At 42.8% G+C, this 72,089-nt stretch overlaps 2 protein-coding genes across 9 annotated transcripts; one reads left to right on the plus strand and one right to left on the minus strand.

The window, feature by feature from the left end:
* Positions 1–11,880: 11,880 nt before the first annotated feature.
* Positions 11,881–31,553, minus strand: HNRNPK (heterogeneous nuclear ribonucleoprotein K). 4 transcript variants are annotated; one of them, XM_068237057.1, is made up of 15 exons: positions 31,474–31,553; positions 28,414–28,498; positions 28,149–28,246; positions 27,964–28,020; positions 26,960–27,003; positions 25,995–26,067; positions 25,781–25,894; positions 25,472–25,600; positions 25,084–25,388; positions 24,896–24,965; positions 17,120–17,135; positions 16,970–17,034; positions 14,449–14,618; positions 13,750–13,828; positions 11,881–12,494 (listed from the first exon to the last, which is right to left on the minus strand). In XM_068237057.1, exons 2-14 carry the CDS (start codon positions 28,460–28,462, stop codon positions 13,789–13,791), a joined length of 1,230 nt encoding a protein of 409 aa, XP_068093158.1. In that variant the 5' UTR covers positions 28,463–28,498; positions 31,474–31,553; the 3' UTR covers positions 11,881–12,494; positions 13,750–13,788. The 4 variants fall into 4 exon arrangements, with proteins under 4 accessions (XP_068093158.1, XP_068093175.1, XP_068093149.1 ...); XM_068237074.1 differs by lacking the exon at positions 31,474–31,553 and adding an exon at positions 31,079–31,186 and having other exon boundaries at positions 24,929–24,965; XM_068237048.1 differs by lacking the exon at positions 31,474–31,553 and adding an exon at positions 31,079–31,186.
* RMI1 (RecQ mediated genome instability 1) lies at positions 30,604–56,547 on the plus strand. Of its 5 annotated transcripts, none has more exons than XM_068236994.1 (3): positions 30,604–31,708; positions 49,125–49,205; positions 54,916–56,547. In XM_068236994.1, exon 3 carries the CDS (start codon positions 54,930–54,932, stop codon positions 56,448–56,450), a length of 1,521 nt encoding a protein of 506 aa, XP_068093095.1. In that variant the 5' UTR covers positions 30,604–31,708; positions 49,125–49,205; positions 54,916–54,929; the 3' UTR covers positions 56,451–56,547. The 5 variants fall into 5 exon arrangements, with proteins under 5 accessions (XP_068093095.1, XP_068093104.1, XP_068093124.1 ...); XM_068237003.1 differs by having other exon boundaries at positions 30,604–31,466; XM_068237023.1 differs by having other exon boundaries at positions 30,604–31,375.
* Positions 56,548–72,089: the final 15,542 nt, after the last annotated feature.

The following is a 72,089-nucleotide window of genomic DNA, read 5'->3' on the forward strand; positions in this document are numbered from 1 at the left end:
CTCTGTTGGTCTTTGGGGTCAGTACTACAGTTCAGGGGACGATTGATTGACCGCTAAATGCAGTCAGATGTTCCCTGATAGCACGCACTTACTTCGCTCTAAATGGGCGATATGGGCGGGTGTCCTTTCTTTTTCATCCTATGCTGCTGTCCTCCTCGTGGCATCTAGGCCGTAGCGCTTCCAAGCAAGATGTCCCTGCGCATAGGGCTGCAGTGTGGAGCTAGCGTGCGTTCCATATGCGCTCCAGAGCTTTTCCGGGTCGCTTCCTCTCGCGTCACGGCGAAGGGGCGGGGTTTCCGGAGAAGCCGCGCGCTGATTCGCGCAGAAGCGGCATGTGGCAAGCGAGGGACGTACTCGGCTACGTCATGGGGCGTGAGCGGTCCCAGATACATTTAAACTGCCTATCCTCTGTCGGGCGGCTGTCAGTGCCAGATCGCGCAGCGTGGAGGCAGCAGGACAAGCTGATAGAGATAGAGCATAAGGGTAGCTATAAAAGAGATGCTAGCCACCTATTTATGCTTTATGTTGAGACGCTAGTGTTTATACTTTTGCTACTATTTTCAGACCTGAAACTCGTGCAGCTGGTTTTCAGCAGCCATCTATAATGGACACCCAGATGCCCCCAAGAGACCAACAATCTGTTGATAGGTAAGGGGTGGTAGGTAGGTTCTTAAAGCTACATGTGCACTATTTATTGGCACAAAAGGAGGTTTTATATCGGTCTATTTTTTCTTTTCTCTCTTTCTCAGCCCAAGGAAGAAGCGAAAGAAATCCTCTAAAGAAGAATCCTCGCATCATCATAGAGACAAATCCCCCCGGGGGGAGACCTCAAAACCACCACCATTTCGCCCAGACCCCAAACAATGTTGGGCCTGTACTAAACCAGTTATGCCAGAAAAAGTAGTATGTGAAGCATGCTTCAAAGAAATGGCTAAACAGGCAGAGCCAGATCCAGTAGATGTTACGGATGTAATTAAAAAGGTGGTTCAAGAGTCTATGGCAGAATACGCAGCCGCGTTCTCGCAGCAGGAAGATGCACAACAATTCAACCAGCCATCGACCTCGGCACAATTTGATCAGGAGGAGGAAGATTTAAATGTAGGTTTCGACTTCAATCTAGTACCAGCGTTTGTGAAGTCAGTCAGAGAAGCTATTGAATGGGAAGATATAGAAGAATCCACTGAGGGAGAAAGAGCCCCCAAAACTTATTATACACATTTAAAGAAAACAGTTATCACGTTTCCTTTAATGAAGGAAATCGAGGACGTAATTCAGGAGGAGTGGCAGAAAGTGGAAAGAAAGACACCGTTCAATAACCGGCTATCGAAATTGTATCCTCTTAAGCAAAAGGAAACATCCCCGCTTGACACTCCTCCGGTAGTGGACGCCGCTGTGGTAAGGCTAGCGAAGCATGTCACATTGCCATTAGATGACTCAGTTGCTTTCAAGGATGGAATGGAAAAGAAAATAGATCAAGATCTGAAGAAAGTCTACTCAGTGTGCGGAGGAGCATGCAAACCGGCGATAGCCTTAACATCGGTGGGAAAAGCCTTGAGAGCCTGGGCTGAGAACCTGGAACAGGCGATAAAAGCAGATGTAGACAAAGAAGCAATACTTTCGGCTATCGAAGACTTCAAGATGTCTGGGGATTTTGTCGGGGAGGCAGTGATAGATGTCATCAGAAGTTCAGCGAGAGCTATGCTATTTGCAGTTACGGCCAAGAGGGCTCTTTGGCTGAAGTCTTGGGCGGCGGATCCGGTTTCTCGCCAACTTTGGTGTAAGATACCATACGATGGAAAATTTCTTTTTGGAGAAAAGATGAATACAGCCATAGGCAGAGTAACTGGCGGGAAGTCGGGTCTGTTACCTCAGGATAGACGACCAAGGAGACAGAACCCGATTGTGCCACAGAAGACTCCTCAGAACACTAGGTATCAGAACGCAAGAAATTATAGACCAGGTAGAACCTATAGAAGAAACTGGCAGAGTTCACAGTCGTCCCTGGGCCGCCTTACAAAGCAGAAACTAGCAACGTCGGCACGTGATCAACAGAAACCCTTTTGACATTATGGAAGTCCAAAGTGGTCAGGTGGGCTCCAGATTAAAAAACTTTGCCCACGTTTGGAGAGCTTGAATCAAAAACCCATGGGTGGTACGAACAATCTCTTCTGGCCATTTTTGGACTTTCAAAAGGAAACCAAGATGCCGGCTTATCAAAACAAAGATTCCAACGTCTTCAACCAAGAGAGAGATACTCAGAAAGTATTTATCAGACTTGGTGATAAAAAAGGCGGTGATACAAGTGCCAATGTCTCAGGTGAATCAAGGCTTTTATTCGCAACTGTTTTTCGTCAAGAAAAAGACTGGGGACCTAAGACCAGTGATGGATTTGAAGAAGTTAAATTCCTACATAATACAGAGAAAATTCAAGATGGAGTCAGTTTACACTATAACTACATGCATAAGACCGAACGATTGGCTGATCTCCGTGGATCTAGAAGATGCATATCTTCACATACCGATTCAGGAAAATCTGCAGAAATACTTGAGGTTCATGATAGGAGACTTGCATCTTCAGTTTACGTCCCTTCCATTCGGAATTTCTACAGCGCCAAGGACCTTCACCAAGGTATTGATAGAGGTGATAGCGTTGCTGAGAATCCAGAAGCTACGCGTTTATCATTATCTAGACGATGTGCTACTACTCGCAAACAGTCTGGAGGAGATCTTAGAACACAGAACGATTCTCTTGGACACGTTAACTCGTTTCGGGTGGAAGATAAACAAGGCGAAAAGTCAGTTACAGCCAACCCAGGATCTCATATATCTGGGAGCTCGGTTTCAGACTGCAAAGAACATGATATCTCTTCCTCTGGAGAAGATCCCAGTAATCCGGTCCAGAGTGGCAAAGTTCATGAAAAAGCAGCAAGCATCGGCAAGGAGCTGTATGAGATTAATAGGGACTATGTCTTCGACAATACCAATGTTGCCTTGGGCACATTGGCATCTCAGAATCTTTCAGTGGTACTTCCTAAAACAGTGGGACAGGAAAAATCTGACACAAACCATCAATCTCTCATCGGTAATGAAAGACAGTCTGGTTTGGTGGCTTCAGCAGGAGAATTTAACGTCTCATCTGCCTCTGAAAAAGGGTCCATTTCTAGTAATATCCACGGATGCCAGCAAGCACGGCTGGGGAGCGACCCTTCAAAATTCAGTGATCCAGGGGACATGGACAACCCAGGAATCTTTGCTGCAGGCGAATATACTGGAGCTGAGGGCAGCTTTCCTAGCCTTATGCCACTTCAGGAACCAGATATACAGCAGAGAAGTTCAGATAAAAATGGACAACAAAACGGCAGTATGCTATATACAAAATCAAGGTGGGACTCGCAGTCTAGCTCTTCTGAAGGAAGTCGAGAGGATATTCGATTTTGCAGAGAAAAATCTAAACTCATTGAACGCAGTGTATATACCCGGTCCACAGAATGTGATTCCGGATTTCCTCAGCAGAACGTACTTAGACAGGAACGAATGGTCTCTCGATTTAGAGGAATTCAGAAGGATCTGCCACAAATGGGGGAAGCCACAAGTAGACCTTATGGCGACCAGAAACAACAGGAAATGCAGACGTTTCCTCAGCCGTTACCCCTGTCAGGAATCGGAAGGAATAGATGCTTTAACTGCACCTTGGAGATTCACGAGGGCATATGTCTTTCCGCCTATACCGTTAATTCACCGCCTGCTGCTCAGGGTCAGGGAAGAGAACGTAACAGTACTGGCGGTAATACCGTTCTGGCCCAAAAGGCCGTGGTTCCCTATACTTCAACAGATGTCAGTGGGGGTTCCGATGACTCTCAGGCCCACCCCACGGCTGCTCCATCAGGGTCCAGTATTTCATCCCGACCCATCATGTCTAAATCTCACAGTATGGAGATTGAGAGGAGGAAACTAAAAGATAGAGGATGCTCAGAAGCCGTGATTGACACACTACTACAGGCTAGGAAGGTCAATACAAGTTCTACTTACTACAGAATATGGAACAAGTTCATTTCATTTGCATCCACGGAGGAATTTGATCCGCTGAGACCACAGCCGCAGCACATCTTAGCCTTCCTCCAGACTGGTTTGGATAAGGGATTAGCATACCATACAATTAAAGTTCAAGTTTCGGCACTTTCCGCCCTGACAGACTATAGATGGGCTTTGCACCCGTTGGTTAGACAATTTACCAAGGCTATCTTCCGAATGAGACCCCCAAGGAAGATAATCTTTCCGGCATGGGACTTACCTTTAGTTCTGGACGCTTTGTCAAGATCGCCTTTTGAACCTCTGCAAGACTCCTCCTTAATTAATCTTACCCTAAAAGCGGTTTTTCTAACAGCAATATGCTCTGCCAGAAGGGTTTCCGAGCTCCAGGCACTCAGCTGTCGGGAACCATATCTCACCTTTTTTAGGGATAGGGTACGAATCCGGCCGGTCCAGTCTTTTATACCTAAAGTTCCATCGGAGTTACACCTTAGTCAGGAGTGGTCATTACCTGCATTTACAGAAGTCGACTCGACAACTCTTCATCCTTTAGATGTGGCTAGAACATTAAAGCTCTATGTACAAAGAACCGAGGCTATTCGTAAATCGGATAGGTTATTCGTGTCACCCTCCGGATATAGGAAAGGCCAAGCGGCTTCATCCAGAATTATATCCGGTTGGTTGGTCCGCACCATCCGAGAGGCATATAGGGCTATCAACAGAGACCCTCCGGAGGAAATCCGGGCACACTCTACTAGGAGCCTAGCGACATCATGGGCAGCCTATGCCAGAGTGACACCAGAAAAGATTTGCCAAGCAGCTAATTGGACTTCTGTCAATACTTTTGTTTCACACTATTTAGTAGACACCTCATACTCTACTTCAGTAGATTTTGGTAGAGCAGTAATTACCTCATGTCTACAGAATTCTGAATTGTAATAAATTTTGTTTTCTTTCACCTGCAAGTGCTTCTCCCTCCCTTTTTTTATACGTAGTTCCCATTAGTGCTGCCATTGAAGCATAAGGAAAACGGAAAATTTAAATACTTACCTAACGGTAATTTTCCTTTCCTGATGCTTCAATGGCAGCACAGGGTACCCACCACAAACCATTCGGTGAGTATCTAGACACAAGACATGGGATGATGGGAGAGGCAGGGATTTATAAGTTATGATCCTGTGAGGTAGTAGGGGCGGAGCTACTACCCATTAGTGCTGCCATTGAAGCATCAGGAAAGGAAAATTACCGTTAGGTAAGTATTTAAATTTTCCGTTATCAGTTGATAGCTTGTAAAGAATAAATGCTCTACCCGATAATTTCGCCACTCTGGTGTGCCTTTTTGAGTGCTTTTTATCCATTATTGCTCCAGGAAATATCCAATATGGCCGCCGGCTCATATTCCTTCTGTTTCCAGGTTATAAGCTGTTCTGGATGTGCTGTCTAGGCTATATGAGACTATAGACAAGCAGGGCTGCTGCAGCATTTCATCTGTGTGCTTTCAACTTCATATTCTGGTATGCTTTGTGGCTCTGTAGGAAATGTCTCTCATAGTAATGAAACTGCATACAGTAGATAATAATGACAGGCTGCACAGAGCACACTTGTCTTAGACAGAGATTTTTCTTGCAGCAGCAACAGCCCCTCCCATGTCATCACAGCTCTCAGTATGTAAAGCATGAAATTTGAGCCAGGAGAGGAAGGCTTGGTCTTGAAAAGACTCCACAGAAGAGTGACTCAGCTATAATGATTCCAGGTCAAACCTCAACTGAATAGTCAGTGGATTCTCATCACAGTTGATAACAGATAGATTAGACTGAGAAGAATAAAACTAAAAGCAGGGTAGATGTTTACTGTCATGTTCCCACTGATAAATGTAATAAAATACATGAGAGTGCATCGTCTCTGGTTCTGAGACACTGAAGCAAAAAAAATTATGATTTGTATGTGTAGCACAGCTAAGAAATAAAACATTAAGATCAGATACAACAGTGTAATTGTTTCCGGTACAGGAAGAGTTAAGAAACTCCAGTTTTCCCTCTCTACGACTTTCAAAGTCGTGGAGAGGGCTGTCTTCCGACTTTATTATCTCAACCAGGGCTGTGGAGTTGGTCCAAAAATCCACCGACTCCGACTCCTCAGTTTAGGATTCCACCGACTCCGACTCCTCTAATTTGCATATTACAATTTTGTTGATTAAAAGTATGTAACATGAAATTCGTCTCTTAACTGCCAACGCTTAGGAATTTTACAAGACAACTGAAGTGAGAAGGATATGTAGACTACTATATTTATTCCCTTTAGACTAAAACTAGTCCTTGGTAAGAGTACTTGTAAAAGGTACAAACCGGAACAAAGAACATCTATCAGGCCCTAGCCAATGTAAGTGTGGGTACATGTAAGAATGATGTGCAGGTACTCTGCAGGGGAATGAGGAGATTGTAAACAGACAACACCTCTGTGTTCAATGTGGACAGCATTCTCAGTGGATTCCCTGCAGCTCTGTGGGGAGTGCATATGTAGAGTATAGTACTACTGTTAACAAAGTAAACCTGAGACAGATGAAATTAAAGTTTTATACATACCTGGGGCTTCCTCCAGCCGCCTTCAGGATAATCAGTCCCTCTATGTCCTCCTCCACCACCTGGATCTTCTGCTGAGTCCAGGTACTTAAGCCAGTCAGGCGTAGTGCGCATGCACACACTCCGCCGCCAGGAGCATACTACACCTGTGCAGCACTATTGCGCAGGTGCAGAATGTTCCTGGCTGTGGGAGCAGCATGCGGCCGGACAGCGCTGACTGGCTGAATTACCAGGACTCATAGCAGAAGATCCGGGTGGTGGAGGACAGCGAGGGACTGATTAGCCTGAAGGGGGCTGGAGGAAGCCCCAGGTATGTATAAAACTTTACTTTTCATCCATTTCAGTTACCCTTTAATTTGTAGTCACCAAACCAAATTTTAATAACATATCACATTATTTGATTTCATCAGCAAAGGGAGTGCATACATTTGCATAAATCAGCATCAATGCAGAATTATTTCCATCTCGTTGACCATCTCTATTAGTGACACAGCTACACATCAGGCTTGATTCTTACAGCATAGATGTTATTTAGTATATATAAGAGATTCCTGTGTACACATCATATATACAGTCACAATCAGATATGTATATCTGACCTTAAAAATACAGGGACTGCTTTATTGAAGCAGCACAAGGAACTAATTTTGACTGGTTTATTTCATTTTTGTGGACTAAGCACAGCTATTACTGTATATATACATATTTTTAATGACTATTATCTGAAAAATAGAACATTTTATCATATTTTCTATTTTAATTACAGTTACAAATTCATTAGGAGTCGGTGCATTTTTTCCCGACTCCAGGCACCCAAAATTGCCCGACTCCACAGCCCTGATCTCAACTGTAAGTGAACAGTTTTCTTTTTATCTGCCAGAGAAGAGGTCTCTGCCAGAGAAGAGGTCATTAGTTCACAGACTGCTCTGAAAGAATCATTTTGAATGCAGAGTGTTGTGTAATCTGCACAAGAATGATGCAATTTTAGAAAACACACTATATACCTGAAATAAAAATATGAGAATATTTTCTTTGCTGCTAATCTTCTAGTAATTATTCATAGTACACAATCAATTCATTATATCATGTTTTCCGCTTCAGTGTCTCTTTAAGAGATTATTTTACCTATTTTAATTAACTAATGTAACTTAAAGTGGACCCAAACCAAACATTTTTTTAATTAAAAATATTTAGTTGCACCACTCTACACATACAAAGATAAATAAACACTCCTTCAAACTTATGATCATTTCAGTGCATGCTTTTCACCCTTCTCTTTTCATAGCTAGGGTTATACTGGGGGCAGCCATTAGCATTTCCTCCATTGCCGGTCACCATCTACTCCACCAATTTGCCGGAAAAATCCCGGCAATTTGAAAGGAAGGGAGGGGTTCCTCCAATAAATGTAAAATATTTTTTTATTTGTCATCATGCAGCTGAAAAAAGGCTGCTATTTATTATTATAATTTAGAAAATACATTTTATTTCTGAAATCTTGTATTTTTAATTTGGGTCCACTTTAATGACAGTATGTTTGTTTAGGCTGGAGTTCCTCTTTAATGACCACCTGTGCATCAGCTATGTGTTATGTTAAAGCTCCACTGCAACTTTAGTGTGAACTGGCCCCTTCATTTTTTTTTTTTTTTTTTGAGTTTTACTTCATTTAAAATGCATCTGAAGAATTGTGATACATGATTGCTACAAAATAGACCTACCTTTAATTGTTAATGTTTTAAAGAGTAACTGTCAGGCTGCAGAAGCTAATTTAAACCCCTATTCTCCTGTGTTAAACAGTTTAGAAGGAAGCCAAAAGGCATTAGTGAAGATAAAAATCTCAGTTACCTTTGATGTGTGCTTATCAGCAAAGCTGTTATAGACCCAAGAGGACGCAAGCTGCATACTAAACTGCAAAGCATTCTGGGGCCCTCCCCTCGGCTGCTAATGAGATGTTACAGCAGCTTGTAATCAGTCCGGCGCATAGCACTGATAAATCTCCAGGCAGAGTACACTGCAGGAGTCAGCTATTGTTCCTAGCCACATGGCTCATTAATATTCACTGCACACTGTGTTATTCAGTACCAGCTTTTCTGTGATCAGGCAGCAGGCAGGACATGACAACACATTTGACAGAAAAACATGTAGCCTGCCATGAGCATCTATCTCTGCATATACTATATACAAATTCTGTGAAATCCAAACGTGGACAGTGAAATGCATATGTAATGTAAGTACAGCCAATCTTTAGCTACTGATATATGTGTTTATTTTCTCTGAGACCTTATACCTAACAGCTCCTCTTTAAGGGGCATACACATGCAATTTTAATTTGCTAATTACTGACCTGTTTACCACCACCATGTAATATGAGGGCAAACAGACTTTAAATACTCAGTAATATGACTGTATATTTACACAATTTGTTCTTAGAATTGGTAAAACCGACCCATCAAAATTCACCATTAATCCAATTCTTGAGATAATCTACTGCTTCCTTCAAATAAATCTGGAGTTCAAAGTTCTATCAGTCTGATCAAATTGGATAGCAGCTTTACTTCTTTTCAAGTGGGCTTAATTAATAGACATTACGATTGAATTTAAGAATTGATCTTCCTTAAGGCTCATACACACATCAGACCATAGTTTTTGGAAAATGAAAGATCACAGACTAATTTTACCCCCTTCCATGTAGTATGAGAGCCATACCTACACAGTCTATTCTATGGAGCTGAACTCCCCATCAGACAGAAATCTTTCCAAGATGCTGCACACACAGATGCTGTAGACATTCAACAGATAAGTATCTGCAAAAGATCTGTTCCTGCAAAATGCATTCATAGTCTATGATATCTGCAGATCCTCATACACACCTTGTTTAACAGACATTTATCTGCAGATCAGATCCAGCAGGATGGATCTTCAGATGATTGTCTGATCTGCAGATGAATGTCTTAACTACTTTCGGACCGAGCGAGTGCGAATCTACGTCGGGCAGGGGGGCGCTGCGGTCCTGACAGGACGTAAACTCTACGTCCCATTGACCGCACGCCCCTGCCCGTCTCCGCCGCTCGTTGCTGCCCTGCCGCCTCTATGACGGCAGAGCACTGAGCCGGGCAGGAGCCGTTTTCATTGGCTCCTGGCCCTGTCATTCATGTAAGCCGCTCTCATTGGCTTACATGGAGTGACAGGGTCAGGAGCCAATGAAAGCAGCCCCATGACCGGCGCACAGCGCTCTGTCATAGCGACGGCAGAGAGAGCAGCCTGCGGCGGGGACAGAGCGGCGTGTTCGTCGGGAGCGGCGGATCATTGCGGCGATTCGTCAGGAAGCGGCGATTTACGGGACCAGCACCCTCTGGTCCTTAAGGGGGCAGAGGGTGCTAGTCCAGAAAGGGTTAAACAAGGTGTGTATGAGGATCTGCAGATCTCATAGACTATGAATGCAATTTGCAGGAACAGATCTTTGGCAGATACTGATCTTACAGCATGTGTGTGCAGCATCTTGCAAAGAGTTCTGTCTGATGGGGAGTTCAGCTTCATAGAAAAGACTGAAGGTATGGCTCTCATACTAATGGAAGGGGGTAAAATTGGTCTGTGATCTTTCATTTTCAAAAGACTATGGTCTGATGTGTGTATGTGGCCTAAGAATTGTATCATTAGGAGATGGCTTAAACAGTTCTCCAGCGGACAATTCCTGCCAAATTTCCACTGTTTGCGTTCTCCAAACATATGCTGTGTTTAACCAACTGGCTATAAATCATCATGGAGCCAATCATTCTAAGGGCTCTTTTCCACTATAATATGCAATCGCCATCACATTTCAATTTCCACCATGCGATTGAGCTACTATACTCATAGTCCAGCTCAATCGCATACAAAACGCGGCAGGACGATTGCGCTTTGACCAAAATCGCATCGCAATCGGATCACACTAATGGAAACTGCTGCTGCACTGGATCCTATGACCACCTTTAAACACTTGAGGACCACGTGGTTTTCCTATGATCCTTCCCTTATTCCCACAATTCCCCCCCCATGTTAATGTTTTGGCAATGCTAAATGTATTTGGTCCTGCCAATAAAACTTTTTTGGATTTGATCTGTGCTGCATGGGCTCTTCAGCCTGCAGCACAGATCAGATTTCAGCCAGGGCGACTGGACTCCCCCTCCTTTTTCCCCCACTAGGGGGATGCCCTGCCGGGGGGGGGGGGGGGGGGGGGGAGAATCTGATCACCACCGGCTGTTTGGGGGGGCGCTCTCCCCTCCCTCTCTATGGGCGGTGATCCATCCCCCGGCCAATCAGAGGCCAGGGATTGCCAATCTCCTTTACAGCGCTGCTGCAACAGCAGCTCCATAGGATGTAAACACAGTATTTCTTCCCCGCTTGTTTACAATTCGCCTGCGAGCCAGGCTGTTCACGGAAACACCCCCCGTGAACTGACATGGATGGAAACCCACTTACAACCAGCCACCACCTATCGGTGTTAGGCAGTCGTTAACTGGTTAAAGGAAACCTACGGGGAAAACATAGAGGCCAACATATTCCTATTTAAACTATGCACATTGTCTGGGTGTTATCCTAATCCATTACCTCTATTGACAGACCCTACACAAGCATATACATCAATTTTGACAAGATTAGCTGCATGCTTGTTTCAGGTGTGACACTACTGACCAGAAAGAACTTAACTTCCAGACAACTGGTATTGCTTTTAAAAGGAATTAAAAATGTGACAGCCTCCATTTCTCTTGCCATGGGTTGTTTTTAAACCATGCAACATTTACCTTCACAAGTAAAATTTGTTTAGTGATTCATCATACAGACACTACCAGTGCAATGCTTTGTAGATGTCCATTTCCAGGTGCTCTTGTATACACATTTAGAAACGTACAATATTTGATCAATACAAATTAAAGCCCTCATGTTTTAATAAATTTACCAAACATCTACAAAAGCACTGCATTGTGCATGCTAAAGTGTACCTGTACACATATCTAGTCAGTAATCAAAACATAAGTTGGCCATTATTTTAAAATGATAAATGTCAAATAACCCAACTAGAACCCAAAAAAAACCCCAAAAAAAACCAAAACACTTTTCTATGTACACAGGATGGGAAAGTAGAATTCCCCAATTAGAACCTGCAGCTTGCACTAATATTTGATTTATTCATGTTTGACAGAATGCAAGAACATCTAATTGAAATTTCAGTTTAGTTTAACAAAAAAAAAGTTGCACTGCTCACTTGGCTACATCTAAAGGAAGAATAAAAAAAAAATAAAAATCCTTTAAACTTTAATTATGTTGATAAAAACCGAGAGCACAGCTGGTCATATCTCAATACACTAACACAGGTGACCAAATTCAGTTACAACATACCAATGTAAAAGTGATCAAAACAGCAATGTGTACAGTCGGCACATTGTTACAGTGAACATAAAACCCCTAATTTCAACATTCCAGGAAAGGAAACCCACAAAACACAGGTTTCTACGTTAGGACAATTAAAAAAGGTATTGGAAGGGGAAAAAAAAGTTAAACACAAAACTGACTTTAGTTGCTGCTCAAAGATCAACTGACAGCCCATTCAAGATCTGCACAGGACAGCATAAGCTGAGCTTCATTCTCAATGTAATAACTGAACTCAGAACACACACAAAAATAATTATCTTTAACATAAAGCAGTTATATGCATTCAGCTCTACTAATTCTGTACAATTCTCTTGGACTTGGGGTATTCAGCGCAGATTGTGGATTCTCATCGCTTCTGGTCACTAATTGCATCCAGACATCCAAATCTTTGAAATCCATAAGCAACGAAAAGAGGAGGAAAGCATTCCATGTTTTTCATTGTAGCTGCTCTAAAGAAAATATTTTGGAATCCACTTAAGCCTGAAAAAGAAATTCATATTTTGTTCTGGATATACACAAAGATCATAAACATAGCACAAGGCTGAGCCCAAGCAGGTCATAAAAATTACATCTGCTCTAACTTGTGGAAGGCAACCGAAATTACAAAAAGATACTTTCTAGTGATCAAGAAAGCCTTCCTTCACTCCTGTTAAAGCAGCTGATATTTCCAGTAAGCAAACTAGCAAGATAGAACTTTTGCTCTTAACCATATGAATGACTGACTATTTTGTGAACTCCGTCACGTTTGCTTTAATATTTGGCAGATTTCAGATTAACAAAAGAAGCTAACAGGACAGTGATGAAGTTAAGACATTTATTGCACTTGACAAAAAAAACTGACAACTTATTCTTTAATGGTTTTATTTTTAAATCCAAATGGGAAAGAAAATTCTTCAGCAAATTGCTATAAAAAAATAGCACCATACAGGGAATCACCGATTAATGTACTATATTGCAGCTAGAAAGTATAATAAAAGGAATGCATCATTGTGGCAATTAGAAATAAAACAGTACATGAATAGGACCTTCATGGTTTTAGAAAAAAAAAGGGGGGAGGGGACGACTTATGATCCCATCTAGATTTGAAAGTTGATGAATACACAAGGCATTATTCAATAAAACAGTTTATTGTAAGAATTGACGTTACTATAAAACCAAACAAGTGCAAAAAATGACTACATTTCAAAACTGCTCGCTGTACAAGTCCTCTTCTGACGTAATGACTGTACTACAACCATATTTTAACCCTGTGAAATAAAAAAAAAAAAAAAAAAAGTTCAATTTTGCACAAACTACTTCAAAGCAGAATCAAGTTTAAATTCTAGTCAAATATGTGCAACCATTTCAAAACCTGCATAGCCTAGGAAGTTATTCTGCCTACACGAAGTAAAGGCAAGTAGGAAAAATTAACCCACAGGTCACTAGATAAATACGTAAAATGCCTTTCAGGAAAGTTTTTTTTTTTCTTCAAACTGGACTGGTTAACCAAGCTACGACGCTTAATACATCGCATTTTAACACTAGGCCACCAAATGTCAAAAAGGCCGATAACTGTCTACACCTTAAATGTATTACACCTACGAAAGCAGAGGAATGTTTTTTTATTATTAGTTTTTTTTTTTAAATCAGAAGCAAAGATAAAAAAATAAAAAGATGCAGGCTTCTTTCATTCTTCACTAGTCTTAGAAAAACTTGCCAGAATACTGCTTCACACTATAAAAGAAGAGAATCTTACATTAGAACCCTTGAGCATGTGCCTCTCACTGTTTAGAAGTCAAAACCCATAAGCATAATCTTCAGAATACTGCTTCACACTATAAAAAAAAGAAAATCTTGAATTAGAACCTGTAAACACATTTGCTATCGCATAAAGATATTAGGATAGAAAAAAGTATAAAGGCAGGATTAACTGCAAGCTGGTAGAAAGATTAATCCCTCCAAACCATGCTATAGTATATAAAGAGCAGAAGAAAAATAATAGTTAGTAAAAAAAAAAAAAAAGAAGAAAGCTGTGAAACGCTGCATGATGACATCCAATCAAAACACATTGTAACATGTCCTGTAGAGGCATGGTCTGTGCCATATGGCAGACCGTGATTTGTTGTCATTGCCGTTATCTAAAAACAACAAAATCACTAGTCTTCCACACAGAACTAAACCAACATCCACTGATTTCTTCTAGATTTATAATTTTATCTACAGGCACTTTCATAAATTCTTGTTTTAACAAATCGTTTGCAGTCGTTTCACGACAGAAAGTGGAGCTGTTAATTTCATGAAGTAAAATTAGTTCGACAGCATCATTTTTAGTATATACCAAAGTAGAAAAATCTAAAATAGAGGGAAGAGAGTTATGGCAGTACAAAGCCCACATAGATTTTGTTAAAAGTAGTTTAGTAAACAAAACATGCAACAGAACCTGTGCTCAACTTGCCTATTTTGAAGCAAGTATTGTGCATTCTGTATCTGGTCTTGGGTGCCTGTGATGGTAATTATGCGATCATCTGATCCTTCCAACGGCTCATCAATCTTGATAGATGCACCAGATTCATGACGGATTTGCTTAATTCTCTGCCCTCCTTTTCCAATAATTGATCCTGCCAACTAGAATTGGAATTCCCAGTTTAAACAGAGCTAGAAAATGACATAGGGTTACGGTAAAAAACACCCTTTGACATTACATCTGAAATAGGTTTATGACCCAGCTACATAAGTGAATTGGGAAAAAAAAAAAAAAAAAAAAAACCTTGACTCATGCCACACTGCACACTTTAGCTTTCACGCAGGAATGATTGCTTTGACTTAATGAAGTGTAAAGTGTGTACAAATGTCCCTAGGCATTGTTGGTTGAATTTCTCTTTCCTAATACAAATTGTTACTGATACCACAACTGACATGTGGCATAATGAGATAGACATGGGTATGTATAGTGCCTAGCACACAAATAACTATGCTGTGTTCCTTTTTTTCTTTCTCTGCCTGAAAGAGGTAAATATCAGGTATGTAAGTGGCTGACTCAGTCCTGACTCAGACAGGAAGTGACTACAGTGTGACCTTCACTGATAAGAAATTCCAACTATAAAACACTTTCCTAGCAGAAAATGGCTTCTGAGAAGAAGAAAGATAAAAAAAAGGGGGAATTTCTTATCAGTGAGGGTCACACTGTAGTCACTTCCTGTCTGAGTCAGGGCTGAGTCAGCCACTTACATACCTGATATTTACCTCTTTCAGGCAGAGAAAGAAAAAAAAAAAAGGAACACAGCATAGTTATTTGTGTGCTAGGCACTGTACATACCCATGTCTATCTCATTATGCCACATGTCAGTTGTGGTATCCTTTAAAGTGAAAAGAGAACCATTTTTAGCACCCATGCCATCTCGATTGCACATAAAAAATGCATACAAAAAAGGTCATTAAAAAAAATTCCATTTTAGCTTTTCTTTTTACATTTAAAGTTTAGCAGAGGTTTTATTAGCCTACTTCGGCAGGGTCGGCAGGCCAGCGGGACTATTTTCTAGGCAACTAAGGTCTAATGTAATCGTTTTATTGCACACATTAGCAAGATGTGTGAAGAAGAGGGGGTGGATAATTGGGACAACTGCTTCAAAGAGCTTATCCAGAGGAAAGGTGTAAAGATAGCATCTGTAACTTCTGTAAATAAGTAGCTGGGGGGGGGGGGGGGGTGACATGGCATCTCCTATAGCTATTAGAAACCAGGAGAAATTCCAGTGGAGGAAGCAGGGGGAGGGGAAAAAAAAAAAAAAAAAAAGCCTTCAGGCTAGATTCTCAGTGAAACGTTGCAGTGCTGTGTTAAAGATAACGCAGCATACCGCACTGTAATGACAAGCCTACGGGACATTAAGTGCGACGTTGTCGCATTGTAACGTGTAGCATTATGGTAACGCCCTGCTGCAGTGCGTTACCAATAAACGCACGTTACCAGGTACAAGAAAACATTTTCATTCCCTGTATGCTTTACTGTACCTACTTTGTGATGGTAATGCAGCGCTAATGTGCATTACCACTTTGTTGCATTGTACCTTTAATGTTGCATCACAACGCAACATGCCACCGTGAACCTAGCCTTAGAGACACTGAAGTGAAAAAAAAAAAGTGATACAATGAAATGTGTAGTACAGATAATTACTAGAACTTTCGGTGGAAAGAAAATATTCTCATTTTTATTTTCAGTTATATAGTGTTTACAACATTGCATCACTAATATTTGCAGTTTACACATTATTCAGCATTCTAAATGATTTTTCAACTGTCCTCTGGAGAGAAAATGAAAATAGTGACTGACAGTTGAGATTAAAAATAAAGCTTAAAGGTGGCCATACATGGTACAATTTTTCAATTAGATAATTTAGTTCGATTTTTCCATTAGATCGAATATAAAGATTTTTCCAGCATGTCCGATCATTTTTTCCGAAAAAACGGGATAATCGTTCGAATTTCTTGATCGAAAAAAAAAAAAATATTTTCAACTTTCATTCAATTTGATCATTTAGATCGAATAAGCGGGAAAATCGAACGTTATTGTACCGTGTATGGCCACCATAAGACAGATCTCTCTGCGATTTTAAAGTCGTTGAGCTCAATGGCTCTTTTGCATAAATAACTGGAGTTTAACTCTTCCTGTACTGGAAACTGACTCATGTCTCTACTCCTAATGTTTTATTTCTTAGCTGTACTACACATAGAAATAAAATGTTTCTCATTTCAGTGTCTCGCTAAACAACCACAAAACACCACGAGAACATGCTGCTCAGTCTGGAAATGAATAGCATGTCTATACTAGACCTATCTAGTACTAAAGAATACGGGTTGGGGGGGGGGGGGAGAAAAACAGTTATCCCAACTCAAGCAATTCCTTATGTCTCAAAACAGATACACAAAACTGGATGCTGCACATCCAGCAGGATTAAAAAAAATAATAATAACAAACAACTTACATCTTTTGGGATTGTTACTTGTGTTGTTATCACAGGTCCACCTATGTCACCATAAGACCCCCGACCTATAGGAAAATGTACAACACATTAGAGGAGGAAAAAGGAATTAAAAAAAAAAAAAAAAAAAGAGAGAGAGAGAAGAAGACTTACCATAACCTGAGCCACCCTATTTTCCCATGGAAGTTGCAGAAAGGAAGAAAAGAAAAACAAAAACCACAGTTTAGATCTTGTTCTGCCAGAAATTTGCAAACCTACATTTTTTATTGACCCTAAAACAGAAGCATTCATTACCTATTTCAAAACACCACACTCAATTTTCACATTAAAATCCTGGCAGATTAAGTCACTCTGCCACAAATCTATGACCCAATGTCTGATTTGCATTAACCGGAAATTTCGTTCAGGGGAGAGAACAGCAGCCCATCAACAGCCCAGAGGGTTGCACTGTATTTACCATATTTATCACTGATGTACAACAGCTGATTTTCCATGCTGTGCATGGAAGGTGCTTTAGAAAAAATCCATTAAAGCACATGGTCTAGTCAAACTTTGAAAAGCATTGTAGTGGCGTTGTCATACATTTTAAGCTATAGGGACGTCAATAGGCTTACACACATATAAAAGGTCAAACAATCACATGTAGGCTTTAGGATATTTTCTGCTGGATAGCGAGGCATTGTTTTTAATAACAGATTCTCATCAATATAGTTTTCATGCCTACTCAAAGTTAACCTTTAGTCAGAAAAAAAAAAAAATATGGGAGTTTTACTCACCTGGGGCTCCTACCAGCCCCCTGCAGCAGCCCTGTGCCCTCACAGCCACTCACTAATCCTCTGGTCCCCCGCTGCCAGCTAGTTTCGTTTTTTCCGACAGGCTCGTCAGGACTGGCCCCGCGTAGCTTTTTCCGCATTCCCGACTGCAATTAGCACTATTGCGGGCTTCAACGTGTACAAAAATACGCGTTGCGGCATATCTATGCGGTCGTAATGCGGCAACGCGTATTTTTGTACGCGTTGTGGCCCGCAATGGCGCTAATTAAAGTTGGGAATGCGGAAAAAGCTACGCATGGCCAGTCCTGACGAGCCTGTCGGAAAAAAAGAAACTAGCTGGCAACGGGGGACCAGAGGATTAGTGAGTGGCTGTGAGGGCACAGGGCTGCTGCAGGGGGCTGGTAGAAGCCCCAGGTGAGTAAAACTCATTTTTTTCTGGCTTAAGTGTCTCTTTAAGCCCCCTCTACACCAATTCCAGGCGCGATCAAATTCGATTTGCATTGAAAACTAGCCAAAATTGATCACACAATATATCGAATGTTTGATTTAATCGATCTAATCGCATTCCATCCAAACAAATTCGATCGGTCGCGCCTGGAATTGAATGGTGTAGATAGGGCTTTAGAATACAATGTCTGGATGGTCAATAAGAACCAAATAAATCGAGGTTGATTTAGGATTATGCAAAATTCAGCAGCTTGAAAATGGACCAATCAAATCATTCCAAGGTGGAATATGATTGGCCAATTTTAAAGCAACATACATCTGCACGATTCTGCATCAACTCACAATAAATTTGCATTTCATTAATAATCCCTAGCCTTGACCGGTTTAATTACAGACAGCACATCATGTCAAGTATGCAAATATCTAGGCTGTTTTTTTTTCTGCCCGAAAGTTTACCATTTAGGCATGCAAGTGACAGTTTCTTTCAAGTGGGGACCTAGTCAGACTATAGTATAACCCTCACTGATAGGGAAATGCAGCAACAAAACTCTTGCATGTCAGAACAGCTTCACAGTGCAAGAGATTGTTCATATTTTAGCTATGGGACACAGACTATGGAAAACTATCATTCATGAGACAGTATAACATTACACCTACTTTTCAAACTAAGATTACAGTGGGATTCTTAACCACTTCGGGACCACAGTCTTTTCGCCCCTTAAGGACCAGAGCCTTTTTCTCCATTCAGACCACTGCAGCTTTCACGGTTTATTGCTCGGTCATAAAACCTACCACCTAAATGAATTTTACCTCCTTTTCTTGTCACTAATACAGCTTTCTTTTGATGCTATTTGATTGCTGCTGCGAGTTTTACTTTTTATTATATTCATCAAAAAAGACATGAATTTTGTCAAAAAAATGACTTTTTTAACTTTCTGTGCTGACATTTTTCAAATAAAGTAAAATTTCCTATACATTTGAGCGCGAAAGTTATTCTGCTACATGTCTTTGATAAAAAAAAAAACATTCAGTGTATATTTATTGGATTGGGTAAAAGTTATAGCGTTTACAAACTATGGTGCCAAAAGTGAATTTTCCCATTTTCAAGCATCTCTGACTTTTCTGCGCACCTGTCATGTTTCATGAGGGGCTAAAATTCCAGGATAGTACAAATACCCCCCAAATGACCCCATTTTGGAAAGAAGACATCCCAAAGTATTCAGTGAGAGGCATGGTGAGTTCATAGAAGATTTTATTTTTTGTCACAAGTTAGCGGAAAATGACAGTTTGTGACAAAAAAAAAAAAAAAAAAAAAAGTTTCCATTTCTTCTAACTTGCGACAAAAAAAAATGAAATCTGCCACGGACTCACTATGCTCCTCTCTGAATACCTTGAAGTGTCTACTTTCCAGAATGGGGTCATTTGTGGGGTGTGTTTACTGTCCTGGCATTTGGGGGGTGCCTAATTGTAAGCACCCCTGTAAAGCCTAAAGATGCTCATTGGACTTTGGGCCCCTTAGCGCAGTTAGGCCGCAAAAAAGTGCCACACATGTGGTATTGCCGTACTCAGGAAAAGTAGTATAATGTGTTTTGGGGTGTATTTTTACACATACACATGCTGGGTGGGAGAAATATCTCCGTAAATGACAATTTTTTTATTTTTTTTTACACACAATTGTCTATTTATAGAGATATTTCTCCCACTCAGCATGGGTATGTGGAAAAATACACCCCAAAACACATTATACTACTTCTCCTGAGTACGGCGATACCACATGTGTGGCACTTTTTTGCACCCTAACTGCGCTAAGGGGCCCAAAGTCCAATGAGTACCTTTAGGATTTCACAGGTCATTTTGAGAAATTTCGTTTCAAGACTACTCCTCACGGTTTAGGGCCCCTAAAATGCCAGGACAGTATAGGAACCCCACAAATTACCCCATTTTAGAAAGAAGACACCCCAAGGTATTCCGTTAGATGTATGGTGAGTTCATAGAAGATTTTTTTTTTTTGTCACAAGTTAGCGGAAATTGATTGTAATTGTTTTTTTTCACAAAGTGTCATTTTCCGCTAACTTGTGACAAAAAATAAAATCTTCTATGAACTCGCCATTCTCCTAACGGAATACCTTGGGGTGTCTTCTTTCTAAAATGGAGTCATTTGTGGGGTTCCTATACTGCCCTGGCATTTTAGGGGCCCTAAACCGTGAGGAGTAGTCTTGAAACCAAATGTGGCAAAATGACCTGTGAAATCCTAAAGGTACTCATTGGACTTTGGGCCCCTTAGCGCACTTAGGGTGCAAAAAAGTGCCACACATGTGGTACCGCCGTACTCAGGAGAAGTAGTATAATGTGTTTTGGGGTGTATTTTTACACATACCCATGCTGGGTGGGAGAAATATCTCTGTAAATGACAATTATTTGATTTTTTTTACACACAATTGTCCATTTACAGAGAGATTTCTCCCACCCAGCATGGGTATGTATAAAAATACACCCCAAAACACATTATACTACTTCTTCTGAGTACGGCGATACCACATGTGTGACACTTTTTTGCAACCTAGGTGCGCTAAGGGGCCTAACGTCCTATTCACAGGTCATTTTGAGGCATTTGGATTCTAGACTACTCCTCACGGTTTAGGGCCCCTAAAATGCCAGGGCAGTATAGGAACCCCACAAGTGACCCCATTTTAGAAAGAAGACACCCCAAGGTATTCTGTTAGGAGTATGGTGAGTTCATAGAAGATTTTTTTTTTGTCACAAGTTAGCGGAAAATGACACTTTGTGAAAAAAAAAACAATACATATCAATTTCCGCTAACTTGTGACAAAAAATAAAATCTTCTATGAACTCATCATACACCTAAAAGAATACCTTGGGGTGTCTTCTTTCTAAAATGGGGTCACTTGTGGGGTTCCTATACTGCCCTGGCATTTTAGGGGCCCTAAACCGTGAGGAGTAGTCTTGAACCCAAATGTCTCAAAATGACCTGTGAAATCCTAAAGGTACTCATTGGACTTTGGGCCCCTTAGCACAGTTAGGCTGCAAAAAAGTGTCACACATGTGGTATCGCCGTACTCAGAAGAAGTAGTATAATGTGTTTTGTGGTGTATTTTTACATATAACCATGCTGGGTGGGAGAAATATCTCTGTAAATGACACATTTTTGATTTTTTTTACACACAATTGTCCATTTACAGAGAGATTTCTCCCACCCAGCATGGGTATGTGTAAAAATACACCACAAAACACATTATACTACTTCTCCTGAGTATGGCGATACCACATGTGTGACACTTTTTTGCAGCCTAGGTGCGCTAAGGGGCCCAACGTCCTATTCACAGGTCATTTTGAGGCGTTTTCTAGACTACTCCTCACGGTTTAGGGCCCCTAAAATGCCAGGGCAGTATAGGAACCCCACAAGTGACCCCATTTTAGAAAGAAGACACCCCAAGGTATTCCGTTAGGGGTATGGTGAGTTCATAGAAGATTTTATTTTTTCTCACAAGTTAGTGAAAAATGACACTTTGTGAAAAAAACAATAACAATCCAATTTCCGCTAACTTTTGACAAAAAATAAAATATTCTATGAACTCATCATACACCTAACAGAATACCTTGGGGTGTCTTCTTTCTAAAATGGGGTCACTTGTGGGGTTCCTATACTGCCCTGGCATTTTACGGGCCCAAAACTGTGAGTAGTCTGGAAACCAAATTTCTCAAAATGACTGTTCAGGGGTATAAGCATCTGCAAATTTTGATGACAGGTGGTCTATGAGGGGGCAAATTTTGTGGAATCGGTCATAAGCAGGGTGGCCTCTTAGATGACAGGATGTATTGGGCCTGATCTGATGGATAGGAGTGCTAGGGGGGTGACAGGAGGTGATTGATGGGTGTCTCAGGGGGCGGTTAGAGGGGAAAATAGATGCAATCAATGCACTGGGGAGGTGATCGGAAGGGGGTCTGAGGGGGATCTGAGGGTTTGGCCGAGTGATCAGGAGCCCACACGGGGCAAATTAGGGCCTGATCTGATGGGTAGGTGTGCTAGGGGGTGACAGGAGGTGATTGATGGGTGTCTCAAGGTGTGATTAGAGGGGGGAAATAGATGCAAGCAATGCACTGGCGAGGTGATCAGGGCTGGGGTCTGAGGGCGTTCTGAGGTGTGGGCGGGTGATTGGGTGCCCGCAAGGGGCAGATTAGGGTCTAATCTGATGGGTAACAGTGACAGGTGGTGATAGGGGGTGATTGATGGGTAATTAGTGGGTGTTTAGAGGAGAGAATAGATGTAAACAATGGATTTGGGAGGTGATCTGATGTCGGATCTGCGGGCGATCTATTGGTGTGGGTGGGTGATCAGATTGCCCGCAAGGGGCAGGTTAGGGGCTGATTGATGGGTGGCAGTGACAGGGGGTGATTGATGGGTGGCAGTGACAGGGGGTGATTGACAGGTAATCAGTGGGTTATTACAGGGGAGAACAGATGTAAATATTGCACGGGCGAATTGATAAGGGGGGGGTCTGAGGGCAATCTGAGCGTGTGGGCGGGTGATTGGGTGCCCGCAAGGGGCAGATTAGGGTCTAATCTGATGGGTAACAGTGACAGGTGGTGATAGGGGGTGATTGATGGGTAATTAGTGGGTGTTTAGAGGAGAGAATAGATGTAAACAATGGATTTGGGAGGTGATCTGATGTCGGATCTGCGGGCGATCTATTGGTGTGGGGGGGTGATCAGATTGCCCGCAAGGGGCAGATCAGGGGCTGATTGATGGGTGGCAGTGACAGGGGGTGATTGACGGGTGATTGACAGGTGATTGACAGGTGATTGACAGGTGATCAGGGGGGATAGATGCATACAGTACACAGGGGGGGGGGGTGTGGGGAGAATCTGAGGGGTGGGGGGGTGATCAGGAGGGAGTAGGGGGCAGATTAGGGACTTAAAAAAAAAATAGCGTTGACAGATAGTGACAGGGAGTGATTGATGGGTGATTAGGAGGGTGACTGGGTGCAAACAGTGGTCTGGGGGGTGGGCAGGGGGGGGTCTGAGGGGTGCTGTGGGCGATCAGGGGGCAGGGGGGGGGGGAAATCAGTGTGTTTGGTGCAGACTAGGGTGGCTGCAGCCTGCCCTGGTGGTCCCTCGGACACTGGGACCACCAGGGCAGGAGGCAGCCAGTATAATAGGCTTTGTATACATTACAAAGCCTATTATACACTGTTGCAGCGGCGATCCGGATGCCAGTAACGCGCCGGCGCTTCCGAACGGCCGGCGGGTTACGGCGAACGGGGGGCGGAGCCAGTCCCCGGCGGCTGATCGCGTCACGAATGACGCGATCGCCGCATAGCCACTCCCGCAGCCGCCCCCGCCGATGGGCGTATTGCGGTCGTTTGGGCCCAGACTTTGCCGCCGCCCATCGGCTGGGGGCGGTCGTTATGTGGTTAAACTTTCTGGAGTAGATGTATACAAATTATGTTTCTCAATTTAAAAGAAACCAAAGGTAAAAATGTGGTAAAAGGAGGAGGTTTCACTATGATACACCCCACATCTCCCTGCTTAGCAGTGAGGTAAAACACGCAAATTACAGTTTTCTTTCTTTGTACCCACACCAGGGGCTTTAAAGGGGAACTGAAGAGAGGTATATGAAGGATGCCATGTTTATTTCCTTTTAAGCAATACCAGTTGCCTGGCAGCCCTGCTGATCCTCTGCCTCTAATACTATTAGCCATAGCCCCTAAACAAGCATGCAGCAGATCAGGCGTTTCAGACTTTAAAGTCAGATCTGACAAGACTAGCTGCATGCTCGTTTCTGGTGTTATTCAGATACTATTGCAGAGAAAGAGACCAGCAGGACTGCCAATATGGCAGCCTCCGTATACCTCTTACTTCAGTTCCCCTTTAACTGAAAATAAGCCAACTTCCAACATCTCAAAATTCTCCACAGATGATCATTGTCTCTTTCAAACATTCTGAAAAAACTAAGGGTCTGAGCACACTTGCACGCTTCTGTGCACTTTTAAGTAGAAATATGTAATACACTGATACACATTGCTGAAAAAATGCAGACTCGGAAGTACGCTCGGTCCTTAAAGGGAACCTGAAGTGAGAGGTATATGGAGACTGCCATATTCATTTCCTTTTAAATACCAGTTGCCTGGCAATCATGCTGTTCCTCTTAATTCTTTTTACCACAGGCACTCAAGCCATGCAGATAAGAGGTTTCTGACTAGATTAACCTTGTTTCAGTTGTGTGACACTGACCACAACAGAGTAACCTTGTTTCAGGTGTGTGACACTGACCACAACAGAGTAACCTTGTTTCAGGTGTGTGACACTGACCACAACAACCAGCAGGACTGCCAGGCAACTGGATTTATTTTAAGTTAAATATGTCAGCCTCTATCTAAGTCTTGCTTCTGGTTTCCTTTAAGTGTGGGATGCAAAGTTATCACAGGTTTTAAAATGTTATGAACATGCATACTTTTACAGCTATGAATAACCTCAAAGATTTGTGAACTAGAATAAACACATTTAATAAATAAGTATAACAACTTTATAGCCCATTTAGGTCAGTGACATGCCATTTGAGTGGTTGATTGCTTCTGAAAATAGTGCTATTCCAAATCATGAGGCATTCAATTAGCCTAAAACTATATAATCAGAGCACAAGTAGCACCAACATTATACAGTATAAACATTATTCAAAAGGAGTTCTTACCATTTCATCATAGTATTCAAAAGGGGAGCTTACCATTCCATCATAATGATCAGGTCTCCCCCTTCTGTCACTAAAACAAATTAAAAAGAAATAAAAGCCGTTAGGACTAAATATAATGCTAATATATGAACTACGACATCCATTGTAGGGAGAGAAATTCTGGTGAAAAAAAAAAAAAATGTATTTACCCTCCCCTTGGTGGTGGGGGTGGAGGAAGTGGAAGATTACGTGCTCTGCTGCCACCTCTACCACCACGACCTGGAGGAGGTGGGAGAGGTCCTCGCCTTGGGCTCATATCATCATAATCTCTCCTTGATTGAGGCATTGGACGACCAGGTCCTGGAGGCATCCGATCAAAACCACCTCTGGCATGCATAGGGAAACCCATAGGTCTACCTCTTCTGTCATCAAACATCATTGTGAAACCACCATAATCATAAGTCTCATCATAGAAGTTAGGGTCATAAGGTTGAGCCCGTCCTTTAATAGGAGACTGTGAGAATGAAACAAAAGTAAATATATAATAAAAGCATGCAGATTTTTTTTTTTTAATCCACATAAAATTTGATAAACTACCTCAGATATCAGGTCAAGGATAACTTTGATGCATTCAACAACTCTGTCAGGTTTTCCTCCAATAAGGACAACACGATCTGTGGAATGGGGGCAACATTCCTGGAAAAGCTTAATTGTAGTCTGTGTATTCTGTAAAATTTAACAAAGATTATTAAAAAAAAGCCATAATACAATATTCCATCATGCTCATTTTTTCAGTTTAACAGTTAAGGCAAATGTATTACTTTATTATGCATGACTTTACAAACATCTTAAATAGTTATTACTTGTTCTGCGTGAATACCACACAAAAAAAACAAATAAACACACCTCTCTAAGTTCCTTGATCTTTGCACCTCTGACACCAATTATTCCACCTGCCAAACTCTGGTGGATCAAGAGCCTCAACTCACAATCAAAGTCATTTCCTTTGTAGTGTTGGTACTAAAAAAAAAAAAAAAAAAAAGAAAGAAATTTGTTAAGACCATTAAAGTAAAAGGAATAGATTTAAAACCTGGGCAATACAATTTTGATAAGTACATACCTCTTCTAATGTAGGAATGATTTTCTTCAGGATTTCACCAATTGTTTCAATGTCTGCACTTATACTCAGAATACTGGCAACATGACAAGAGGGAAAAAAAGCATGTTAACAGCCAATAAGGATGCAATGAAGACACTAACAATGAATAGTAAAAATTCTGCTTTTTATAGAATATACACATGCATGTGTGTTTACTTTCCTAATTTAAATTTCACTGGATAGAAAAATGTTTAGATGCTGGTGAGGTAAGGGGATTCTTGAAGGATTCAGATTAAAGCGGGCAAAAAGGAGGCACAGAACTGGAAACAAAGTGAACGATCATATTCCCCGTCACCACTATTTTAGGAAACCCTCGCTATTTGAATGAGACTTGCGATTTTAGGGAAAGCTGGAAAATGCAATTGGTGGACACTGTATGGATGAAACCACTTAAATACTAATGGGCTTTGAAGAGAATAGAACACAAAAAGCAACATAAAAAGTGAAGTGAAAGAGTGATTAGAGTTAGCACTTAATTAGGAAAGAAAGAAAAATGAAACAGGCAATGCTGAAGGAGTCAGGTGGGCCACAGACAGAAACCACTTAGAACAGCTACATGTATAATATGGAAAATAAAACAACTTTTACAACTAAGATTTTTCCCCTTTTATACTGAAATTAGTGGATCCAAAGACTATAACTTACTAAGAAATTCAGTGAAGGAAGAGAGGAGGAAAATAAAATAAAATATATATAGGAAAACAAAACAAAAAGATAGAAGGGGAAAAGGAAAAATAATAAAATGAAAATAAAATAGATTTATATATAGAAAATGAAAATAAAATAGATTTATATATAGAAACAAAATAAAAAAACAAACAAAATAAAAAAACACTATGTAGGGGAAAGCTAATCATATTAAAAGGCAGGTTATAATACATTTCTCTTTCTAATCAGGCAGTGAGGCATAAACTGTTGGGACATACCGCTCGGGGCCACTGCTGTCTGGGACTGAAACACTGGCATTGTACTGCATTGGTCATTGGCGTTCGTGGATGTTGGCATTGGGCATGGGCATTCAATCAGAAGATGTCAGGAAAAGTACCCGTTGGGCAACGAGCACGTTTTTGGGCATAGCCAACCAGGGTTTTCACATGGGCGTTCAGGGGTAGATGGGCCATCATGATGGGCAACGCAGGGGCAAGACGATCCAGTACATGGGCAACGGAGATATGTGGCCAAAAAAACAAGGAGAGGGAAGAGGGGGGAAAAGCAATACATTTTAATTTAATACAAACTAGACTCAGTTCTCAATTAACTTTACGGTACTACGGCATACACTAACAATACAATGTGGTACTTCTCTATCTTGAAATCTTAAAAAAAACAAAACTAAAAATTCTACTATACTTGTAACAAATATTCCAACTATGAAGTTGGCTCGTGAGTGAAGACACAACCTCTCAGACAGCTGTAGTAGGATATTTAGTATACTATGATTACATTAAAAATATATTTCACACAAGCTATTGCTTATGTGTATGCTAAAAGTCTAAGAAAACGGATGGGGAAAAAAAAAAAAAAAAAAAAGCTTAACAGCTAGCTTAAAATAGATTTATGACCAACATTCTGATAATTTAATAAGCCAACCCGTAGAAAGGGCTTGCATCTTATCACGAGTCAACAAAAATACTAAATATAAAATTGTAATATATGCAATCATACACAAAACTAAAAAAAAAAAAAAAACTAATACTATAAGATAAAACCCTGTCTGACTATATCCATATACACAACAGTGAAGATCTATTAAAATGGTGAAATCAAGACTATATAGCTGGCTTTAGACTACCTACATGCTAGGTATACATATGGCTAAGAGTTCTATAGGCTACTAAACCCTAAGGAAGAAGTACCTATCTTACTGCCTGCAGACTGTATGCTACAATAGTCAATAGACAAGAACAAGCATTTCTTGTTAAACACTCACGTCTGTCCGAAGCGCTTTTATATTTTTTCCTCCTTTACCAATCACTGCACCTGCATTCTGAAACAAAAATAACTTCGTTACAACATACAAAATCGTTCTAACGTGGAAGGTCAGGACTTTAGTTTGGTAGAAGAATCATTTTCATAGTCTCTGTATGATGGTAAAGAAATTGTTAGTACACTTACTTTGCTCTGAAGAAGAATACGTAGTTCAACCATCATATCGGTGTTCCTAGATCTCTTGAAAGCCTGTTCTTCCTCCATATCTTCAGCTGGGCGTTTGCCTGAAAAACAAGTACTTATTTACTCAATGATCTGCATACAAAGCGAAAAGTTCAGAACAGGGTTAAAGCCTAAACTAACAATCACAAGCCTTTTTAAGGAAGCAGTGTATTTAAAATCAAACTATCAAAACCAGAAAAATGCAATATAGTAAGTGAATCCATCTCACCGTTGGTCTCTGTGTTGGTGAATTCAACCTCTTCCTGCTCTGTCTCCATCTTCTTTCAATAAACTGTTAAAGTGGTGGCAGCAATCTGTAAATTTAAAGGCAATCACAATTGATGTCAACATTATCAAATACATACTGTAGTTGAGAAACATAAAAAGCAACCTAACTTGTCTGTCCAGTTTATAACAAAATCTTTAGGTGGGTGGGACCCATGTATGACAGCGCAAGTGGGACAACCTATGAAAAATTGTTTGCCTATTTTTTTTTCTCTGCTGCAGGATCCAATCACAGAGGCTTTCTAATGATAACATAGCTCTGGTTAACATTAGAGCATTTTTCTTTAGCTCAGGATTGGACAAACCTCAGAAGCCAGGTAGGAGGCTCCTTATATAAAATACACAAGTGGTAACTAATGTTTGCACTTTACTCCAATGGTCAATAAAATTGGATCCTAAAAAAATTCCCCCTTGCTTCTGAACCAGACGTATGCATTTGTAGACCTGTGTAAGCCATACAATACAACAACATTTGTAAAGCGTGTACACCACTGAATGTTTCTGGCAAAGGGGGGAGGGGTACTGGAAACACAATAATAGAACTAGACAAAAAAACAAACCCACTTTGTACTAAAAGTGGCAGAGACTTGATTTCTTATGGAATCTGAGTCAATAAAATTGGCCGTGGGATGTCTATTAAATATATAAGTGAATCATCACTATACAGCAACAGCGTATTGAATAAGCATCACTGTAGCTTCCACAAGAATACAATAGGCAAAAACTTGCATAATTAATATATAGCTAAGACTATAAATATTAAAATTCATAAAATTTTTGTCACCTTTGTGAATTTTTTGTACTGCACTGTTTAAGAGATTTTGAAATCATTCATGGCTCACCAACAGACCAATCTGCAGTTTTAACCGACCCTCACCCCATATCCTTTGTCAAGAATTTGTTTCCAACTGAAAAAACACACTACCCCCCAGACATACAGGGGGAAAAACTACCTCAGGCCCCATTCACACTGCACGCGTTTCCAGCCGCGTTTTGAAAACTCGCATGACATCAGACAGTGCATGGTCTGATGTTCACACTGCATGCGTTCCGGACCTGTGCGGTCCGGGAACGCATGCTGCACGCATTTTTTGTAAAAACGCGTGGCTGTCCCATTCACTCTTCAGTGATGGGATCAGCCACGCAACGCACACAAATGCGGATGGCGTGCGTTCGCATGCGTTGCGTTCCACACGCATGGCCATCCACGTTTGTGATGTGAACGGGGCCTAAAACTTCACTCCCATTTACTAATGGAAACTTTGTAGATATACAGCACACAAAATAATGGGGCAAAAGATTATGGATATTGTTGTATTGTCTTCTCTACCAAATTTTGGGTTGCATCTATTTTGAGGCCTACTACAATTTAACAATGCTCCATTCATGAATTTGCAACAGAAATCTATACTAAAGGTGCTTTTTAGCAACAGATTCTGACATAATGGGAGATGTTGCTGTAAACAGAGGCAGGTTCATCAAGACCAATGCAAGCTGCAAAACTGGATTCATGTGCGTTTACTATTACAGTAGAATCATTTTATAGTAAACTCAAGGAACATGGCCAAATAGCCTACTACATCATAATCGGTCATAGATATACATAAAGTGGCCACTAATGATCCAATCTTACCAAACTATGTAGTAGAAGAGTAAACTGATTGCATAAATACTAGAGACAGTTCCCTTATAGTACATAGAAATGGTAAGAATGTAAAGAAAAAAAAAGTGGATGGTATTAGCCACCTATAGTCACATGATCGGGACCTGGTGATTGCGTTTACCATATCGAAATACTACTGTAATATCAGCAACGATCAGATCAAAGAATCGAATCAGTCATCCGCACCATTGCACTGAATCTCCTGCGGCCACCTGCGATCAGATTACAGCTACAGCAGGAAAGACAGAAGCGATCAGTCCATACGAGTAGACCTGGGCGTAGCACAACACGGAGGAGACGACTATCAGTACATAATGAGCATCGATTTTCCGTGCAGGGCCGAGCCCAGCCTCCTATTTCCCTTTGTCTGGCCTTCACTATCTCCAGGACACCGGCTACTGAAGCCCCGCCCCTCTGCCGCAAGCTTCCGCCATCAGCCATTTTGTGACTGCGAGAGAGAGAAGACAGACAGCATGGCGGCGGCAAATCCCACACGTAGCCCGCCAAATATCCGGCCGCACTAGCACAGCGCTGGCTCGCCGCAACGCCACAAAATGCAGCCAAACACCGCCATTATGCGCTACGTACGCACCTACTAGCAATGCGCCTCACTGATAGACGACAAGCGGAGGACGTGACACGCCTTAATGCTCATACACCGTCCCCAGTACACGCAGCCAATGCGGGAGATAGGCTGCGGAATGGCAAAGCCACCGCGCAGGGCAATAGTCCAATGCTAGCCTCTTCTACGCTAAAAGCTGCTGCTGCTACCACTGCAGAGTGCGGCGCCACATTCGAGCGGCCGCGCCACGCAGCTCTCCGGGGGGAAATGTGCCGTGACGCACACCCCAATACAAATAACACCCAGAACCTTCCTCTTCTCGCCCCGCAGCCCCCACATAACAGCCCTATAACAAGAGCTTCGCCCCCGACCGCCATAACTCACCTCGCTACTCTCTGCCGCTCCTAAGCTCTCTTCACAAGCGCGGCCGAAGCACAAGACCAAACCACACAGGGGCGCAACCTATAGAGCAGATAAAGCTTCAACACCCTGCCAAGCTCTGATTGGCTCTGCGGAAAATGAAGCGTCTAGATTGGCCGAGCGGGAAGACAATCACTGCTAGCCACGCCCACCTTATGCTAACAGCGAATGTGCACAGCAAGTTAGGTTGAATAGGAAACTTGGCACGATGGAGGAAATGAAAGCACGTTCTATGGCTTCACTATCAGGATTCTCGTACACGTAACAATAAATACAAGACTCCTGAAATAAACATAATTGTGACCGTTGCGTCAACGTTGCACGGGAGTGGTACAGGAGCGGGTACAATATGGTAATACCTGCAGTTCCTGAAGCAATGCATTAATATCGGGCGTTCGTAGGTGTGAAGACTAGTGTTGCCGTTGTAAAACAAAACCAGTTGCTAGGACAATAGAATTGATAGAGGGGGAAGGGAGAGGCTGGAGCCATCGCGACATGCTTCGGGGTTTCTCTCCGCCAATCAGGGAATGCTGACTGGCTTGTGGCGCCTGGTGTGAGCTCTGCATGCAGGGGGATCTCATCCGGTCCATGCAGGTAGAAAGACAATGCTGTGCTGAGCGCACGCTATGGTGATTGTGAAAGCTTACACGTGTAGTTGAATGGTGAGAAAACTCGGCTATGTTACAAGCGAATCGGGAGTGATTTGTACGAAAACGTGGGGAGGTTGTTCTGTGTGTGGTTAGCTTAGATAATCGTTTTACGGCCTAATGAAAAATCAGACACTCCATGTTGCATACAATTTTAATCATGTTCGATTGTATGCTGGCAGCACATGATGCAATTTCCTGTCCAATGGAGGGGTAATTTGATGGGAAGTTGTATTGTGTGTGCATGTCCAAACTGCTCCTGATTGATAAAGAGATCGATTTCTGGTTATAACTTAGCAAAATGGACCCCTTTATCGATCAGAAACAGGTTGTAAATAATCGTACGATTCTTGACGATCAGACCGGAATTTACATTGTGTGTTCCCACCCAGCATTATAGCTAACTGTTGATATTTAATCTTGATTTCAGTAGAAATCTAATCATAACGAACTTCCTCCCATGTACACACGCTGCAACTTCTTGGTGTCCGATCACACGTGGATCGGACAGGAAATTGCATTGTGTGTTCAAAGCATAAAAAGCTGCACAGCTTTCTATCAGTCAACAAAATCAGCCTGTGTATGGCTATCTTCCTGGACGATCCTGAATATATTCTGTATTGTGTGTTGCATCATTTAGCAAGTAGTGAGGCACCCATAAATGTGAGATAAGTTGCAAGATTTGTAAACAGGAAGAAAAAAGAGAGGACATCCGGGCACCTTCCGTCTTCTATTTTATTGCCAAGTGATCACATCTAATCGGGTAACATACCACTGGTGCGTTCAACTGGTGGTCAGTTTGGTGGTGGTGAGTAGGAGGTGGGGGTGCCGGGCATCAGATGGGGCTTGCGACGGCCGTTTCGCGTCTTGCTAGACGCTTGGTCACGCTGTGCTCCAGTGACGGGCGGCGCGCAGACTTCCGGTATCTGCGGCGGAAAACCCCACCTCTTCCGGACGCTGCGTGCGCCTGTTCGTGAGAACCAATGGGAGAGGCCGCTGGAAACCGGGTGTCTGTCCCCGGGTGGAAAAACTACATTACCCATGAGGCTATGCGGGTGGAGGGCTGTGAGAGGACGGTATGTCTCCGCTTCTCATATTTACACCAATGGCAAGCAGCGAACGCTGCTGTCTCCATCCTATGAGCGATAGCTTCGCCGTCCTGCATAAATTTTAGCAGGACTATCAATAAGGGATGTATATATATTTTGCAAATATCCACTCCGGAGTTGGAACATCCGGACCAGCGTATCTCTCGGTGTTGTGTGTCAGGTAACTGTGAATAACACCATGTTAATTAAAAGCACAAACGTTTAAAAACACACAAGACCTGGGGAATTAAGACCGAGCTGCAGCCAACAAAGCGAATTACGCTACAGAACACCAATTCCAAACATATTAGATGATTATCTACTGGATAAATCTCGGGGCCACAATAATGATTTAATCTAAACACGGGGGTGGACAAGGGGACCTAAGAGACCTTGGGGATTGCTTATTTGACGGGAATCCCCAATTCCAGCGCACCACCACCTTCAATTTCAGCATATAATACACATAAATATCAGAAAGTGACATCATTCTTGTCTTACGGATATCAAAGGGACTGAGCTAATGTTTGAATTAGTGTCTCACATGAAAGAGGTACATGGGGGTAAGAGCTATGGTCTGAGATTTGCGATCCTGGAGAAGGTGGAAGCCCCCAGAAGAGGGGGAGATAGGGAGAAGCTACTCCTTAGAAGGGAGACATGCATAATTTTACGTACTGAAGCCATGGGACCAGCAGGTCTAAATGATAAAATAGAATTGGCCTGTATGTTGGATCCCTAACGATGATCAAACATTAGCTCAGTCCCTTTGATATCCGTAAGACAAGAATGATGTCACTTTCTGATATTTATGTGTATTATATGCTGAAATTGAAGGTGGTGGTGCGCTGGAATTGGGGATTCCGTCAAATAAGCAATCCCCAAGGTCTCTTAGGTCCCCTTGTCCACCCCCGTGTTTAGATTAAATCATTATTGTGGCCCCGAGATTTATCCAGTAGATAATCATCTAATATGTTTGGAATTGGTGTTCTGTAGCGTAATTCGCTTTGTTGGCTGCAGCTCGGTCTTAATTCCCCAGGTCTTGTGTGTTTTTAAACGTTTGTGCTTTTAATTAACATGGTGTTATTCACAGTTACCTGACACACAACACCGAGAGATACGCTGGTCCGGATGTTCCAACTCCGGAGTGGATATTTGCAAAATATATATACATCCCTTATTGATAGTCCTGCTAAAATTTATGCAGGACGGCGAAGCTATCGCTCATAGGATGGAGACAGCAGCATTCGCTGCTTGCCATTGGTGTAAATATGAGAGGCGGAGACATACCGTCCTCTCACAGCCCTCCACCCGCATAGGCTCATGGGTAATGTAGTTTTTCCGCCCGGGGACAGACACCCGGTTTCCAGCGGCCTCTCCCATTGGTTCTCACGAACAGGCGCACGCAGCGTCCGGAAGAGGCGGGGTTTTCCGCCGCTTATACCGGAAGTCTGCGCGCCGCCCGTCAATGGAGCACAGCGTGACCAAGCGTCTAGCAAGACGCGAAACGGCCGTCGCAAGCCCCATCTGATGCCCGGCACCCCCACCTCCTACTCACCACCACCAAACTGACCACCAGTTGAACGCACCAGTGGTATGTTACCCGATTAGATGTGATCACTTGGCAATAAAATAGAAGACGGAAGGTGCCCGGATGTCCTCTCTTTTTTCTTCCTGTTTACAATAGTAGCTGTTGCCTTTTCTTCAAGTTGCTGATCCGACGTGCACACGTCAGAGCCGTAAAGCATCAAGGGGATACCGGTGGAAGGGTGAGAGAAACGTCTTATTTGCCTGTCAATCTCTACATTTACACCTGCAGTTTGCATGATAGGGAGTGCCACTCCACAAACGCTGTATCAATATGTGTGAAATAAGTTGCAAGATTGCCTAATAATAATGTCCTGTTGGCTAGCCGCTAGAGCGTGCAAAATTCACTATTTTTGACAAGCCCCCTAGAGCTCCTTTCACACTGTGCAGGTTGTGTTGCGATATGGTGGCAGTACTGCCGCAGTTTTGCACCATCTGTTAGATGTGCAATGTGAATATACAGTGAGGCATCGCAATGTGAAAGCCCTATATATGAATATTGGGTACTATTCCGTTAGCGGGGCGCAACCACTAGGTGGCGTTAATTACTATTCCCCCACCAGTGAGGATCATTGGTATTATCATTCTACTGAATAATACCAAAACAACTAATATGTTAGTACCCTCCATCATTACAGGAAAAAATAATAGAGTACTTTAAAACTATTCTTGATGCGCATTGAGGAAAAGTCACATTGCATACAATGCGTTCAGGGTATAGAAGTATGCTTCACTTGAAGTTTAATTGTGTATGTCATCTAGTAAACGCATGTCATTCAGATATAATTTACGGCACCTCTAAAGTGCAGATGTGACCATTGCGTGGCAATTATATTGTCTGTTGCGCATCATAACGGAGGCAGTGTGGAAGTACTCTCTTTTACACTATGCACTGAAAACTGATGCATTTTAACTTTCCATAGCAGTGCATTGTGAAAAAGCTTTCAGTTAAAAAACGTATAATGTGAACTAAGTCATAGGGAAACATGGACATTGCCTTCACCTGGGCTGCACATCAGTTGTCTGTTCAGTTCTGACAGCAACTGATTTAGTGTAAAAAGACCTAGTATCCTTTTACACTAAGGCTACTTACACACCAAGACGTTGCGTTTTAGGGGACGTTATGGTCGCATAACGTGCCCCTAACAAAACGCATGGTGGTGTTGAAGTTGGACGTCAGATTGAGCTGCGTTATGCAGCTCTCAAAGCAGCAGCTCCAGGTTAGTGATAGGAAGCCCGGATCTTTTTAAGGATTCGGATCATTTGAATCGGATCATTGAAAAGATCCGGATCTTTGAACCGAATCATTTGAATCCTTTTACTAGGGAAGCAGACTGGGTGAAATGACTAGCAGGACAGGACTTTCCTTGCACTGTACATTCTGTATGTTCCTGTTTCTTCCAGACAGACATCCACTGTGAACCAAATCTTTCATTGTGATGATCCGGATGATTCAACTCTCAAAAAAGATCCGGATCAAATGAACGATTCGTTCATGATCTGGACAACACTACAGTCCCACCACGAGTCTCTGCAGTGCAGTGAATATTAATTAGCCATGTGGCTGGCTGCGGAGGAGGAGGGGAGACCTCCTCCTCCAACATTACTGAGCATTTTCAAGCAGTCTAACGCTGCTTAGCCCAGTATAACGTACAGCATGCAGCACTTTGTTTAAACGTGCTGCGTTACTAAGTAACGCAAGTAATGCTGTGAGTTAAGCTGCGTTACTGGCTGCTGTAACGTGGGACTTTAAAGAGAATCTGTATTGTTAAAATCGCACAAAAGTAAACATACCAGTGCGTTAGGGGACATCTCCTATTACCCTCTGTCACAATTTTGCCGCTCCTCGCCGCATTAAAAGTGGTTAAAAATAGTTTTCAAAAGTTTGTTTATAAACAAACAAAATGGCCACCAAAACAGGAAGTAGGTTGATGTACAGTATGTCCACACATAGAAAATACATCCATACACAAGCAGGCTGTATACAGCCTTCCTTTTGAATCTCAAGAGATCATTTGTGTGTTTCTTTCCCCCTGCAGCTATCTTCCACTGGAGTGTCAGGCTGTTTCTTCCTGCAGAGTGCAGACAGCTCTGCCTGTATGTAATTCCTCTGTATGTTAAAGCCCAGCCAGTTCAGAGGAGGATTTATCCAGCTTGTAAAAGATAAGAGAGAAGAGAGAAGCTGCTCTAATCTAAATAATACACAGGCAGTGTGCAGAGAGGGGCCTGGATGGGGGAGATGCATCACAGAACCACAACACTGAAGAACTTGGCAGCTTTCCAGACACAGGCCTGACAAGTCTGACAAGAGAGAGATAAGTTGATTTATTACAGAGATGGTGATAGTAGAACGTGCTGCAGTAAGCCAGAACACATTAGAATAGCTTTTGGAACTTGTAGGATGATAAAAAACAGGATGCAATTTTTGTTACGGAGTCTCTTTAACGTCCCACTGTGAAACCAGCCTTAAAGAGAACCCGAGGTGGGTTTGAAGAATATTATCTGCATACAGAGGCTGGATCTGCCTATACAGCCCAGCCTCTGTTGCTATCCCAAACCCCCCTAAGGTCCCCCTGTACTCTGCAATCCCTCATAAATCACAGCCACGCTGCTGACAAACAGCTTGTCAGAGCTGGCTGTGTTTATCTCTATAGTGTCAGTCTGCTGCTCTCCCCGCCTCCTGCAGAACTCCAGTCCCCGCCTGCATCCCTTCCCTCCCTGCTGATTGGAGGGAAGGGACGGGGGCAGGGACCGGAGCTATGCAGAAGGCGGGGGAGCAGCTGAGACTGACACTACAGATGTAAACACAGCCTCACAGCACGGCTGTGATTTATGAGGGATTGCAGAGTGCAGGGGGACCTTAGTGGGGTTTGGGATAGCAACAGAGGCTGGGCTGTATAGGCAGATCCAGCCTCTGTATGCAGATAGCATTCTTTAAACACACCTCGGGTTCTCTTTAATCAGTTGCTGTCAGTTAAAACTGCACATCAGTTGTCTGTTCAGTTATAACTGACAGGGACTGATTTAGGGCCCGTTTCCACTGATAAGTGATGCAAGTGCAGCTACCTAGCTGCAGCGCATCACTTCCGCTGGTGTCTGCGTCACTTCACCATCTCCTGATGCGGAAGTGTATGGAGGAGACGGCGGGCGGATTCTGCTGTGCGGGAATTTAAGCAATATGAGTTGCTTTGCTATCCTGCTGATCCTCTTCCTTTGATACTATTAACCATAGACCTTGAACAAGCATGCAGCAGTTCAGGTGTTTCTGACATTTCTGTCAGTTCTTAAGGTGAATTCACACTTTTGACGGATGTTGCGGATTGGAATCCAATCGGGCGACATTGCTGGGCCGGGCTGCATGTAGCTGACAACACATACTGTTGCTATGCGGGGGGACGACAGAGCAGCACGGTCATGACGTAATGTGAGGTAGTGGTGTGCACAAAGGAATCGGCTGTCGCTGAGGGTAAGTTGATCCACCGAGCGGATCACTTGCAGGTCAGGGATCAGGCCCCTCTATACACAAACCTGATTATCACACTGAGGTGGTTGTTACCAACTGCCTAATCCAACTTTAGTCAAGTATGTGTATAAGCCTTTACAAGATTAGCTGCATGCTTGTTTCTGGTGTGATTCAGACACTATTGCAGCGCAGCCATCTAGATCAGGGCTGTCAGGTAACTTGTATTGTTTAAAAGGAAATAAATATGACAGTCTCCATATACTTCTCGCTGCAGGTTGCATTTAAATGGAACCCAAGATGAGATGGTTATGGAGGGCTGCCATATGTATTTCCTTTTAAACAATACCAGTTGCCTTGCAGTCCTGATCCTGTGTGTCTAATACTTTTAGCCATAGACCCTGAACAAGCATGCAGCAGATCAGGTACTCTGACTCAAGTTTTACCGGATTAGCCATGTGCTTGTTGCAGGGTTTTGACTCAGGCACTAATTATGCCAAAAAAATCAACAGGGCTGCCAGGCAACTGGCATGGTTTACAAGCAAATAAATAGGGCAACTTCCATATCCCTCTCACTTCGGGCTCCCTTTAAACATATTGAAGCGTTGGATGAGATCCGACGGTGGCATTGCCAGCAGCAGACCGAATGCTCCTTGTTGGACGTGTCCCGACATCAGGAGCTGTGAAGAATGCTTGGTGGAGAATGCTCCTGATGTCAGACCACACCATGCAAAGAAGCAGAAAGCTTCAGAGCTCTTTTCATCTTCAGTGTTTGCCACAAGAAACACATTGGCTAATGTCAATTTGGAGGACAGTGTCAGTTTGCTTGATCAGTTCAGGTTGGGGATACACATCCTAAGTTGGCAAAATGGCACTTGCCAAACTTTTCCATCGTCCAGCATTGCACTGCATTTAGGGCTGGTGCACACCACGCGTTTTTGGTAGCGTTTTCAAAACCGCTGCCGCCTGTGAAAATGCTTGGCTAATGTATCTCAATGGCATGGTGCACACCAGCTTTTTGAGGTTTTTAGCAAACTGCAAACGTGGCTGCTGCAGCATTTTTGCGTTTTGCAGATGCGTTTCTGCCTCAATGTAAAGTAAAGGAATAGCTCAAACTGCTCTGAAAAATGCTAGATCAGAGCGGTTTTCCAGGCGTTTTGGTTACAGTAGCTGTTCAGTAACAGCTTTTCTGTAACAATATATAAAATCTGCTACACAAAAATGCTCCAAAAAATGCTAGGCATGTTTAGAAAATCTCTCTAAACATGCCTAGAATCACTCTGAAAATCTGCTTCAAAAACCTCCAGTATTTTGCGGATCTGCTAGAGGTTTTTGGTGTGTACTGGCCCATAGAGTGAATAGGCACCTGTTAAATCAGCCTAGTCCTGAAGTGTTCTGGACTTGTTGCTAAGTGGTGCCATCCCCGTGTAAAGAAACCTCGATGTAAAGTTCTGTATCAGGACAAAAACCTTCAGAATAGTAACTTGTATCTGTGTAGAAGAAAACAAACCCTTTTTCACACCCTCTATTAAAAAGAGATACTGATACATTAATATAGGCATCCTTTTGAAAGTTTTTGGTCATTAAGAGGAACAGTCTGTGTTTGCATGGCTGCTTTATTAATGAATGATCCATCCACTAAATGCTCATTTCACTTGATGTACTTGTATATGTTTGTTTTCTATCAGCATAGACTATGCTTACCTTAGCACCTATAACAGGGAATGCAGTCTGTTATTGAGTCTTTACAAGGTGATGGCCTTCCAAGGTTATCCTTTGTTGTGCTTGCTACACCATGCACAGTTATTAAACTCTATTCACTTGCAAACCTGCTCTGCTATCTGTAGCCTGGGAACCGTTATGTAAGAATTTTTCCTGTTGTTGAACAGAAAATGTAAGTATGTGTGTTAAGAAAAACTGCCAAAACTGCCTGGCTGTCACAATGCGGCCTCCAAATCTGCCAGCAATCACAAGTGGTTCCAGACTCTGTCTATAGTTAGTAAGCACTATTAAAGCGGACCTCCAGTGTAAATGTAAGTTAGTGTGTCTGGAAAACTAACCTCATATAGTATACCAAATTACAATAGCTGCAATTTCTTCTACTCACCCCCTCCACCTGCACTACGCCATATAAGACAAAGGTCTTATATGGCGTAAAAATAAAACCCATCCTCTACAGAAAACACCACTGTGTGATACACACAGTGGTTTTCTGTAGAGGATGGGTTTTATTTTTAGTTCAGGTACATTTTAGTAAGTTTGCAGTGGGTCACAGCCTTGGTACCTTAGCTGGCCAGACTACTGTCACAAATGTCTCAAGTGAGTCCCCATATAACTTGAAAGGATACCTTAGCCCAATCAAAAATGTAAAAACGGGGGGAGCAGGCGTGTGTAGTGGGCTCTCAAAATGTCCACCACACCCACCATTCTCCTCTGTTACTGTGTACCGACCCTCCGAAGCTACTTCGGCCAGCAGCACAATCAAGGACACGCGTCGCCTGAACAGTCTTCTCTGACTTTCCCAACCAGGAAGTAGCTAGGGAGGAAAATGGTGGGGATGAGTAGAACCCACTACACATGCCTGGTTCCCCCGTTTTTTAAATTTTCGTTTGGGCTAAGGTATCCTTTAATAGTAGCTCAGCTACTTCCTACTGATGCTGTTGCTGCTTGGCAAAACCTAGTAAGGCTGGGCTCACATCAGAGCCGGATCTCCAATGGCCAAATGGAGCATACAGTGTGGTGTCCTCTTCAGTAGTGCACTGTAGTGCAGAGCGGCTGCATTTCCATCATAGTTTTCTGTGAGAAATGCATCTGCTTGTCTGTAAAAATCATGCAGGTTAGGATTTTGCATTGGGCTAACTGCAGCGGATCCATTGTGGACTGATAAGTGTGAACAGATCCACTGGGCAACCTATGCTTCTTGATGTGACAGGATTGTATAGGACATATTTGTTACCATGCAATCCCCTACTTTTTTTCCTTAAAGCAAACCTATTCTATATAACATACTGTTTAATAATTCAGGCCACAGAGTAAACATGACACAGCGTACTTGAAATGCTTTCCTTTTTCTCTAAGTGTTTGGGATTTTAGGGCCATGTACCAGACTTATTCTGAGACGTAGGAATATGTCCCCAACTGTGACATTCACATGACTTAATTGGGACACAATTTAATACCCCTTTTCACTCTGCTGAGTGCTATTTTTTTTAAATACATAAAAACAAAAAATAACGGCTGTACATTTTACTGTATCCGGGTTAGGGAAAGCCATGAAGTTTTCCCTGGAGATGAGCGTTTTGTTAATTCCTTGACTCCTTCCTCTCCAGTGCCAGGGAATTGCCTTCTGGGGTGAGGGGATGTCTGAATACTATCTTGCATTGTGGTCTGCAGAGCAGGTGCATAACACGGGCTGCAAGTCTCCCTACTTCTCACATTGTTTTCTTGGTAGTGTGTGCTGCCAAGCTGCCACTATGCCTCCCTCTTGTTGGGATGTGTGGAGGTGATGTGGTTCTGACAGGCAGGCTAGGTTTCAGGAGCAGGAGGAAGCCTGTCTGTTAAGCTAAGTACCAACAAACAGAAGGATCGTGGATCTCCACGCTGAACGATCCTTCTCCCAATCAATCTGGCTGAATCTGCATTTCCATGATTGTGGCAAAAGACTGCGAAAGTCAGGATTGGAACGATCCTCTGCGATTGAATCCAGCATGGCTGTTCAAGAACAAAACGATTGCCACGTGTTGCATGCGTCGTGCAACTTAGTTTGACAAATGTTCGGTAACTGATGTTGCACAATATTGCAGGAAAAATCATTCATAGCAAAAAAAATTGTTCCAAAATAATTGCTTAGTGGATATAGGCCCATAGAGAGAGATCAAATTTGTGTCTGCAGGAAATGCAGACTGTTTCTCAAAATTGCTGCATGATATGTACGTTAGTCTACGATTGAATCACAGTCAGTGATTTTCAATGAAGAATCACGTGTTGTGCGAAAAAGTAGAGCAGGTTGTTGTTTTTTTTTTTTTGCAATAAACAAACAGAGGTTTTCTAAAAATGCGGCAGGCTCATAGGAAAGCATTACTTGTGTTTTTGCATTGGGGCAAAATGCCTTTGATTCTTTGATTTCATCCCTGCCTCAGGCTACATTCATGCTATATCTGTTGCAGATCCAGAGAAATAGGGTTGCAATGCATCAAAGATGGAAAGTCTCATCTCTCATCGCAGTGCATTATCCTGACGGAATGTGCTGCACCGCAAACAGGCTGTGGAGTCAAAGTAATTTTTGGTACTTGCAGTTGGTGGTTTCATTTCATAAACTGAGGAATGATGATTTTTGTACTGACTCCACCGCCCTGACAAACGTGGCGTTGTGGAAGCACCATTGAAATATAATTGTATCATGTTTTGATGCGATTATATGGTCTGTTGGCCTGCAACGGATATGGGGTGAAAGGAGGGATGCATGCTGTGACTGTGTTACTGAAGACCCAAATTACTGTCATAACCTGTGTTTACGGACTAAAAGGATCAGTGCAATGCCAATAATTCCAGCTTGCATGCACATTTCATGGAGCTTGGTATTAGGTCAATCAAATGCACTTCCTGCCGATTTTAGATTTGCCCAGTTCCAAGGTGCATACAGTTTGCATGTGAGTCAGAATTATTTGCATATCTCTACTCATACCAACTCTACTGATTCTAGTAGGGTGGATGCACACATGGAATCCACAAGATTGTCTACCAAGGCTCGGATCCCACTTGTAGCCGGATCACGTGTGGCCAGCAGGAGTGGACAGTGTAGTGTCCGCTCTGATGGTCCGCTTTAGTCCAGCTGGAGCCTGGGGCGGGGCAGATGCATTACCACCACAGACTATATTGGGGAATGCATCTGCCTGCACAGAAGTGCGGCCCGCTTACTGCAATGGATCCCATGGAGCAGTTGCAGAGTGACAAGTGTGAACGGCTCCTATTCACTGTCAGTTTTGCGATGAGTTGTGAATGGACAAAAAATGTCTGCTCTCAGCTCAAGTGGGAACAGAGCCTAACTCTTGGTATGTCTCAGTAACCCATTTATTATATGCAGAACAAATTTTGTAAGAAAAACATCGTAAGTGTGCTTTTTATGCTTATACTAATTAATTAGCCCACCCGTTAAAAAACGGGCGCTAGGGCTGTGACGCGACTCCCTTCCCAAGGGCGCCCAGCCACACTTCCCGCCGTGCGTGCGCATGGCAGCGCTCCCTGCCTCACGCACCAACGGCTGCCCCTGCCCTCGTCCTTTTGTTTGTAACATCCGGGTGCCGTGCATGCACACTGGCAAAAAGCATGGACACAGGGACGGGGCGCAGGGACAGTGGGGTTTTATTAGGTAGGATCATTTTATCAAATCCGAGGGAGAATCAATGCTGCAAACATGGCTGCCCGATCGATCTTTCGATTAATTTCAGGCCAAGATCAGTTGAAAGGTTCAATCGGGAATGTTGGCAAAATTTTGGTCACAAGGGCTCGGTCAGGTGCGTAGTGGTTACAGCGTAGAATATTGCGAGGACCGACAGACACCCGGTTGGTGTCATGTCCCAACCTCTGGTGTTTGGCGTGATCGTGAGCATCTGTTCCGGGTGACATAGGCGCATGTTTAGATGTCAACATGCATCGAGTTACATGGCACAGGCGCTCACGGTGACACCAGAGGAGACCAGAAGTCAAGCCGGTGGAGAGGTGAGCCTTTAACACTGAGCACAGGGTGGGGGAGCAGGACGATTTTTAATAGATTTCAAGCTGAAATCTATTGAAGATCGCAGTGCAGTTTGTAGCTAGGCAACATATCCTTTTTTTGAGCAGATTTAATCAGAGAGGGATCTGTGTAGTTTGGCCACACATCAGGTTATGCATGGCCTGCTTTAGTGACAAGACTATATACTGTATATACTCCCCATAGCACTGTAGAAGATATCAATGCTGTATAAATACATAATAATTCTAACTAGGCTCACACAAAATCCAGTAGTTGTTAGTGATAGAGATACACAGCAGCATAGATGTTTCAGCAGCCTTGAAAATGTCACCAAAAAGGTTTTCAGATGTGATGAAAACATCATTTCTGCAAAAGAGGAATTGTTGGCTTGTCTGACACTTAATCATTTTTGTAATCTAGGATAAATTGCTTCCTTAAACAATCTATCTTTATTATTCCTCCCACACTGAGGTATTGTATAATAACTGTTTCGCAGAATCGCTAGACAAGTACAATTGCAGCATTTGCATATGTTCCACAGGCTCCCATGCATCACTTATATTTTACAATTGTGAATGAACCTTTCTTATGATGCACAGAAAACATACTATTAAATACTATGCCCTGTTTTTAAGAAAAATAAAATTCATATTAAAACACAGTTCAGCTTTCTGCTTTTTTTTGTTTGTTTTTTTAGATTGCTATGGGTGTTTCCATTTTCTGAATCTCTCTCCTGGGGGTTGATACACGTAACTGCGGTAATATTGCTGTACACATACAGCGCATGGCAATATTACCGAAAACACCATTAACAGGTTACAGTGAGTTACACTATTCGCACCTCCCGTGGTGTCGAGTAACACGAGCGCCGCTATGGTAACAGCGTTACTAATAAGCATTACCATAGCTATGTTTGCAGTACTCAAGTACCTTTGGTCATGCTAATAGTGTAACTCAAGCTATAAAGTTTTGCTCTAGTGTTACCTCTGCCTGCTGCCCTGCATCCTGTTCAATACCCTTTTTTCCTGATCTGTATTAAAGATACCAGAGCCGAAAAGCCTAGGAAAAGTGGGCGGGTGGAGCAGGCATATAATGTTACGGGTGCCAACGCCTACTGCTTCCCCCGTTCTCTTTTCTGCCCCCGCAATTACCTTATCACACCCCGGGATATTTTTGTAAGTCGGCAGAGTTGGGGTGACTGCGCAGGCGATGGCCGGGCTACCCGTGGCCATGAGTGTAGTGATATCGTACGCATGCGAAGGCCACGGGCAGCCCGGCCAGCACCTAGAGGAGCGGCAGGCATCGGCACAAGTGACATGTTCCTGCTCCCACCTCGTTTTCCTAGGATTTTCTGCTCTGGTATCCTTTAAGCTTGCCATACACTATACAATATTTTTTTTCACAATTAGACCTTAGATTCCACAAAAAAACATCTAAATTGGCAAAAATTGTTAATCACTGCACTGCGGTTTTCCCGCGATTGACCACAGGATACATTACATGAGGGGGATAGGCTTTTTTAAAGCGATTGATAAGCAATATCGGTCATAACGTCAATCGCTGGACATCCGTGGGATGAACAGTGGTGCGGTTGAACACAGTATGGGGACTGTGACTGAACATTGATTGATGCAGAGTATCCTTTTTTTCAATAATAGAATTTTTTGAGCATCTAGTTTTCACTTAGATTTACATCCAGTGATAGTACTTTTAGGTCGATAGTGGATCAGGTTTACATACCTCCCAACTTTTTGAAATGAGAAAGAGGGACACTTAAGCCACGACCATGCCACGCCCCTGATCACGCCCCCGTCACACCCCTGGTCACGCATACCATAAAGATTTCATAAGAAAAATATGTCGTTTTATTATTCAATCCACACTGGTCCTTTCTATCCTGGTTCATTTTCCTTCATATTAACATTTTAAAATTAGTAATATATCAATTTAAAGGATGGGAATAAAGTTTGGAGTCAATCAAACACATTTTTTAGTAGAGAACTACATATATTTACATAGAAAGAGGGACAAAGTTCTGAAAGAGGGACAAATGAGGAGGAAAGAGGGACAGAGCTCCCAAAGAGGGACTGTCCCTCCGAAAGAGGGACAGTTGGGAGTTATGGGTTTACTATAACTAGGAACTCTGTAAAACTTTATTGTTATGAGTTTTCAGGTAAAGCTTTCTCACAAGACTGTATAATTATTTAGAAACAAGTATGTAATTTCTTCAATTTCTATAGTGTCTGTAGTTTCCATGTAAGGATATGTAAATGATTAGGTAAACCTAGTACAGTACATAGCTGTGGTAATTTTTTTGTGCTTCATTTGTTTGCTCACTTGTAGTAACTCCTTTCAGTCTTCCACTTCTTGGCCAACAGTAAACAAATCCTTTCATATGCATGCCTAACTGGTTTCTCCAAAAAGGTTTGCTTTACTTTTGCATAACACTTTGAGCTGGATGTGATTATCACTTGAAATGATGTGTTGGCTAAATATAGTCTGGTTGGACACATCATGCCTACATACTCATTCATAGGCACTTCCTGCTAAGCTAAAGAAACATACTTCCTTAGGCATTTGCACATAAAGCCTAGTTAAAAGACAATCCTTTTTTTGTAAGGCCCTGTTCACATCTGAGCGGGAATCGCACGATTCCCGCAAACCGCTAGCGGTTTTTAAATCCACTTAGCACATGTTATCCTATGGCAGTGTTCTCACTGCCGCGATCGCAGGTGATTAGCGATAATCACAAACTCGTTACATGCAGCATTTTGGAGGCGATTCTTAAACGATCGTGATTAGCATGTATAGAACTACTAATTGCAATCGCTCCCAAAATGCAACAGTGTCCAGTGAATTTGACAAAATCACTCCTGCAAAACGTTAGTGGTAATCGCTAGCGTTTTGCGGTTTTAGATGTGAACGGGGCCTTAAGCCTTGTACACATGTTAGATAAGTAATTTGAAATGTCTGCGGAATGACAGATTTTGCCCTTTGTGGACAAAAGACGTTATTAAAAAAATGTAGCTTTATGACAAGCGACCAAAATCAGGTATTCTGCCCAATCCAACTGGTGAATAAATTCAAACAACTATTTTGCAGACATCTTGCAGTAAGTCGTTTAAATGACAATGATGTAGAAAAGTGCCTTAATATTGCCGTGCACAGACAGTGCTCGGCAATATTACCGTTACTACTGGCAGCATGTACCGTGAGTAACGATATTAGGGCGACCCTCGGTACTCGGTTTGCCACGAAATGTCCTTTGAGCAACGTCTCTCATTTGTGGGTGCCGACTTTTATCTTGCGTATGTATAGACCTTTTAGTATTGGATACAGTGGGTTAAGGCAGTGTTCCCCAACCCTGTCCTCAAGGCCCACCAACAGTGCATGTTTTGTGGAAATCCACACAGGTAGTTTATCAGCTCTGCTGAGGCACTAAATACAACTACCTCATAACTACCTTCAACTACCACCTTAAGGCTTCTTTCACACTAAGACGTTGCGGTAAGTGCTACGTTAAGGTCGCATAACGTGCACCTAACGCAACGCATGGTGGTGGTGGTGGCAGAGGACGTTGGCAAAGAGCCGCTTTAAGCGGCTCTTTGATGTGTCCGTGATGTGTACTACAGTACGCATGCACTGGTGGAGACCACGTGAGCGGAACACTCCGCATCACGTGGTCCCGCCAGTGACGTCAGCACAGTGCAGTGAATATTAATTAGCCATGTGGCTAATCACTGCGCCTGTGCAAGCAGGCTAACGCGGAAAAGCCGCTCTAGCGTCGTAGCATGCTGCACTTTAGATTGACGTGCAGCGTTACAATGTAACGCAACGTGGGCACTGAACAGCCCATTGCAGTTTCATTGCTGTGCGTTGGGAAGCGGTACAGGCTGCACTAACGTGCGCCTGTAACGTCTCACTGTGAAAGCAGCCTAAAACTACCTCTGTGTATCTTTGTGGTTTCTTGCAAAACGTGTACTATTGGTGGGCCTTGAGGACAGTGTTGGGGACCTATGGGTTAAGGTGCAAATCAACAATACAATCTTGCTTGTGCAATCGTATCAAATTAGTAGTGGAAGGGTACATTGAGTGAATTTACTTTTAAATTCTTAATTCATGTAGGCCCTCATATTTCACAGATGTGGTAAGATTGTACAGTATCATCAAAATTGTATTGCTTTAGAAGTCATTGGGAATTGCATTTAAAAAAAAAAGCCAGATACTTGCCTATGTAGAGGAAAGGCTCTGGGTCCTATAGAGCCTTTCCGCTTCTCTTTTGGTGCTCAGTCCTGCGCAGGATCCCCCGTAGCAGTATTTGACCAATTTGGTCGAATACTGCTGTTTCCGCCTCCGAAGAAAGGCTTTGGAAGTATTCGGGAGCCCGAGTGTTCCTGATGATGGGCCACTCCATACTGCACACGCGTGCACTTGCGCATGCGCAGTATGGAGCCGCCTGTCTTCGGGAAAACTCCGCTCCCGAAGACTTCAGAAATTCAAACGGGGAAGGTAGTGCTGCACCGAGGGCACTGGGAGAGGAGAGGGAGGGCTCTATAGGACCCAGAGCATATCCTCTCCTTAAAGAGAGTCTGAAGCGAGAATAAATCTCGCTTCAGACCTCATAGATAGCAGGGGCATGTTTGCCCCTGCTAAAACGCCGCTATCCCGCGGCTAAACGGGGGTCCCTAACCCCCAAATCCCCTCCGTGCAGTGGGGGATCTCTTCCGCATTGAGGCAGGGCTAACAGCCGCAGTCCTGCCTCACGCGCTTCTATCAGACGTGTATCTCCGCCTCTCCCCCACCCCTCTGTCTTCCTTCACTGAGAGGGGCGGGGGAGAGGCGGCGATGCGCTGCTGATAGACTTGACTGGAGGCAGGGCTGCGGCCGTTAGCTCTGCCTCCAGGAGGAGCAAAATCCACGACCAAGTTGGTAGTGGATTTTGCAAGGGGGGATTTGGGGGTGAAGGGATCCCGTTTAGCCGCGGGATAGCGGCGTTTTAGCAGGGGCACACATGCCCCTGCTGAATATGAGCTCTGAAGCGAGATTTATTCTCGCTTCAGAGTCTCTTTAAGTAAGTATCTGGCTTTTTTTTTGTCTTTAAACGCGATTCCCAATGACTTTAACTTTTGCTCATATGTTTTTGTGGTCTGTTTTCCCAGTGATGTGATTTTATCTCTCTTCCTGGGCCTGGGACTTGCATGTCCTAAAAGCAATCCTGAAGCTGGTTAAAAAAAAAAAAAAAAAAAAGCAAGATACTTACCTCAGTAGTAGGAAGCGTCTGGATAGTCCAGAGGCTTCCGGTATCTTCTTACACTCCACCCTTCCTTCCAGCACTGGGTCCATCTAAACGTATTTGACTCAGCGGTACAGCCATGTTCAGGTTTGCTTAACCTGAACAAAATTGAAGATGAACAGGTTATTTTTCCACACAGAAAATGATAATGATTGTCTCTTTCCCTCATCTGAGTTTTTCCATTTTGTTTTTTTCTTGTTACAGTCACAAATTAACAGGATATGGACATCCATTTGCCTGCATAGAATTTCAGAGCACTGCTATTCACAACACACATAAGCAAAGGTAAAAATGTCTTCCCCCCCCCCCCCCCCCCTCTTTTGTGTATTCTTTACATTCTTTACTGTGCGGGGGTGTACTCAATATTGTTGCCAGCGGTTTAGACATTAATGGCTGTGTATTGAGTTATTTTGATGGGAGAGTAAATTCACAATATACAAGCTGTACACTGCTTTACACTGTATCAAAGTGCCATATCTTCAGTGTTGTCCCAATTATTTATTCATTGTATTTATAAAGCGCCAACATATTACGCAGCGCTGGACATTAGACAATATTTGGGGTGACATACAGCAATACGACAATACAGGAATACAAGAAAAAACAGATCACGCAGCACAGTATGAGTACAAGGTAATGCTTAGTCAGTCACTGGATGGGAGCATGGAGATTAGGCAAGTTAAGTTCACTCAGATCCATAGGATGGGTGTACGGTGATGGAGGTGCATGATCAGGTAGGACACAAAAAGAGGAGGACTCTGCCCAAAGGCTTACAATCAAGAGGGAGAGGTAGGGACACAAAAGGTAAGGGACCAGAGTCCAGCTGCGGGTTTAGTGCACTAGTGAGGGGGGGTAGGGCAGAGTGAAAAGGTGAGTATTGAGGGCCTTCTTGAAGCTGTTGAAGGAAGGGGAAACCCTAATGGGGAGAAGTAGGGAGTTCCATATTGTTGGAGCAGCTCTTGAGAAGTCCTGGAGGCGTGCATGAGACTAGGTGATGCGGGGGGCGGTCAGGCGAAGTTCATTGGAGGAGCAGAGTGAGCAGCTAGGTGTGTACCTCTGGGTAAGATTGGAAATGTAGGTTGGGCAGGTTTTGTGGACCGGATTGTAGGCCAGATACAGTATATTGAATCTGATTCTGGACTGGATGGGAAGCCAGTGGAGGAATTCACAGAGGGAACCGCTGTGGTGGAGCGATGGGAGGAGTGGATAATTCTGGCTGCCGCATTTTCCCATGAAAAGATATAATAAAATATTTACAGATGTGTGAGAGGCTTCCTCGCTTTTGTGAGATACTGTACCTACGAGGCATGTCGCCCGGTGGGGAACAGAAATATCACTCAGGCTACAGTGCAGGACCCAGGCGCATCGCTAGCTTCTTGACCTAGTTGAACTGCCAGGCGGATTGGTTGTGGACGAAGAACGGGCCACTGTATGCTAGATTCTTGGCGGAGGCGGTTGAGACCATCCGCTCTAACATAGGTCAGTCTAGTGTGTGTGTGTGTATGAAGCTTTAAGGAACGGTTCACATGGGTGCTGAACGTTAACCTTGATGTCCGTCACTCAAGTGCTGACCACTCAAATAAATTGGGATGCTTTTTAAGCGTCGGTACTGGCTTTTCCCATCCTTCCCGCAAATGCTGAACTCTAGTTTCATGGATCGGCTAAGCACAGCGCTTCATTGTCCCCCTAATGGGGCCAAAAATGCAACACGTTTGCCAAATGATGGAACCAATGCCAAACGCTGCTCTGCTCGTTTGCAGATAAGCATTTAGCATCAGCTAAACTCAATGCCGCTGAAAGCCAGTATAAGCCGCACTTAAAGGCGTGTACACATGCCTGACTTTAATCAGCTGAGGCGACCAGTAACAACCGCCTCAGCCGACAATCAGGCATGTGTACGGCACTCGACACAAAACCCGCAATCGGATGGATGTACCCAACCCCAGCAATACCGATCCTTTTGACAATCCCATTGTTCGCACAGTTCCACCGTGTTACGTATGCACCGCTCGTCGCCCCTCCATGGCCCCCCCCCCCACCAGCTGACACGCGTGTGTGCAGTAGGGCTCAGCGATGTCGCCCAGCTCCTGCTCCCCGATGGGTGACATGCGTTGGGCATTTGTACGAGCCCCGAGGGCCCATTCACACTGTGGCGATTAGCGGCCATTTACCGATGGTCGCCAACGATTGCTAGCGCTTTTTAAAGGGCTAGTGTAATTAAAAGTATATGGCAGTGGTCTCATACCGGCAATTTGCGGTAAACGCAAACGTGGTGCATGCAGCTCTTTTTTCACAATTGAAATATTAAAAAAAAAACTGAAACACAATCGCTTAAAAATGTACAACAAATATGCGTTAATAGCAGAAAAAAAATCTGTCGCAAAATGCTAGTGATTTTTTTGCTAACGATTTGCGTTTCCAAATGTGCCCTTAGGGCCCATTCACACTTAAAAACTGCAAAACAGTAGCACTTTTTTGCATGGGTGATTTTACCGTGATGAACTCAGTAAAATCACTGTACACTTCCGCAATTCCAGACGATCGATATCAGCGCTTGTAAAAGCACTATACCACAATCGCTCGAGAGTCGCGGCAAAATGCTACAGGTAACACGTTTTGCGATTGCCGGTAATCACGAAACGCCCACGAGCTGCGGCAGTGAGATCTCTGCCATAGGGTTAATATTGTGCTAGTGCTTCGAAGATTAGCGGAATCGCCCACTAATCGCTCTAGTAAGAATGGGCCTTTAAAGTTCCCTGTAGCACCACTGTGTATTCAGCTGAACAATAAATCATTTTATCTGCCTTGCCCCTATCAGATTTGATAAGAGAAGATTGTTAAGCTGGGAATATACCGGTCGATTCTGGCGCTCGATTCTGCGCCCGATCGCTTTGCCTGCTCCATTCTCTTCCGCTCATTTTTCTTATCTTTGTTCAGTCACTTCAATGACAAATCGAGCGGCAAAACGATTGATCAGTGATCAGACATGTCGGAAATTATCTATCTAACCATCTTATCAACTCAGAATCGAGCCGTGTATTCCCAGCATTAGGAAAAAGAGTTTGTGTTGTGGAATATAGCTTTGAAATGGTCGATCCACACCATACAATTTTTTTGGCAGATTTACCTGTCAGATCGATTATTTCCAGCATGTCCCATCTGAGGATTTTTTTTGAGCGATTTTCTGATCGATTTCCGTTCGTTTCTATGGAAATCGATCACGTTCCTCAGATCGGACATGCTGGAAAAAGCCGATCTGGCAGGTAAATCTGCCAAAAAATTATATGGTGTGGATCCAGCAAAAGAGTTTAGTTCAGCAATGCCCCTGCTTAAAGGGACTCCGAGCACCTCTCATGAGCATGCCTTTAAGACAGTCGACTTCCAACAAAGTCGTGCTATGACCCCTCTGGAGAAGCCTCTTGCAATGGCCATGCATGTCACTTCCTCTTCCTGCTTCATTCTGTGATGCACTAATCTAAGAGAGAAGACGGGTGACCCGGAAGTTATAACATAGCCAAGATGGAGGATGCGATCTTCAAATTGAAATCGAACGAAAACTATTTGGTGTAGAACGGCGATTCAGGCATCAAATGAAAGAGGAGAGCACAAGCTACAAAATGGTATGCATCTTTAACCTTCCTGGCGGTAACCCCAGGGTAAGCCGCGCAGGAGGTTTTCTCAGGCCCTGCTGGGCCGATTTTTTTTTTTTTTTGCTGAACGCAGCTAGCACTTTGCTAGCTGCGTCAGCACACTGATCGCCGCTGGCCCGCGCTCGATCGCCGCTATCCGTCGCACCGCGCGGCCCCCCCCAGACCCCGTGTGCTGCCTGGCCAATCAGTGCCAGGCAGCGCTGAGGGGTGGATCGGGACTCCCAATAACGTCACGACGTCGGTGACGTCATCCCGCCCCGTCGCCATGGCGATGGGGGAAGCCCTCCAGGAAATCCCGCTCTTTGAATGGGATTTCCTGATCGAAGCGGGCGGGGGGATGCCGCTGAGCAGCGGCTATCATGTAGCGAGCCTATATGATTTAACCTCTTGACGACCAGCTAACGCCGATTGGCGTAAACTGGTCGTCTGCGGGTTTCCATCGAAACGGCCGCTCGTTCGAGCGGCCTTTCCATGTCCGTTCACGGAGGCTGTCTCCGTGAACAGCCGGAGAGCCGCCGATCGTGGCTCGCCAGCGAAATGTAAACACGCGGGGAAGAAATCCCCGCTGTTTACATCATACGGCGCTGCTGCGCAGCAACGCCGTAAGGCAGATCGGCGATCCCCGGCCTCTGATTGATTTGATAGGCTGAAGCCTATCCTACAATGCGCAGGACGGAAATCCGTCCTGCGCAGCTCAGAGAGGGAGAGGGAGGGAGGGGGACGGAGCGCCGAAAACGCTGCGGAGGGGGGCTTTGAAGAGCCCCCCGCAAAGCGCAGAGAGCCGGCGGCGATCAGACCCCACCAGCAGGACATCCCCCTAGTGGGGAAAAAAGGGGGTAAGTCTGATCGCCCTGGCTAAAACCTGATCTGTGCTGCGGGCTGTAGAGCCTACACAGATCAGACCGAAATCCACTGGTCGGCAAGTGGTTAAAAAAACAAAAAAACTGCTGCGCTGCCTCCTGGCGGAAAATATCAGAGCGCCAGGAGGGTTAAATACTTTGCAGTACTGGTCGGGGTCTTAAAAGCATGCCCATGAGAGGTGCTCGAAGTCCCTTTAAAGCGGACCCGAACTCAGAACTCCTCTCTGCTCTAAAAGATACACAACAGCATAATAACTTTTAAACAAAAACATGTTTTTGTTACAGTTGATACAAATCCTAAAATACATTTGCACAGTTTCTACTTCCTGATTTATGGAAGCAGACATATTGTTTACAGCCTGTGCTTTCAAATGGGCTTATCTGCTTATCTGCCATAGGCAGTCATGTGACACAGGGGAGGATCAAATTACAACTTGTGATTAAACACAAATGAGAGGGAATTAAACAGGCTAAACTCTCTCAATACAGTACATTCAGGGTGCATTTCTTTCTCTGTGTTTTCCTTCTGTCCTGTGCAAGACTTCAGGTCCACTTTAAAGGACAGCTGAAACAAGAGAGAAATGGTTGCTATATTTATTTCCTTTTAAACATTACCAGTTGCCTGGCAGCCCTGCTGATTTATTTGGCTGCAGCAGTGTCTGGTTAACACTAGAAACAAGCATGCAGCTAATTTTGTGAGATCTGACAATATCAGAAACAACCGATCTGCTACATGCTTGTTTAGGGTTTATGGCTAAAACTATTAGCGCCAGAGGATCAGCAGGACTGCCAGGCAACTGGCATTGCTTAAAAAGAAATACCGTAAATATGGCAGCCGCCCTATCCCTCTCAAGTTGTCCTTTAAAGAGAACACGAGGTGGGTTTGAAGAATATTATCTGCATACAGAGGCTGGATCTGCCTATACAGCCCAGCCTCTGTTGCTATCCCAACCCCCCCTAAGGCCCCCCTGCACTCTGCAATCCCTCATAAATCACAGCCACTCTGCTGACAAACAGCTTGTCAGAGCTGGCTGTGTTTATCTCTATAGTGTCAGTCTGCTGCTCTCCCCGCCTCCTGCAGAACTCCAGTCCCCGTCTGCCTCCCTTCCCTCCCTGCTGATTGGAGGGAAGGGACGGGGGCAGAGACCAGAGCTATGCAGGAGGCGGGGGAGCAGCTGAGACTGACACTACAGATGTAAACACAGCCTCACAACATGGCTGCGATTTATGAGGGATTGCAGAGTGCAGGGGGACCTTAGTGGGGTTTGGGATAGCAACAGAGGCTGGGCTGTATAGGCAGATCCAGCCTCTGTATGCAGATAACATTCTTTAAACACACCTCGGGTTCTCTTTAACATTAATAATATGTATGGCACAAAAATCTGAAGTCCTGAATATGTTAACTGATTGGTATGTTTTCTGAAAATATGTACAGCATTTGTTTGCGAAATACTTAGCAAGATGTGTGTTATGTTTTTTTCATAGGTGTTTAACAAAACATGAGTGCATGTGCTGTTAGAGTGAAGACCTGGCTGTCATCGTCCAAGCATGTTACAGTTCCCGACCCATGGTTAGAAGCTTGCATCAACTGGGTTTGTGAAGAAAATGGTGGCTCTTCCCTGACACAAGCTGAAATTAATAAACAGGTTTTTGAGCAATGGCTCCTGACAGATTTGAGAGATTTGGAACACCCAGTGTTGCCAGCTAATATCTTAGAGCCTCTAAAATTTGACCTTTGTGGCTTTTATGCTGTACAAATAAACTCCTTGGTTGATGTCAGTGTGCCAGCGTATGCACAGCTTCAGAAGCTAAGAGGTCGAGAAAATGGAAATGACCAAGTTACAGCTGTAACACAAGCAACACAACATCCGTGGGAAGCAAAGCCATCACGGATGCTCATGCTGCAGTTGACTGATGGAATCCAAAACCTTCAAGGGATGGAATATCAATCTGTCCCAATTCTTCATGCTGGACTTTCGCCAGGCACCAAAATCTTGCTACAGGGTAATATATCTGGTCGCCTAGGCGTTCTTCTCCTTAAACCTGAGAATGTGAAAGTTCTTGGAGGTGAAGTGGAAGCTCTTGTGGAGGAGCATTCCCAAGAAAAGGTTCTGTCCCGACTAATTGGGATAGAAGAAAGTGCTTTGCCACAGAGGACATCTGTGCTAGATCAGAATGCAATAAGGCAACAGGATGCAGTAGCCCAAGCACTAGGGTTATCAGATGAAGATTTGTTAGCAAGTCTTGATGATAATGATGAATTGACACTTAATAACAACACAGTTCCAGAAAGTGGGTATTATAGCAGAAGTGAGAGTTTAAGTTACAACTCCACCATGTCATTTGCTAACCAAGAACAAGCACACATGTCCAGTACAGGAGACTTTCATGTTACTGCATCCAATGGACCTGCTCAGATGAATGCAAGAAATGATTCTGGGGACGCGTATGACTTAGATGATGATTTATTTTTGGAAGAAGAAATTCAGAGAGAACTAGAAGAGATGGATATGGACCAAGGAAACATAATAAACCCCAATGAGAATTCCTCTACAGCTGTCGCTTCAGCTACTGCTTCCAACACTCAGCCTGTCTCTGTTCTGGACCCCCCATTTACTTATTTGTCAGCTGTCTTCAATGACAAAAGTGGTACAAACAGGCAAATAAAGCTGAAATCTTTTATTGTGACTCTTTCTGGGAGCCTCTCAAACAGTGGTGGTGTTTGGAGCATAAAAGCCAAAATATCTGATGGAACGGGTTACCTGGATGTTCAGTTTAGTAATGATGTTTTAACAGAACTTATAGGGTTTTCAGTGGCTGAGATGAAAAGGCTTAAAAAGGATCCGAGCCAGCAGAGCAGACTTATGTCAGGGATACAGAAGTGTCAGGAGAGTCTTACTGACTTCTGTGGGATAATGACTATATCTTATAAACCTGCAACATCTGAAGCAATAGTCGTTGCTTTACAGGATGTCACTGATGAAACTAGGTTGGCTCTGAGAAGACGGTTAAATCTGTAACCAGTGTTAACCTATCTCAACCTCTTTTTGTGGCTAACTTGCAATACTAAACATATTCATTTGTATTTTATAAATAAACAGAGCACTTTTTCTTTTATGCCAAAGATTTCAAAGGATGTGGTCTTTACTTACTATGGATTTCCATATGTGGGGTTCTCTTACAAGAGGGACTTAAAAGAGGAATTGTAACATATACAGTAGTAGAATACAGAAATTATTCAGGATACCCACTTTTAGGTTAAATATCCTGGTTCCAGCATCAATAACACCTCCTATAGCTATACAGTATATTGGCATATTGGCATGTAGTACCACCGTCTCACTGAGGCTTAGCCTAGGCTGTTTAGTATGCATAATTCTCCCCACCAGAGCATTCTGGGAGATAATTTTTTTCTACTGGCTTTAGAACTCTAAGGTAACGTATATTCCGCAGAGATCTCCTGCCAGTACTAATGGAGTTGCCGCCTGTGATACAGTTCAGAAAGTAAATCAGAGAAAGGAAATGGGCCAACACGGAATAAATATTTTAAAAATGAATAAATATTTTATAAATACTGTAAAAAAAAAAATAAGCAATTTTATTTATCATTTTATTTTGATTGCAATACCTCTTTAAAGTGGCCATACACATAATGAAATCTATAAAAAAAAATCCGTTCCTAGTGTGTGGCACAAATTAGATAGAACCCTGTCAAATTTGATCTCGGAGGGATCTTACTGATGGTCAAATCTGGTGGTCAACCTATAAAGGTGGTCATTAACGATCATTTCCAATTGCCGTGTTAATCGATTGTAAAAGATCGGTTGTGCCCATTAACCCCTTGAGGAACAGCATAATATTCTCCTGTAAGGACCAAAGCAGTTTTTTAATTCAGGGTGCCGCTAATGTAGATAACCAGGCATATGTTTCCCTAGTATAGCTAGCCAGGTATCGGTGTCTGGAGTATAGATAGGTGTCCCCAGTATAAATAGCATCCATTACTCACCTCCCCAGATCCAGCGAGGAGCAGTTCTCCCCGCCATCCAGCCTTGCACTGCCGCTAAGTTCTGGGTTCTGGCTTGATGTCGTCATCAAGCTGGGACTCAACACCAGAGGCAGAGAGGTGATGCCGGGCAGAGCGGAGGAAGAGCGACGATCACCAGAGGGACATCTGGAGAGGTGAGTCGGTCCTCTTCTTTTCTTCTCCCGCCACCGCTGCTTCAGTGACCACTAAGATCGGCGGCGATCGTAGTAATCGCGTGATCAGGAGTTAATCGCCATGGCTCTTGATCAGTGAGGGGAGATGTAAGCTGGCATATGACAGCTGAATCTCCCCGTTCCGGTGTGTGCGATCTCGGCGAGACTTCAAGGACGTTACAGTTACATCCCTGTCTGCAGCAGACCGCCACACAAAGAATGTAACTGTAATGTCCTTCATCTCACAGGGGTTAAAGACTGAAGTCCAGCTAACCAATCAGATCAATGGAATCAATCCAAAAATCTGTTTGATTCCATTAATATGACCAAATTGGCTAGCGGGAATGTGCACGTTAACAGGAAATGATTGATCAGCCGAGGGATTGTATCGTTAATTGGCACCTTAAGTATATGGACACTTTTAGGCCTCTTGCACATTTGACCCTTTGACCACCCAGGACATGTTTATGTCTTAGTGATTGCATGTCCTTCATGATACTTTAGGTCTTGTTTTCACTGCCAAATACAGATGGCCGTGGGATCATAACACAACACTCACGATCGCACGCCAATCAGCTGTTCTGCTGTGGCAGTCAGCTGGCATAGCTGGCAGATCAAATTACAACTTGCGATTAGTCACAGATAAGGGGTTATTAGAGAGGCTAAACTCTAAATACATACAAGGTGCTTTTGTCTATGAATTTCTTCTGTCCTGTGCAAGAGTTCAGGTCCACTTAAAACAACACCAGTTGACAGGCGTCGTGCTGATCTTTCAGGCATCAGTAGTGTCTTAATCACACTCCTGAAACAAGCATGCGTTAAACTTATGTCAGTCAAGTAAGGATACCTGGCCACACTCCCCTTACCACAGCTAAGGTGCACTCACGATCAAGCCACCAGAGCACTCGGTGGCAGCACAATCTCTGTATTCCACAAGGATCAGCACACTCAAAAGATATGTTGCAAAAATTATAGCTCTTTTAATGAAAAAAAACAGAATCCATACAAAATCATGTGTCAGACAAGGACCAGCAACCTGCAATAGATAGCTATCATAGACACCCACAGTCCATCAAAATTCCAGCTGGTAGCCTTGGAATAGATAGTCCATGAGGTGATAGTCTAAAGTCCACAATACAGCAGATAGCGTGTCTTAGATAGTGGCGACAGACACTGGCCTAGAGCTGTTTCGGACATCCGCCCATCCTCGAGCCGAAAAATGTGCACAGCTGGCATTTTGATGGACTGTTTGCAGGTTGCTGGTCCTTGTCTGACACATGATTTTGTATGGATTCTGTTTTTTTTCATTAAAAGAGCTATAATTTTTGCAACATATCTTTTGAGTGTGCTGACCCTTATACAGAGATCAAACTTATGTCAAAAGGTCTGATTTGAATGCTTTTCCAGGGTCTATGAGTAAAAGTACTATGCCTGCAATTACCCGTCAGATTTTGAATTGAATCAATCATTTCTGACAGGTCGATCTGATTTCTTTTTTTTGATCGATTTTGTACAGAAGTAATCGGAAAATCAAGCAGAAAAATTTTCAGAAATCAGATCGGACCTGGTGGAAATGATCGATTTGATGAGAAATTGCATGGTGTGCATTAGGTATTAGAGGCAGAGGATCAGCAAGACAGCCAGACGATTTGCATTGTTTAAAAGGAAATAAACATGGCAGCCTCCATATGCCTTTCACCTCCGGCGTCCCTTTAAACAAAAAGTGTCTGTAGTGTTAGCTGTATCCAAGAAGCAACTTGCGGCTAAGATGTTGTAATCATTCTAATCCCCTCATTCGGTTTTCCAGACGCTCTCATTATAATAAACAGGATAGGGACTACCAGAATTAGGCCGAATCCACACTATAAGCGCTTTACTGGGCGCTTTGTGGTTGATTAGCGGTTTCTGAGCGCCTTTTAAAAAATTCTCCCATTCACTTTCATTAAAATCGCAGTAAAAATCGCCGCAATTTTTACCTTTATTTTAATGAAAGTGAATGGGAGAAATTTTTAAAAAACGCTAATCAATCACAAAGCGCTCAGAAAAGCGCTTATAGTGTGGATCTGACCTTAGACACCAAAATTATTTTCTGAGAAATTTTATCTGTCAAACAAGCCAATTTCATGTTCCGGACCAACTTGCAACACACATTTATGTTAAAAACAAGGTTTTATGCAAGAAAGGTGCATGGAAAAATGGGTGCCAAATAGCGGTAGTAGAATATTGGTAATATTACTGATATTCTACTATCTGCTATAGTCGAATATTGGTAATCAAGCTTAGTACAGAGACCCCTGTCTGTCCTGTGAACTCTGGCTCCCAATGCCTGATTGGCTGCCAGTGGATGTTGAGGAGGGATGACTTGGCAGAGGGTGATTGTTACAGACAATCAATGGAGGATGGAGCAACGCTGGGTGTATCTAGTTCAGTGGTGGGAGTCCTTTTGTGGGTATGTGGATGACGGATGAGGTGATTTGCACAAAAAAAGGATCAAGTTGGATCATCTGATATTGGACATGTGTGAGTGCAGTACTTGAAGGAAAAGTGGGACTTATTGCACTTTATGTTTAGTGGTTTGGACTGCTATCCATATATAGGTTTCTTTTGGTATAACTATATATGATTCCATTGTATTTTATTTACAGTGTACTTTCTTTGTTTTAAAAATGTTTTTTTTTCTTTAAAGGTTATTGTGCTATTTGTGTATCTTTTAGAGCAGAGAGGTAGTTCTGAGTTCAGGTCTGCTTTAACCATTCCCCGCAGCCCACAGGAGGTTTATGGTTGTTATTCCTTTTCAGTGATGATTAGCTCCAATTTTGTTACAGCTGATACAAATCCTGCAATAAAGCTGCAGTGTTTCTACTTCCTGCTTTCATGGAAGCATACATATTGTTAACATCCTGTGTTTATCAGTTGCCTCTCTGCCATGGCAGTCAGCTGACACAGCTGGGGGATCAAATTACAACTTGTGATTAAAGATGGATGAGGGAGATATATTTTAAAAGTTTAAAGTGCGCTCCTCTCAAACTCCTAGCTATACAAGAATATTGTTATATAGATCAGGATAACAAATACCAACAATAACTGGTTTGCTGTAACCAATATGGTAGTGTGCCCTCTTAGACAAATGAATCAATAAACTAGCGTAGGGCTCAACAGTCAGTGCAAATGAGTCGCTATAAAATTCACAATCCCATGCAATTAGGACATCCGACTTGTATACACCGCAGTCTCTTTATCCCAGCCCTGTTATCCATTGTTTAAGAAGCACGGCTGAATAGATAGTTTCATCCTAAAAATATATAAACAGATTGCACTCATCGAATTCCCAGGCTGACCAGTTACGTCCAGCACATACGCATATGGCTATGCCAATCAGATGGGACCGGGTTCCTGCAGGCTCTCCTCAAGCGTACATGTAAAAGCAAACCAACTCCAGATAGTGTACTGTTTCCATCAGCAAATCCATGCAGTCCACCACCAGCATGAGGGAGAATTAGACAGGCTCAACTCTCTAAATACAAACAGGATGCATTTCTATATGGTTTCCTTCTGTCCTGTGCAAGAGTTCTGGCCCACTTTAAAGGGAACCTAAACTGAGAAGGATATGGATTTTTCCTTTTAAAATAATACCAGTTTCCTGACTCTCCTGCTGATCCTGTGTGTATAAGGGCCCATTTCCACTATCGCGAATTCGCATGCGTTTTTCGCATGCGAATTCGCATAGCAATACAAGTGAATGGACTGTTTCCACTTGTCAGGATTCCTTTGCGTTTTTCTGTGCAGAAAAAAATAAAAAATTTGCATGGCAAAGCCATCAGAATTCGCATACCGCAATCGAATCTTCTTGCGAATTTTCATGCGAATTCGCATAGAAACAATGGAAAATCACACCAGCACTGCCACGGTTAAATTCGCATACATCGTCATCCATGCGAATTCGCATGAAAATTTGCATAGACCCGCATGCGAAATTCGCATCCGCATGCGAATTTTTCCCGCGGCGATTCCCACCGCAAAAGTGGAAATGCAGCCTTATACTTTTAGCCACAGCCTCTCAACAAGCATGCAGATCAGGTGCTCTGACTGAAGTCAGACTGGATTAGCTGCATGCTTGTTTCAGGGTGTGATTCAGCCACTACTGCAATCAAAGATATTAACAGGACTGACAAGCAACTGGTATTGTTTAAAAGGAAACATCCATATCACTCTCAGTTAAGGTTCCCTTTAAGAAAGGTCAACAGTACTTAGAATTTGGCTTAGTTTGTGTCAGACTTTGAAAGACTATAATTCAGTTGAAACAATACAACATCAATCTTATTTTTTTAGCTCTAAAACAAAAAATACAATTGAGAAATACTTAAAGTAATTTTAGGAGTGGGAGGACAGATCGTTTATCTCATCAGTTTATTTTCACCTCAGGTTTTTTAAATTTATTTATTTAAGTATTTATATAGTGCCGACATATTACGCCACGCTGTGCAGAGTATATTGTCATGTCACTAACTGTCCCTAAAGGTGCCCATACACTCGTCAGATTGGCAGCAGATAGATAAGAAATGCATCTGATGATCTATCTGATGCGTTTTTAGAACATTTTTTACCAGGATAGAATTCCAATAGATTTCAGTTTGAAATCTATTGAAATTCGATCTGATGGCATTTTTTTGCCATCAGATTTCCATTAAGGCCAATGCAAACTGATAAGCAATCTCATCAGATCGACCTAAATTTTCCACCCTGCAAGTTCGATGGAAATCCATCGAAATCGGCCGTCGATCGGTCGATTGGCCAACCGATTTGCAATCGATCGATCAATCGGGATCGATCGGTCGGCCAGAAAATCGGCTGAGTGTATGGGCTGCTTTAGAGGGGCTTACAATCTAGTCCCTTTCAGTTAAGACCTTTTGTTTGAACAATGATTGGGTAGAGGTTAGCTTCCTTGCTCGTCATTTTAGGAATAATTAATATTTATCTTAGTCCTCTCCAATTCCTGGGTTATCTAGAGGCAGGAGGGCTTTGACACCCTCTCCACTATGATCAAATGTCATTTTGTGTGGTTTATGTAAGCTTAGGGCTGTAGTGCCTGGTATAGTAGCAGTTGTAATTTTCTTTTCTATCACTTTCACTCTTCACTCAGGGTATTCACTGTGGAACTCTCTAATCATTAGAGATAGGTCACAGGTTCCAATTTTACCTGGAATTTTGCATAGAGCTAATCAGAATTCGACTAATTAACTCTTTGGCCAGAGTCACACTTGGCAGAATCGCATGAGTATTCCAATATGTTCTATAAGGAAAACGTATGCGATTCTGCTAAGTGTGACCCTGGCCTTAAAGAGGAACTAAGTGAAAATAAAGTAATGAACAAATGTGCTTAATTTTTAAAAAAATTGTGTATAAATGATTTAGTCAGTGATTGCCCATTGTAAATTCTTTCCTCTCCCTGGCTTAAATTCTGACATTTAACATATGGTGACATTTTTACTGCTGGCAGGTGATGTCACTGGAAAGAGATCCTGCTTGCTTTTTTGGCAGTTGGAAACAGCTGTTATTTCCCACAATGCAACAAGGCTCCCACAGTATGATGTCAGCACCATGGTCCTGACATCACACTGTGGGAGGGGTTTTCAATACAATATCAGCCATACAGAGCCCCCTGATGGTCTGTTTGAGAAAAGGAATAGATTTCTCATGGGAAAGTGGGTATCAGCTAGATCGGGATGACGTTCAAACCTTGGTCACAGTGTTTCTTTAAAGGGATACTGTAGGGGGGTCGGGGGAAAATGAGTTGAAGTTACCCGGGGATTCTAATGGTCCCCCGCAGACATCCTGTGCCCGCGCAGCCGATCACTGATGTTCTGGCCCCGCCTCCGGTTCACTTCCGGAAGCGCAGTACGCTCCTGGTGACATCAGCGGGAGCGAGGACACAGCAACGCAGGCGCAGTGGTTTTCAGACTTTAAAGACTGAAATTCCAGAGGGGGGGGCCAGAGCATCGGTGACTGGCTGCGCGGGCACAGGATGCCTGCGGGGGACCATTAGAAGCCCCGGGTAACTTCAACTCATTTTCCCCCGACCCCCCCCCCCTACAGTATCCCTTTAAGGTTTATTAATCGGCCGCCTGACTCAGCCCAGGTGAATTATGATTCCTCCAGAGAAAAAGATTACTTGAACGTCAGAATTCACACTCATCCCTACTAGTGAGTGACTGCTAAAATGTGTGCCCACTGTCTGGCAAGGTGTATATCTTGTCTGTACCTGGTACTTGCATTTTGCACCTCATTGCCCAGAAGTAGCTAATGTATTACACCTGTCCACAGGATGTTGCAGCTGCTTTACAGTATATGTGGACTTGTAGACGTGGTTCATGCACTCTGCAGAAATTTGTAAATTTGATTTAGCTAAATTAAGCATTTTACAAACACGAAGACAGTGCATCAATGCTAATATTTGTAGTAAAACTAATGTCTGAGCAAAGTGCATATGGGTCTGGTTGAGCAAGATACTCTTGCCTAGGGCTGTTTAGTTGTTCTGACTCTGGCTTCTATTAATGCACAGAAATTCTGGTTGCTTTTTCCCTCACAGCTAATACTTTCCATGAAAAACAGATTTGAATTACAAGTTAAGTTGTACCTTTATTTCACTCACTCAGCCCAGATTACTTCTAGTCAAGCATGAGCTACTGGACAACAAAATGCAGAGCTGCATGTTGATTTGAGTTGTATTGCCTGAGATTCTCCTGCTGACAGAAACCATTGACAAGTTTTTTTTTTCTCTCTCTTCTAGATAACATTGAGAGACCCTTAATTAGGCAGAAAGATCCCATTATTCAAATATAAATAAGTACTCTAAATGCCAAAGGCAGGAGTTGTGTTATAATGCTGGGAACACACGTTTTCGTTTTAGTTTTTTTTTTTTAGATACATTTGATGCATTTAGATGCATTCGATTGATAAATTCCATCATGTCCGATATTCCTCTCGGTCGTTTTACAGCTCGATTCCTCATACAACTGAATGGAAAAAGATAAGAAATACGAGCGGAAGATAAGAGAATCGAGTGGAGAGTCGAGTGGAAAAAACAATCGAGCGGAGAAACGAACGCGAAAAAGTATCGTGTGTTCCCAGCATAAGGCTAGTCAGACACAATGGCCTCAATTCACTAAGCTTTATCAAACACTTTGCCAAACGTTTGATAATTTAACTCATGGGTAAAATCTAATTTTAAATTCACTAAGCTGTTACAGATTTATTGAATGTTTTATCAATAAAACATTCGATAAATATATAACAGCTTAGTGAATTTAAAATTAGATTTTACCCGTGAGGTAAATTATCAAGCGTTCGATGAAGTGTTTGATAAAGCTTAGTGAATTGAGGCCACTATATATAAGGATGTCACTGTTCTCAGTATGCTTCTGAAATACAAACAGCTTTATTGACACTTAAAGAGACACTGAAGCGAAAAAAAATATATGATATAATGAATTGGTTGTGTACTATGAATAATTACTAGAAGATTAGCAGCAAAGAAAATATTCTCATATTTTTATTTTCAGGTATATAGTGTTTTTTCTAACATTGCATCATTCTATAATATGTGCAGATTACACAACACTCAGCATTCAAAATGAGTCTTTCAGAGCAGTCTGTGAAGTAATGAACTCTCCTCTAGCAGAGGAAAAGTAAACAGTTCAATTACAGTTGAGATAATAAAAGTCAGATAACAGCCCTCTCCACGACTTATGCTGGGAATACACGTTTAGTTTTTGCCTTCGTTTTAGCCTTCGATTCGTTCAGTAAACGAATCGAGTGTTGAAAACGTATGTGAAAATAGTCATAATCTCATTATAGTTTCGATTAAAAGACCCCAAAAACGAACGACTAGTGATCGAACATGTTTGATATTATCTTTCTTTATCCATCTAATTGAGCCATTGGTAGGCTTGATGGCTGTTCAGATCGATTATATATTCGTTTATGCCGTCCGTCCCTGTACTACGTTTTGTTTCTTTGCAGCCTTCGATCATTGGAAAAACGAAACCATCAGAATCGAAAAAAAAAAAAAAAACCGTGATATTAACCGTAAAATCGATTATTTCGGGATCGAAAAGGACAAAAGGCACAATCGAAACGAAGGTTTAAACGAAGGCAAAAATGAAATGTGTATTCCCAGCATAAGTTAGTCGGGGAGCTTAATAGCTTTTTTGCATAGAGATAACAACTGGAGTTTCTCAACTCTTCCTGTACTGGAAACAATAAGACTGATGTATCTGATCTTAATGTTTTATTTCTTAGCTGTACTACACATACAAATCATAATATCATCATTTTTTTTTCGCTTCAGTGTCTCTTTAAGTAGAAAAGGACCAGACCACAACTAAAATCACTTTAACACATGTTTTTTTATGGAGTGCTCCTTAATATTAGCTACACTGCTCTCTCTCACCCAACCAACCACACATACTCTGGAACTGGATGCCCTTTTCCAAAAGTCTTAGGACATGAGGTGATCATACATTATTCCAAAAGATCTCATTAATCACCACAGGAAGAGGATGGAGACGACTTTTCGTCAGTGAGAGGCCTAAATGTGAAAAATGGCTCACTGGCCACCAATAAAAGAGTAAAAGTCACAAAAAACCCCTATAGGAAATTGGGTAAAATCTGGACCTACTATGGAACAGGTAACTGTGGATTAGAGCAACTGCCTGCTCAGTAGTGATGGTACCTACAAATAAATAGCTACTCGTAATTGAAATTTAAATCAGATATTGCTGCCTGTGGCAGAGGAGGGGGTTAACTTACCTATGCCACTGCCTATAGCCGATGTGTTCTACATGCAGACTACATAATTCCACTACTTTCGCCTTCAAACCAGGAAGGAGGAAGTAGTGGCATTATGTGGACTGCGAGTGGAACGCATCGGCTATAGGCAGCATAGGCAAGTTAGTGCTGACCATGGCAGAGGGGGGTTATCTAATTTAAATTTCGATTACAAGTAGCTATATACTCATAGCTACCATCACTACTGCTCATATCTATATATTGTACATGTCGGTACTGCTCTGGGGACCAGCCTTCTGTAATATCTTGAACAGACTATCCCTGGCATAAAGTGCCATTCAGCGCTGCGTAATATGTTGGCGCTTTAGAAGTACAATAAATAAATAAATTCACAGTTTTCAAGTAGTCCTGAAAACTTCTGGATATGTGATATTCTATCATTACTGTGTAAGTGCACATATCCTTTCACAAGCAAAGATCAAATCTATCCGTTAACTTAAAAAATTGTCAGAGTATGGCTAGTGTGATTAAAAACCCTTGAAGCAAGTCTGCATTTGGAAACTGCATACATGCCCCTCCTGACAAATTAGACCTGATAACCGTTTGTTTTTCAGCCTATTAGTGATTTAGCATTTCAATATTTGTTTTCCTGTGTTTCAGTAATGTCTTTCTTTTCGGAGCCCATCAGAGAATCTTTTCTACAGAAGTGTTTGCATTTCTTTGGTTTTTAGAAATCAATGCAGATGGGTGAAAATGCTTCCGTTTTAAAGAAATGGATGTTAATCAACTTCAGAATATAATTACTTGCTGGTAGATGCATTTCATTATAAGGTTATGGAGTAATTGCTCAGCAGGCCCCTCAGTGTTTGCTAATGTAGAAGTGACAGAACATAATATGGCTAAATTATACCTTCTCAGCTGGAGATAATATTGTGAAAAGGCCAGCATCTTAATATGCATTGTTTCAAAATCAACAACCACCTATACAGTTTGTCAACGCCAGTATCTCCATGATAGAAAAAAAAACACGGTGGCAGGAAATCTACGCAAAACCGTGACAGCTGGCCATGCACAGATTTTTGTCACAGATTTGATTTGTTGGAGCAATAAAATTTACCGACAGCTATGTGCTGCTAGGGGATACTGACTGACTATGCATAGATTGGACTGGTTAGATAGATCCTACAGAATATAGATGTTTGTAGTGATTTGTTGGACCAGATTTAAGAAAACTGATAATGTATATGGCCTCCTTCAAAGGTTATCCAAAACAAAAAAACGGACTGGAAAATGAGTACATACTTTTCTGAACTAGGCCCCGACCCTGCTCTGCTTGGGACAGAACAAGTGAAATCCACTTGACCTTTGACTCCTAGGCAGGGCGGAGACTGGGTGACTCAGACCCAAAAAGCTTGAGAAAAGGATAGGGTTCCGCACAATGCCTTTCCAAAGTTAGAAAACGCCTTTATTAGATCAGGTATAAAACACACAGCTAGGTCACTAGTGACTCTTTTGTATTTATTGATGATGTGACTTCTGACAAAAGCAGCAGGGTGAATTCAGAAGTGTTTCGGGCAATATTATCTGCTCATATGGACAATGACCCAAAGCATACTGTAAAAGCAACTCGTTTTTTTGAAGGGAAAGAAGTGGAATGTTATGCAATGGCCAAGTCAATCACCTGACCTGAATTTGATTGACAATCACAAACACTGGTTCGCACGACAGCCGCGGGCCCCAGCCTCTCTCACTTGCTGGGGCCCCCATACCACCATGCGATACCCAGAGGGAAATGTGGGCGAGCCCTGGCTCTCTCACCTCCAGGGACTTCACCCCCATCACCTCCATCACCTCCAAACTGAATGCAAACTGCAACACACACAATTGCTCACTACCAGTTCAGGCAATTTCCTACCTCTATCTGGCCAGCAGGCGCCAGTCAGCCAATCAGGTGCACGGTCATATACCCTTTGCCTGCCCCATCAGTGGGACACCTACCCTGCTCTCTGTTTTATTCCTCACTGCTCAGCCTGCTTGTTATCAGCCCTGATAAAATCCCCGACTGAGCATTCAGTCTGGGTTTGCTCAGGAATCATTATAGCTGAGTCTGTTTTTTTTTATGTCTTTACAAGCCCAAGCCCGCCCCCTTCTGGCTCTGCTATAATGACTCAGCTATAATGATTCCTGAGCAAAGCCAGACTCAATGCTCAGTCGGAGATTTTATCAGGGCTAATAAGAAGCAGGCTGAGCAGTGAAGAATGAAACAGAGAGCAGGGTAGGTGTTTTCTCTAATGTTCCCACTGATATATGGTATATGGTAAAATACATGAGGGTGCTTCGTCTCTGGTTCACTTTAAGGCTACAGAAGGTTATTGGAATCAAAACTGGGATCGATTTGGAGCATTAAGGCTGTAGACACACTGAGCGCTTTCTGTGAGCTTTTCTGACCAAATTGAAAAATTGCGATTGTGGCAATTTTACAGCGATTTTAATGCAAGTCAATAGAATTTTTTTAAATAGCACTCAGGAAGCTCTGATGGTCAGAAAAGCTCTCAGAAAGCGCTCATAGTGTGTCTACAGCCTACGAGAGTTTGTTTTCTTTTTGTGCAGGGTAATCTAAGCCTTGAGGATTTATTGTTTGAGACAATAAAGCTGGTCTGTGATTCAGTCAGCCAGTTTGTCTGGTGAGCACATTGCATGTGTGTTGGTGCAGGAAGCAGTTTGTTCCAGCACTGGATGTCATTGAAGAACAACAGCGGATAACTCGCAAGCGGAGTCTGTGGAATGACAGACTGTCGGAGTGTAACTTTTGAGCATTGGACTTATGGGATGTGTTGATGAGGAGCACCTGTATACCACAACTATATAAGTCATGTTTTATTTAGAGCCTATGTTCTCAATATACAGTACACATATCCCGGGGGCACTTTAGTTGTGCTCAGGGAGTACTTGAATTGGTCATAGTCAACCCATTGTAGAAAGTTTCGAACCTGTAAAAGGATAAAAAAAATAAATAAAAACAAAACCAATTACACATAATAAATTTACATAAAAAAAAAAAATAATTTAAATACAATTATACGTCAACAACTACTTGAGATGACAAAACCAACAGCAGGGGATGTGTCAAGTTCAAGCACTTTATTGTTATTGTGTAACACAACGGAATTACTTTTCATGACTTGGCCAACTCATTACAGTAGAGTTGAGAAACACCGTTTTAGAGGATAGTAACGAGTGCTTCTTATAATCAGTGGGGCTTGTGTATGCCAGACAGTATAATTGCTGAATAACCTCTGCAAGAAGGCTTTTTTATGTATTCTTATAGCCTAAATTTACCGATGACGACTGTATGTTTACAATGCTATGAAAAGTGCACTTTCCTAACTACTAAATTGGAAATATAAAATGAGCCACGAAGGCCTGAACTAGATTCACTAAAAGTGAACATGAGGTAAAATAAACTCATGAGATAAACCATTACCATTGTATCTATCCCCCCACTCCTTAAAAGCACCTTTTTTAAATATCCCATAGTTTAATTTTGTTTAAACATTTACAAAGTAAATGTAATGTGTTTCTGCTCAATGGCAGAAAATATGAACTACTGACCTTTTATCCATCCTCGGCTTTCAGAAGCTCTTCTCTGCCAGAAAAAAACTTTTATGGTTGAGGGTTAAAGTGAACCGAGCACCATTTTTAGCACCCAGGGCATCTCAATAGCACATGAAAAATGCATGCCAACAATATGTCTCATTATTAAAATAAACTTCCTTTTATTTTATATTCAAAGTAGTTTTATTAGCCTACTTCAGCAGGCCTGGCTGTCCGTACTCGGCCACAGAGATTTTAGGAAGCTAATTGTTTTATTGTAGTCATTACTAAGAAGTAAGGAGTGGGGGTAATTAGTACAGTTTCTTCAAAGAGATGGAGTGAATGCGTCAAGATAGCATCTCTGACTTCTATAAATAAATAATTGGCACTGTACATACACATGTTTATCTCATCATGTCTTCTCAGGTAATGTGAGAAAATGCGGAAAAACCGCCGCGTCTGCTGAAAGCAAGGTGGCTGATTCCGCGTCCAACGCGGCGGTTTGCACGCGTAGGCACACGTCTGGTAGTGTGGCAGAACGCGGAAAAGCCACAACATGTTCTAATAGCAAAGCAGCTGTTTCCGCGTCCAAGGTGGCAGTTTGTACGCAGCAGCGTGCCTTTGGAGTGGCTGGGTCTGTTAGTCCACATAGATGGATGAAGAGCTACGCGCGCGCGGGCCAGAAGTCAGGACCTTTATACCAGCAGGGGAAGTGTCAGCTAATCAGGACGATCAGCTGATTACTGCTGGACTCATGATTGGCTGAGTGGCTCGGGCGGGGCAGCAGAGTTCAGCTACTATATATTCTGCTTGCTTGTCAGTTGCTTGTTGTCTGCCATTGCAAACACTTTATGGAAGCATTCAGACCATAGTCAGATCCTTACAGTGTGTTTGAACCAGGAGGACTTGGGAATTCACACTGAGCCAGATTACCTTGTACTGTTTATTTGTTAGACCAGTTCCAGGGTGTTGAGATCAAGGCCCTCACACCCCAGACTAGGAATACTGTGTATCTTCTGTGTATTCTCTAGCATAGTTCCAGGGTGTTGAGATCAAGGCCCTCACACCCAAGACTAGGGAACTGTATTGTCTTTGTGTTATATTCCAGACTAGTTCCAGGGTGTTGACGATCACGGACCTCACACCCAAGACTAGGGAATTGTATTATCATTTATTTTATGCTCCAGACTAGTTTCAGGGTGTTGTGACTATAGACCTCACACCCAGACTAGGATTGTGCTATTACTGTATTACATTAGCCCAGTCCAGGGCAATACCTTTCATATTAGCTGCAGGGCTTCCTGCAACCCAGACTCGGTCCCTCGCCCAGGGGTCCACAGGCTACAGGAATATCACCCACAGTCAGGGGTGAATTCCTCAGGAATCTTAGGCCGCCAGCTCCTCTGGTGGTCTCCACTCAGAGTTGTTACTGTTGCACCAAACACTCTCACTATTCTGGTGTCCAGAGGTTAGCAATACATCTGTATTATCGCTGATTCTGCAGATCATCGATAATCAGGCGTATATCTGCATTCTTGGTGGTACTGCAGATCGCCAAGAATCAGACTCTCTCTGCGTGCTGACACCAATCGTTACAGGTACACTTAAATACTGACTTAAAGGCACAAAACAGAGAAAAACAGTATATAGGAGATCATTAATGATGCACCTTTACCTGTCTTGCCTAGCTCTGCTGCTTTGTTATTGAGAAACAAATTTAAATGCTTCCACTGTGTAGGGTAATAACAAGTAATGTGAAGTACCCAGTGACCTAACCCAGGAGCTTAGAAATATTTTTAGAGAAGATGAGCTTTTGCTCCGCCCCAGAATTTTCTCGGTAGACATTGAAAGCATCATGCATGTTCATTCCTTTGGTACAGTTGAATATGTGAATATTTACAATGCTATTTACATGCTATTCTGCCCGCAAGACTAATGAGTCATGGGCTGCTATATACAGTGTGATGTGGAATTATAATATAGACTGAGATATTGAGAAAAACCTGTTAAACTGCACTGTCAACATGTCGTGTGTGTGTGTCAGTGCAGCCTGGCTTGTTGCCAAGCTTCTCACAGATACA

Source organism: Hyperolius riggenbachi, chromosome 1 (assembly GCF_040937935.1).
Source record: "Hyperolius riggenbachi isolate aHypRig1 chromosome 1, aHypRig1.pri, whole genome shotgun sequence".
Classification (NCBI taxonomy): domain Eukaryota; kingdom Metazoa; phylum Chordata; class Amphibia; order Anura; family Hyperoliidae; genus Hyperolius; species Hyperolius riggenbachi.

Excerpts from the sequence above, each read along its gene's own strand:
- RMI1 (XM_068236994.1), top strand. The coding sequence starts at position 54,930 with ATGAGTGCATGTGCTGTTAGAGTGAAGACCTGGCTGTCATCGTCCAAG.
- HNRNPK (XM_068237057.1), bottom strand. The coding sequence starts at position 28,462 with ATGGAGACAGAGCAGGAAGAGGTTGAATTCACCAACACAGAGACCAAC. Across the intron at positions 28,247-28,413 it reads CACCAACACAGAGACCAACG|GCAAACGCCCAGCTGAAGAT; the intron begins GTGAGATGGATT and ends CTTGTTTTTCAG. Across the intron at positions 28,021-28,148 it reads GTATTCTTCTTCAGAGCAAA|AATGCAGGTGCAGTGATTGG; the intron begins GTAAGTGTACTA and ends TTTTTGTTTCAG.